This window comes from Emys orbicularis, chromosome 1 (genome assembly GCF_028017835.1).
Source record: "Emys orbicularis isolate rEmyOrb1 chromosome 1, rEmyOrb1.hap1, whole genome shotgun sequence".
Taxonomy (NCBI): Eukaryota; Metazoa; Chordata; order Testudines; family Emydidae; genus Emys; species Emys orbicularis.
The window spans coordinates 141,371,676-141,443,764 of NC_088683.1; the positions used below are offsets into that span (position 1 = coordinate 141,371,676).

Sequence of the window (72,089 nt, forward strand, 5' to 3'; positions counted from 1 at the left end):
TTTTAGAGTCCTGTAGCTCAAGTAGTGGCAGATTCAAGAAGATTCTAGGTTCAAACCATGATGCTGATGCATGATGGGGGGGTGGAGATTGTTACAGTTGCACAGAATAGAATTTATTTAATGGTCTGTTTGGTGGCCTCACTGTTGGGCTCTTCCTTAGTGTCAGAGACATCATGGTCAAATCCCAGATCAACCCTGGCTCTGGGAGTGAAAATTATGAGACCTTTAATTTTGATCTTTTTGGCCTTAAAATCTGTGAAAAACACAGTTCTTACTGAAAACACCAGCCTTCTTGTATGCGCTGTTGTATTTATTTATTTGGCAGTAGTACCCAAGTGTGCGATAATAATGACAATCATCATTCATTATTGTGGTAGAACCTCGAAGCCACAATTAGGGACTGGGGGCTGAGTTGTGAAACATGCTGCACAATCTATAACCAAAACACATATCTCCCCCTGAAGAATTTACAATCTCCAAAAGGGGGGGGGGGTTAAAAAGGTTGGGAGACAGCACACGGGCTAAGTCTGATGATTGGAACACATCTTGTCAGTACTGGGTTTTTTTTATTGTATGATAAATATAGGTTATTTCCAACTGCCTTTTACCTAGCTGTATTAAGTTCCTTTTATATACTTTTTTTTTTAAAACGCTCTATTTACTGTATATCTGCAGTAGACACACACAAATGTGGATTAAAAGCTCACTGTCCATCAAAATACAGCTGCAAGCATCCACATTGATGAAGGCTGAGAGTGAAGAATGGCCAGACTGGGTATTTAAATGGGAGCCCTTCAAGAAAGATGTAGGTGCCTCAGGAAATAGTCTTGGTTCAGTAGGTGGCACTTTCCCCTCCAAGGCCATATGTATGCTGGCAAAAATGGGACGTACTATTCATCACCAGTGGTAGCAACACTAGCAGCTCAAGTACTGGCAGGGCTGATCCAAGAGATCCTGACCACATGTGAGTATTAAAGTTTCCGTGGTACTCTTTGCAACAGTGTCGGTGTTGTGGGGAAATTCTAGGCAGGGTCACTGCTGATTTGAAATCCTCTCCTAATGTGAACTGGGTACAGTATTCTTCTCCTGGGGCCTGATCCAAAGCCCACTGCAGTCAGTGGGAGTTTTTCATTTCCATTAACTTCACTGGACACTGGGTCTGGCCCTTGGCAGCCTAAGCTGGTGGAATGAGTCGCTGAGTGCTCTGACTGCATCTAATGATCACATTCCAAATGTTCTAGAGAGGTGAGGAAATTAAAGGGGAGTGTGGGCGAGTGGGTTGTGGGAGGTGGTGAGTATATGTCCGACTGCAGAACTGTAGTGAAATCAGTGAGGGTTTCACGGCATGCTTCTACGGACTCAGAGGACAGAGCTGAAAGTGACACTATAAGCCCATCCAGCCCATCACCCGGGGCTGGACTATTCCCTACAATGCATTTTTCCTGTGCTTTGTCCAGTCCACTTTTAAATGTCCCAGGCAAAAGGATTACCACCTCCTGGGGAGGCTATTCTACAGCCTAATACTTCTCCCACTCCGAAAGGTCGGTTTGATATACAGCCTATTTTCCCGCTTCCTTAATGTCATCCACCAGCAACTATAATGCCATATGTAAATTGCACAACTGAAGACTTTAAAACTAAATATCCCTAAAACCTATTGCATGCCTTATATGTGGGGGCTGATCCTGCAATACAACCCATTGAAGTCAATGGGGTTCTGTACAGATCCAATTGCAGACTCAAGGCCTAGGTAGATATTGTGATTTTGTTATTACTAAATGAATGTTTGCAAACAGCAGAACATTTAGTTCTCATTACATGCTCTCAATGTGCAGCATTTGACCACCTAAATCTCAACCATTTTAAAGTTGTCTTAGCACACATGAAAAAATGTGTAAAGGAATCTTCCCCGTCAGACTCAAATCCACATTTTGTTTAGTTACCAAAGAGAATTTAACTTTGGACTGAGACCTGACCACGGTGGGATGACAAGAAGGAAATAGTTTCCTGCCTATTGTTTTTCCTTTCAATATTTTAGTTGCTATTAATTTGGAAATGTAAGCTCTGGTACAGTGACTGTCATTTACTATGTGTTTACACAGTCCACCACCTCTAGGTGCTACCACTTGATAAATGTTAAGTAGTAATAATAATCAACATAATGATTGGTGAAGTGAAAATTAATCATTCCTTTCTTTTTTACACTGCCCCTTAATACGAGGAAAAAGAATTGCTTGATGAAATGAATGGTAGCTAAATGCAGGACAAATACTAAAAGTCAATGCTTCTTTAAGCAGCATTTGTCAACCTGAGGAATTCGATGCTTCAGGAGGTATAAGAGTCAAATATTGTGACAGGAGTTTTAAAAGGGCTGGAGAACTTTATGACTAGAGGAGTTAGGTGCCTAGCTCCCAATAAAAGACAATGAGCATTAGGTGCCTAACTCTCCTTTGTGTCTTTGAAAATATCTCCGCATGCCGCCATGCCTAAATAGGGGCAATCAATGTTCATGCTTCAGGGCATCAATTGGTGGCTGCAGTGATCAGGAAGGAAAGATTCCCTGATGTACAGTAGTATGTAATTGACCAGGTGCACTATGACAAAGTGGATAGGACACTGGAGTGGGAGACAGGAGTTCTTTGACCATTTGTGCTATGTCTCCTTGGACATGTCACTTAATCTATCTGTGCCTCAGTTTCCCCCGGGGAATAATGATAATAGCCATTCTTTGTGACGTGCTTTGGGATCTACAGATGAAAAGTACCATACATGTGCCAAGTAATAGGGGAAATTTTTCACTTTTCTGCAAAGTATCAGATACTGTCCACTCCTGGAGGCAGAAATAAAGGATCTGTGGTCCAATCTGCATGGCAAATACCATCTTCCAGAATATATTTAAAAAGTAAAAGTCAAAAAAGGTGTTGCCCTTGCGATAAACAAAATACCCTTCACCTTTGTGCAACATCAATGTTTCTGTAACTTGTTTTTAAGGTTTTTAAATCCAACAAAATTGGCACATAAACAAACTTAAGAAAAAAGAGATAAAAATATACTTTTGGAAATTGCTATCTGCAGCTCAAATCACTTACAGGAAGGATTCATAAATAGCGCTTAGCAAGGTTAGTTATCAACATGACAGTGGAGTGTGCTGTTTTGCATGTAGTAACATCAGGTTTAAAGACATGTCCATAATTAAGGCACTGCTTGAAAGGAAGAACCATTTCCAAGGGCAGGGAGAATGGCCCGAAACGGATAAAAACACATCCAAGATAAAAACTGGTGGTCAGACAGTGGTTTCACCACAACTAGTCTACAGTAGCTATCCACATCCTTTTGTGAGACTGGTCAAGCTTGAGGGAAAACACGTGTCAGTGACCCACTGCAATTTTCACTTCTCAGTCTGTGGGGAGTGCCAAAAGATTCATGTCTCAAAAAAGGAGATTTAGCCTGCTTGTACTGGTAGGTTTTCCGCTTCAGAAATAACCTGAATCTTCCTGGCTTGTAAGCGCAATAAGTGTGAGAAGGAAGCAAGCTCTCTTCTTTGTTGAGCGATACTATTTCTGCTTGGCTTTAAAAGTCGTCTTCGGAACAAGCTCAAAATGATCCCTATAAATGACTTGTTGTGAGTGAGTACAGAGCACTTTGGAGGATTATAATTTATGCCAGGCAGAAGCCATTATGGTTCAATTCAAGCCACTTAAAATAAGATATTTGGGAGACAACCAAACCCGCTTCAATTCTGCTAGCTTTCCAGTTCATAAAAAGAACAGGAGTACTTGTGGCACCTTAGAGACTAACAAATTTATTTGAGCATAAGCTTTCTTAAATTTATACTTACAGGGCCCATTCCTGCAAAGGTGCCAGGTACCCTGAACTCCCATTGAAGCTATTGAGAATCAGAAGTGTTCATGAGCTCAAGCCCATAGTTCCATTTTAGAGTGTCAGGTGAGACTCTCCTCAGTAGGGAAGAGACAACCACTTCATTTAAAAGAAACCGTCTGCAGCTCTTTCTCTCTTCCTGCATGCCTTGCTCCAAACTTGAATAAATAAGTTCAGTTAAGGGCCCCATGCCTCCCTCCCAGGGGAGGAGCATTTCCTGCAGGAATGCAGAGAAAGTGTTTGTATGCACATGGTGCTCATCAAGGAGTTGATTTGAAAACGGCAGAGCAAGTGGGACCTGGCAGATGAGTTACTGGTCCCAGTGCATCAGGGAAGGGTGGGGAAGCACAGAAGCCGTGCGGCCCACTGCATCGGGCAGTGAGCTGGGTTCAATTCCTGGCTCTGCCACTCCAAGTCACGTCCCTCCTTGTGCCTCAACTTCCCCAATGAGGCCCTTGATACTAAACTGCTTTGAGATCTAGGCATAAAAAGCCCAACATAAGAGCTAGGTATTATTAATTAGTATTATGTAGAGCTGAATGGATTAGTCTGATTCCAGACCAGGGCAGCAGGCTGTTCCTGGAAAATCAAAGAAATGGGTGCTCAGCACTTTCTGAAAGTCAGGACCCTTTAAGATACCAAGTTGGGCACCAAAATCATTGAGACACCCAAAATGTTGTCAGCTGAGACATCTGAGTAAAATGCTAGGTTGTTCTGAAGCCCCAAGATGTGGTATTTCTTTCACCAGCCACCAGTTTTGATTATTATGGGTGGGGGCAAATACATCGCTGTTCTTCTACCCAGTTAGAGCTCTGACAGCACCCTTATCCCTGGACATCCAGTTGCAGACATTTGGATGAAGTACAGAATGTACTGCCGTGATTAGTATAAATTACATGGGAATAGCAGCCATAAAACTGTAATAAGAATCAGGGTAGCGAGCTGAAGCCAAATCAGAAAATGAGCAATGCTGTTAGTATCTAGCTGACCCACGGCATCTCACATGTACAAAACCACCAAGTTAGAATGAGAACAGTTCAGTTCTGTAAAGATGGAATATCCATAAAAACAGCCACTACCAGAAAAAGGGTTTTATTCCATGGTCAAGTCAATTTATTATAAAGTTAAGCTAAGACAAAGCCACTGCTGGTCTTGAGTCACATAACATTTTGTTGATAGCTCCCATATGTTGGCCTTATGAACACTAGGAGAGGGAATTGTTAACTTGAGTTGAACACATCATAAAGATAAAAATAGGTCACATCTTGTTATCTCCCAGATAGATTAGGGTTGGTCCCTAGTGCATAGTCTTGACTGCTTTTTTCAGTTTATTTGTAAATTATATAATAGATATCACTTCATTTTGGGATATTGTTCCATACGCTTCACTGTTAAGATATTTTCCCTCTAATTCATCATACCTTTTCCTATGTCCAGTTTAACCATCTTACTGTCAGTTATTTAACACCACTTGGAGCAGCCTACATAAACCTTCCTCCTCCTTGATGTTTACACACGTCCAGGATTTCCAGATGGTTTTGATATTCCTCTTCGGCTGTCGTTTAGCCACTGTTACTCTGTATCCCTTCATACCTAGCACCCAAAAAATGGCACATAGGTCCAAATTCTGACCTCAGTTACATCTGAGTAATTCTGGAGCAACTCCAGGAACTTCAGACTTTGACTTCAGTAGATTTCCTTTGGATTTACACCAGTGCAACAGAGCAAAAGTTGACTCTTTTTAAAATAAAGGCTAGAACTAGTGGGAAGGTCTGAAATAACATCACAATCCTCTTGCTTTTGATTGCATAAGATTGTTACATAAAACCAAACTCAATTTTTCCCCCTGTATTTATTAGCATAAATTGCCCACATTTGTTTTTAATCACAGAAGAATATTTGGGACCAGGTGCTTCATATTTACCTAAATATAAGGATCATCATTACTTCTAGTCCTAACAATAGAAACTGTTTTCTGCTCTGTGATTTCATTAATTTTCCCATTGGGTATTGGTGGTTGTCCCTAAGATAAAAAAATTCTCAGTCTCTTCCCAGCCCAAGACGTAACATACAAGTCCGAAGCTGTGCCCTATATTCACTGTTTGTTGACCCTTCTGAAAGGAGAAATATTACTCTATGAGCCAAGAAGAGATTTCAGGCTCTGATTTGCTCTGCATATACATTTTCCAAAAGAAACTCTACTTCATGCTGGGGAACGTGACCATGAGGAGCACATATATCTTCTTGCCAAAGTTCAGCTGCATTTGACATCCAAGTCTTCATATAATCCTTCACTGCCATCTTAGGGTCTCTTCCTTTTTTTCACCTTTCTGCTATATCCCATTGAGAGTATAGCTGTAACTCAGAGTATGCAATATTAAATTCCATTTGCTGCTTTCTCTTCCATATCGCCTTGCTCTGTCTAGTCCGTCCTGTGGTTCTAGGTTATCCCTGTATGTCGCTACTCTCCTCGCTATTGCAGTGGTATCAGTGAATTTGAATAGCATAGATTTTGTTCTGATTTCAAAGGCATTAATGGAAGTATCAAAAAGAATTGGCCCCAGCACCAATAAGATCTTTTCCAAGTCATCCTGTTCCTACTCCCCCCCTGGATTCTTCCATCCAGCAAAAAATTTCCCTCTGTCATCACTCTGGCCATATTTGTGGCTTTGCATTTGAACATTCTGATGCTACACGGTGCTGAGTGCCCTCGGCTCTCATTTAACTTCATTAACGTGATCGCCTGTTGCTTTGGGATCCAACTGTAGCAGGAGGTGAAGTTACTCAGCGGTGCTGCTCAGGAGGCAGCCAGCACTTTCAGAATTGAGGCCTAACTTCTCATGCAAAATGTTTATTAAAAGCCTCACTGTGCCCAGAGCACATTATGATCACCACTTCACCGTCCAGCTTCCTCACAGAATTCTCTGGGTGAAATGGGAGCTGCTCCTTGTAATCCCACCCCAGCCATTGTCTCACTTACCATTTGTGTCTAAGAAGCTCATCAGTTCATCCCTTTCCAAAGGGCACTAAAACATTCTTGCCACAGAGGTAGGTGGATGTACTAGTATAGAGTGCCTGATTTCACCTCTGGTCAGTCATACCACCGGCTCAGTGAAAAATCTCACTGCTGACCGTGCTGGAGGAAATCTTATTTGGTCCTGGAGATTTGTTTAGGCCCATCTTTTCCACCAAGTCAACTTTTGACAAAAGCAGTGGAAACAGCCACTTGTGCGCATGTACACTCTGCTCTCACTGATTTAGCAATTCATGAGCCAACCCTTTCTCCCCACTCCTATCCTTGGAGAAGGCTGGGTTTGAGTAATTTGGAGTGTTAGGTACAACACTTATTCACCAAAGGACTCTGCCACCTCCCTGTGGCCCCATCCCCACTTGGACACAGGGGCAGACACACATCTCCCCTCCCAGAGAGACAGGGCTCATGGCCTGGGGTCCCCTTCTTCCTGAAAGCAGCAGCAGGATTCTCCTTTCTCCCTCAAAGAGACAGAAATGGAAGCAAAACTCCCTCTAGCCCAGTAATTACCTTGTATCTGCTAGGGTGGTGGACCAGTCCTGCTGCACTCTTCTCCTGCCACACAGAGCTCTCTGCTAGGGTGGTGTTGGCAAGGCTCCTCTGAGAATTTGCCTTGGAGTTAATGCTCTGGTGAGCTGCCTAAGGGAATTCACACCTCTCACAGTGATTATTTTGCGGTTTGCAGGCTCAGCCAGACATTGCTACATCGGTTATACTCCGTTCATGTTTTCTTTTCAACCATAAGGACTAGAAACTTACGTATTTTGTTAAATAAAAGCTCAGGTTCCAGGAGCTAGGGCCTAACACATGGACCTATAATGACTATACTTTAATCTGGCCCTGAGTCTCTATGGGAAACTGGAGGAAGAGGAAACTCAGCCTGTTCACCCCATCTGGCAGTAGGAGTGAAGGAGACAGCTCATGGCTTGATTTCCCTTCTTTCTAGAACTTTGTGATGTGCATGCTCCAGCCACTCAGAGCTCCCTAACATGTCAACTGCACTGAGCATGCTGCAGCCCCACAGTGCTTGTCACATGGCAAGAGCTCTGTATGAGGTGGGTGACAGGAAGGGACCATGAGTTTTAATCTGAGTTCTTCCACTGACTGGTGTTAACAAATCTGTGCACTTCATAGTCTTCATTACTGAGTAAGGACTCATACCCCTATCTTAGGAGGCCAACAAGTATCATCCCCCACTCCCCCCATATTACAGATGAGAAACACAGTAAAGTCACTTCTCTCACAGGTGGGAAGTGAAGTCTTTATTGTGTCTCCTTCTAAAGGATAACAGCTTACTAGTGCTACCAGCCACTCCTTTATCTCAAGTGTAGAGGTCTGTGCTGTGAATTTAAAGGTCCAGGATTCCAACAGCTGATTACCTATGTGGGTGGTCAATATCATTGCCAATAATGGAATTTCTGCTTTGTTCAGGTTGCTGCTAAAGAACATGGGAAATTACATTAAAAAATTTAAAAGAACATTAAGGTTGTAAAGTCAAGCTCTCAGAAAAGGCCAGGATTAAGGTTGCACATGCACATGCATTGTGGTATGTGTTTTAATTACATGATCACACATTATGGAAGGCACATGATCCCTGCCTCATTCAGTGCATAAGATGGACAGTGAATGAGGTGCAGAGTTTTGCAAGAGGAGAAGGGACATTCTCTTATGTTTAAAGCACTGGCCTGAAACCCCAGAGAAGTGGGTTGTATTCCTGGTTCTGTCATAGACAGGAAACAGTAATAATCCTGAGTATTTTACATAATCAAAATGTTGTACAAACATTAGCTAATATCCCCATGGTGCACAAGGAAAAAGTTGAGGGACAGAGCTTAAGTAACTTGCCCACTGTTACACAAGAGTTAATGGCACAACCATAGTAGAACTCAGGACATCTTAATTCTCAACCCCAGTTCCTTCATTTAGGCTATACTGCCTCTCCACAGCTTTCCTTTAGATTGGCTCTGCTAACCTGTCATGTAAAGGGCAAGGTAATAAGTCACGTGAAAAATATTGTGGCTCCAGTCCATGCTTCACCAACCATAGTCTGTTACCAAAAGAAAACTATTGCAGAAGAAAAAATCCTTAGGCTTGATTCTTCTCCTGGTAGTGTAAATCAAGAGTGACTCTAGTGAAATCATTGGAACTACCCCAGTGTAAAACAGGTCTGAGAGCAGAGGGAGGTCCCATATTTGAATACTTTGGCTCAAATTCCAACCTAGTGTGAGCAGATGGTATTCTATTTGGCCTTTTGTTCTTACTGCAGGTTCTCCTATTAGGGACCAGAAAGAAGCTGTGTGTCTCCATTGTTCGCATGAGTCTTCTCTTCCTGTGTGTCAGTCATCATCCAAGCAAACTGCCACAGATCATATAACTCGAGACAATAGAGTATTGGCCTTCTTCTGCTGGAGGTTTGCCAGTTACATCTAGAATAAACAGAGACTCTTTTTAATTAACTTTATTTAATGACCTGAATTCTGTTCCTATAAAACCACCTGTAATTTAAATTAACTATGGTGAGTAGGTCAATACACTAGTAATCAATGGCAGTGTCCCGTTCCTTGCTTGTTTCTCTTATTAGTAATTATTCAGTAGGAGCCCAGCCCACCTGCTGCCAACACACAATTTTAAAAAGTATTTTTAAGGCAGTAAAGACAGTGAACAGCACTGTCATCCTTCCAAAGAATGTTGCATTGCACATACAAAATAGCAATCGTCATGCCTATTAAGTCATTTTCCTCTTAGTCTCAGATAGCTTCCCTTGACCCATATAGGAGCTCTCAAATGGCAATTCGTCTTTAGGCTGCTGTTTTGTCTATTGCTGATTCTCTTGTCATTAAATACATGCATCTGTCATGTGTGGACCAACCAGGGTGACCCAAATGGCATCTTCTAGATCTACACTATATATGCAGTATGAAAAAGTGGCAGCAAAAAATGTTGATCAACATGGCTCTCTTCTCAGCTGTATGGTAGGAAAAGCAGCAAGAAAAATAGCAATATATTGTGTCAAAAGCATCTGACAAACGTATAGGTTCGGTGGACAAAAAGAATTCAGTGTATTTCATTTACAATATTAAGACTTTAGGGAGGCTTCCAATACAGGTTCCATTAGAAATAGTAATTGTCCCATAAATTACTGCCTCTTAAGTTTTAGTAAGCCACAAGTTATACTTTTGTATTGAAGACCAGTTAGTATGCCAGTTAATTATACCCGAAAGTTTCTCGAGAAGCTCAGTTCTTCAGGCTTTACTCAGGCAGCATTCCTGTTGAAGGCAATGGGATTTGTAAAATCAAGACGTGGGAGGGGAGCCCAGGATTAAAAGGAAGGTCACGCTCTCCTCTCAGTTACACCAATATAGGTTCTCTGAGCAACTACTAACGTCAGTAGTGTTACTCTGGGTGTACACCACAGTAACAGAGCAGTATTTGGGCATAAATTTTATAGCATTATAGGCAGCCCACAGGGATAATCCAGACTCTCCAAATGCCCAAGGATTTTCGCTGTGCTCATTTCTAGTTAATGGATATACTGGCTGCAAAAACTGGCAAAGTACACAGTGTACAGCCCCTTTACAACTCCTAAGGGGAATACTTATGATACTGCATCTTTATTAAATGGGATAGTGCTTAGAGCACTTGCTTTTCTGGGACACAGGTTTGATTCCGGCTCAGGCCAGCAATGTAAAATGAGCTCTAGCAGGATTATTCCAGCTTCTTAGGGCTGCATTTACATCCCCCCTCTTTTCTTGCACACTGAATTAAGGTGCAATACTTACAATTGTCTTAGGAGCTGCTGGCATGGAACAAATGGCACTCAGCACCTCAGCAGGAGATGTCCACTGGCTCCATTGTGCAGGGTGTGTGTAGCTCTCAGAGGACGACAGTGTTATGCAAATCCATTTGTTGGTTCACGTTTTTCTGTTACATAGGACTTTTATTTAGCTCCTCAGTAAAATGCCTTATAAAATGATTAGGAAATGCTTCCAGCCACAAGACTATTAGTGAGGCCTGGTGCACAAAAGGAGTCAGGTGCCAGGTCTCAGTTTTAGGCTCCACTGTGATTGACAAACCTTCAGGTGAATTCACACAAAACAGCTGGGAGAGGAAGAGGTCCGTCTCCCTCATAGCTTTTAGCCTAGTGATTAGGGCTGTGGGAAACTGCTGGTTCAAGTTGCCCCTCCATGTGAGGGAGAAAAGGGATGTGAAGACTGATCGGGCACCTCTTAGGGCAGTGCACAGAGCCAGAGGAGTATGGGATATTCTGCTGTGGGGACTCCCTCAGTCTCATCTGTTGCAAGCTGGATAGTTAGTCACTGGAGCAGGGGGACTGGATCCTCACATCCTGGGGGAGTGCTGTAACCATCAGGCTATAGTGTCACTCTCATGCTTGTGCTCTCTCGCTCTCTCTGGCCCAATAATTCTTTCATTATCTTTCCAGAGTTCAACAACTTCCACAAGAGAGCTTGCAGGACCATCAGAAAAGCCCATGGCCCAATGGTTAGAGCACTCACCTGAGGTGTCAGAACCTTCTTCAAATCCCTTCTCCTCAGGGGAAGGGGGGACTTGAACTGGGGGTCTCCCACATCCAAGGTGAGTACCCTAACGCCTGGCCTAAAAGTTTTATGATAGAGTTATTCCTCCTCTGCACCCCCTACCTCTGGGTGTCATGTAAAAATGGCATAGTAGGCACCCAACTCCCAGACTGTCTATGCTACAAGCTGGGGCTGTGATTCCCTGGCTCATGCAAATACAAGTACATTGGCCCTCATTGTGCTAGCGTAAGTATAAATAGCAATGTAGCTGCAGTAGCAGCAGGGAAGACACGCAGAGAACAAACCTGCCTGAAACCCATTGGTATGTACTCAGCCCGGCTCAGCTATGCCTCCACCACCTCTCCCTTTGCTAGCATGGCTACACCGCTATTTATACTAATGCTAGCTCTATGAAAGTTAGTGCATGTGCACACAAGCAGAGGACTCGCATCCCAAGCTCATAGTGTAGCTGTAGCCCAAGAGAGGGTTCTTTGCTGAGAATCACAAGCAGACAGAGGCGCCTCACTGCAGCCTGGACTTGCACTTCTCTCTTGTCCACGTCACTCATTGTCTAAATTAGGTGGCTCCCTGCCCACATACTGACTTCTGTGAATCATATAAGATGTGTCTCTCCCATTCATTATATTGGGAGCTTAGGCTTCCTCCTCAGGCCTTGTGAATCACATTGATTTTGTATCAGAGGGGTAGCCGTGTTAGTCTGGATCTGTAAAAAGCAACAAAGAGTCCTGTGGCACCTTATAGACTAACAGATGTATTGGAGCATAAGCTTTCGTGGGTGAATACCCACTTCGTCAGACACATGTAATGGAAATTGCAGGCCAGAATCAGTCTGGAGATAACGAGGTTAGTTCAATCAGGGAGGATGAGGCCCTCTTCTAGCAGTTGAGGTGTGAACACCAAGGGAGGAGAAACTGCTTTCACAGTTGGCTAGCCATTCACAGTCTTTGTTTAATCCTGAGCTGATGGTGTCAAATTTGTAAATGAACTGAAGCTCAGCAGTTTCTCTTTGAAGTCTGGTCCTGAAGTTTTTTTGCTGTAGGATGGCTATTTTAAATCTGCTATTGTGTGGCCAGGAAGGTTGAAGTGTTCTCCTACAGGTTTTTGTATATTGCCATTCCTGATATCTGACTTGTGTCCATTTATCCTTTTACGTAGGGACTGTCCAGTTTGGCCGATGTACATAGCAGAGGGGCATTGCTGGCACGTGATGGCGTATATAACATCGGTGGACGTGCAGGTGAATGAACCGGTGATGATGTAGCTGATCTGGTTAGGTCCTGTGATGGTGTTGCTGGTGTAGATATGTGGACAGAGTTGGCATCGAGGTTTGTTGCATGGACTGGTTCCTGAGTTAGAGTTGCTATGGTGTGGTGTGTGGTTGCTGGTGAGAATATGCTTAATGTTGGCGGGTTGTCTGTGGGCGAGGACTGGCCTGCCTCCCAAGGTCTGTGAAAGCGAGGGATCATTGTCCAGGATGGGCTGTAGATCACTGATGATGCGTTTGAGAGGTTTAAGCTGAGGACTGTAGGTGATGGCCAGTGGAGTTCTGTTGGTTTCTTTCTTGGGCTTGTCTTGCAGCAGGAAGCTTCTGGGTACACATCTGGCTCTGTTGATTTGTTTCCTTATTTCCTTGTGCGGATATCGTAGTTTTGAGAATGCTTGGTGAAGATCTTGTAGGTGTTGGTCTCTGTCTGAGGGGTTGGAGCAAATGTGGTTGTACCTCAGTGCTCGGCTGTAGATGATGGATCGTGTGGTGTGTCCGGGATGGAAGCTGGAGGCATGAAGGTAGGCATAGTGGTCGGTGGGTTTTCGGTATAGGGTGGTGTTAACGTGACCGTCACTTATTTGTAGTGTGGTGTCTAGGAAGTGGACCTCCCGTGTAGATTGGTCCAGGCTGAGGTTGATGGTGGGGTGGAAGCTGTTGAAATCGTGGTGGAATTCTTCCAGAGTCTCCTTCCCATGGGTCCAGATGATGAAGATGCCATCAATGTAGCGTAGGTAGAGAAGGGGCGTGAGTGGACGAGAGCTGAGGAAGCGTTGTTCCAGGTCAGCCATAAAAAAGTTGGCATATTGTGGGGCCATGCGGGTGCCCATAGCGGTGCCACTGGTCTGGAGGTATATATTGTCACCAAATTTGAAATAATTGTGCGTGAGGATAAAGTCAGAGCTCAGCAACAGTTGTGCTGTGGCATCATCAGGGATACTTTTCCTGACAGCCTGTATTCCGTCTGTGTGTGGGATGTTTGTGTAGAGAGCCTCCACATCCATGGTGGCTAGGATGGTGTTTTCTGGAAGATCACCAATGCATTGTAGTTTTCTCAGGAAATCAGTGGTGTCACGGAGAGAGCTGGGAGTGCTGGTGGCGTAGGGTCTGAGTAGAGAGTCCACATAGCCAGATAGTCCTTCAGTGAGAGTGCCTTATGCTCCAATACATCTGTTAGTCTATAAGGTGCCACAGGACTCTCTATTGATTTTGTAGGCACCTAAAAATTAGGTACTGTGCTGTCAACATCACAATGCTTAACTCCTTTTGTGCATCCAGGCCTGACTTCCCCGAAAAAGAGACCTTTATGTTCTTCACATTTATCAGGCAAAGCCAAACCTCTGAAGTTAGCAAGATCTGTAGAGTCAATATAACAAGCTGCAATATACAGCAATGGGTTTCAATTTTTGTGATATTAATTTTTTGCCTTCAAAGATGGCCCTTAGCAAAAGATTTTTGGTTTTTTTGTACTTTTGTGATCCATGTCAGATCCCGGATATCTTCTACTCTGAATATAAAGATTCAAATTTAATATTAAATTAATCCTGCCTACTTTTCTGTACAATGCACAAAAATAGCTCTGATACTATTACTGAATTGCCTATGTGGAAGTCCCACCAATGCCAAATCTTCTTACTAAACAAAAGATGCTACACTAAAAATACCAGGACATGAAAAAGAAAAAAAAAAAAAACCATTGTGAAAATGGAAATTACTATACTCTGTTTTTTAACAAAACTTGAAACCCATAATCACTGTCACAAGAGTATATTATCTACTGAATGATTTGCACAATACAAGAAGTTAGTGGTTATTTTTCATTTTATTTTACCTTTCATTTTGTAACTGTTATGGGAGGGGGTGTCAATTTTATTCTCATGGTCAGGGTGACCTTATTACAGTTGTTTTTACAATGTTTCCAGATTATTTAAGTTATTCTAAGAAGGCTTGCCTGACATAATTCATGCTCTTCTAAATTGCACTGGGCAAATTCAGAAAACAAGAATGTTTCCAAAAATGTATAGATATCTATTCCTGCTACTGTAAATGCTTAGGTTTGAAAATTACTATGTTTCTATAGATAACATTTAAATACACACATTTTAGGTCACACTCAAACATTTACAGTACAGGATATGTGTAAAAAGGTGAAATATTTCACATTAATATCTTGCTGAAAGACTGACTGTATTTGATTTTTTTGGCAAATACATCAAGACAGAACACTGATTTTATGAACTTTTAAATGGATATACATTATTTTGTTTGCAACTTGTAATAAAATTTAACTTCCAAATAAACAGTCAATTTTGGGAAAAATACAGAGGAGAAATTCTGGTATTTAAACCAATACTCTCATCTCTTCCAGTGACATGCATCTTATTACTTCAGAGGGGTTAGTGCTTAGATGTCAGAGTCAGCGTAGAGGACACTCGAAAGATCTGGGGGAGCATATTACTCAGCTGATAAAACATTTCCTCAGATATAGTCTGTAAAAATGAAGACAACAAAAAGCATTGATTTGTTTGCTATAATTTGGATGAGTCAAACCATTCTCTCTATATTCTCCTCTCTCCTCCAGTACTTTACTCGGTATTGGAGTCTTATAGCAGCACATCTACCATCCAGATGAAGTTTCCAGCCACTCATGCTATGACTAGGGCCCTACTTGAATCATGGGATGATCTTCAAATAAATGCACATGAGTTGAGGACAAGAGATGGAAAATCGCAGAAAAGTAATAATGGACCTTTGTTAATAGCAGTAATTTGGAAAAGCTAGAGTAGACCTATTTGCTTAAGAAAAAATTGCTGGAATAATAAACACAAGTATTATGTTATGCCTGCTAATTTTTTTGTAACCAGACATTTTGCTTCAACTATATTACTTTTTTTTTTATTTTATTTTTTTAAGTGACCAGTACAGCATAAAATTCAGGAAATTAAGTCTTAACACAATGGCTATAGAAATCAAGACCAGCCACATTAGCCTTTTACATTTTACAGGTACTAAACGTTAGTGCAGAACTAATTGCATGCTCAAAATGCATGCAAAATTGTGATCTGTGCAAAATACGCTAATTAAAAACAAAATTGTGGTGGAAGCCTAATATTGCAGTATTCGTAATTTCCACAATATTGCGAACAAAATATGGTCATAGCTATAACCTAATTCTAGTCATTAATACGACAAAACCTACTTGCGAATATTACCCTGTATTTACATTAGTAAAATTATCTATTTAAAGAGGATTTCTTCCTCCAGTCACTAACTTTCTCTTAAGTAGATCTAGCATAGTCCTTTTCATGATTTCAGATTGGTGTCTCACTCTCTGAATTCCAAAATTAGATCTGATTTTGCGAGTAGTCTACTCTTGATTCTCACTGCCTAGAGGCTCATAACTTTGTGTTGACAAGAAATTTTTTAAACTTATGAATATGCTTCCAAATAATACTTCCTTCCAGTTAACTTTGAAATGTATACAACTTTAAGGACCAGAGCAAATGAACAAAACTTAGCACTGATCACAACTTTTGGATGACTTCCTGCTTCTGAAGATCATCCAGAATTCAAACAATTTGGTAGTTATTAACAAACAACTTTGTAGTTCTAGTGCACGTCTTTTGGGGCCTGATTCAGTGGAAGCATGATTGGGCTCTTGCCACACTAACTTTCAAAGATGCTGGAGAAGACCAACTGAAAGCTTAAAATAAAGTCATTTAAGCTTACACTCCATACTTTCCAAAGAAACTAGCAGTAAAGTCATATCTTTATATTAATGATAAATATGTATCCTCTAAAACACTGTGAATTCTGACTCCAGTTATCTGATGTGTCTGTTATTAAACAGAGATAATAATGATACATCCTATAATGCCTTCTATCTGTGGCTGGCAAAAAGTGGTTCAAACATTAAGTGTCACAACACCTCTAAAGCATGTATTATTCCCAATTTATAGATGAGAGAACTAAAGCAGAGAGAGGTTAAGATTATATAGAAAGGCTAAGGCATAGCAGGGAACAGAACCCAGATTTATCAGCACCCAGAGCCCTGTTCTATTTTTGTCTCCTTCTAGGCCATACCAGGAGTTAATTTCTCAATTTAACCTACCTGCGGTACCAGAAATTGTACGGTCCGAGAAATTCCTCCATCCCATGAAGCCATTTCCATCATGAAGCCTAAAAGACAACATTCACATATTTACATACTATATGCATTAGGTTTTCCTTTTAATGACACTTATCAGAGTGTGGTATACATTTACATATATAATTATGATTTCAGCAACCTGGTGGAGCTGCATAAACCGGATCAGCACCTCTGGCCCCTTAGTTTTCACTAGCCTGGCCAACCTGCTGGTTCAAATCTCTGGTCAGCGTGGAGATCCTGATGATCCACTATGAAGAACACCATTCTAGTCTTGAAGGGTGTGAAGTTCCAGCGCTTGAGCAAACTGCACAATCTGGTGCTGGTCAACATGGAGCTGCAGTAGGCATCAGAAGATACTTTCTGGATCTGTATTATTTTGACAGCTTGCTTTCAACAACTAGCTATGCTTTCTATAGAACTCTGGTGTGAGCACACCTGGAATATTGAATTCAGTTCTGGGCACTCTAATACCAGAAATAGATTGACAGACTGGATGCAGTTTGGAGAAGGGCAATAAAAATTATCATGAGGAACTGATTTGTGAAGAAAGAGCAAAACATGTAGATTGGCTAGCTGCTGACATGGTGTTTATAGGACAGGGGTTCCCAAAATATGGACCATGGACCAGTATAAGTCCACAATACCATACTGCTGACAAAAATATGTTAAACACTTTCCTAATAGTATTTTTCTATGGTGCTGACATAGGGATGTAGTATAATTGTGAATGAGCATTTGGCCCCCACCTACTGGCCCCCACTAAGAAGAAACTGGCTAACTTCTAGTGTAGGGGGCATAACATTCAACTAATATTTGAAGGGTTTGAACAGCAAAGATGGAGAGGAATTATTTAAACGTAGGGCACCGGAGTACAACCAGTAGTAATAAACAATAATAGATAAATAAAAAAAGGGAAAAAACTGAGGCTAAATATCAGGAAAATTCCTGCTCATTCACCTCTGAAATAATCTCCAAAAAAATTAGTAGACGCTCCATTGTGTGGGTCATTTAAAATGTCAACTGAATGAGATACTGGAAAATATACTGTGAAGGAACAATTCTGCACTGGCAGATAGATGTCTTGATGATGTAATGTGTCTTTTTTCATCTTTGTCTTCTAGACTTAGTCCTTGTCTACACTTACCGGGGGTTCGACGTATGACGATCGATGTAGCAGGTCAGATCGCTCTCCCGTCAATTTCTGTACTCCACCTGAACGAGAAGCGCAAGGGGAGTCGACGGGAGAGCATCTCCAGTCGACATCGCGTAGTGTGGAACCCGCGGTAAGTAGATCTAAGTACGTCGACTTCAGCTACGTTATTCACATAGCCCAAGTTGCATAACTTAGATCGATCTTCCCCTTGTAGTGTAGACAAGGACTTAGACCTGGTCTACACTAGGAATTTACAGGCATATAGCGAACATCTCTCAGGGGTATGAAAAATCCACACCTTTGAGAGACAGATCTATACCAACCTAACCCTCTGTGTAGATAGCTCTAGGTGGACAGAAGAATTCTCCTGTCCATCTTGCTACCACCTCTCAGGGAAGGTGGATTACTGACGCCAATGGGAGAATCCCTCCCGTCGGCATAGATAGTGTCTACACTGAAGCGCTTACAGTGGTGCAGCTGTCGCGCTCAAGTATAGACAAGTCCTCATATGACAAGTGTGTGTTAATATTACTTTTTTCCCCTCTGTTCTAATACAGTATCATGTGTTCATCACTTTTTAAACAGGAAAGAATATAGAAAACATACACATTAATGGGAAAGTTGTGCCAACAGATACAAAATTACTTCTGACGCTCTATTTTGAATTCCTCACATTTTTCATCTCTTTTGCGACATGTAATTTTAAGTGATTTCTGCTGACAGTGAATGTGACACAGAATAATAGGTGAAGCATGCACTAACCTTTGACACATTTAAACACAAGCTCTGCCCTCTTTAAGCACCATGGTATAGTCATTTCCTTAAAAAAGAAAATCTAATTAAAAATTGGTTTAAGTTAATAAAAATATAACAAAAGTATCAACAAGTGGCTCAAGACAATAGCGTTGCAAGACAATGTTTTTTCTATCAGGTCTTTAATATTTTCGTGTTTATCTTATTCCAATGACTTTATTACTCCCAAATTGTCTTTACAGTCTCTAGCGTTATGACCTTCCAAACCTGCTCATTTGCTGAACACAATTTTCTCTACCAGAAAGCAGAAAGTTCTCTTCTTAAGCGGAGGTCTCTCGAATGTCTCAGGCCATAGACCACATTTGCTAATGTTTATTGATCTGCTTCATTCTTTTCAAATAATATCATAGACAAAGAACACTTAGTTTTCCAATGCATTCTGGAAATGTTTATTGTTATGGATTACCACAAAAACTCAGCTACTGAGTTATTTACAGTGCTGAGACAGGCTACTCTGTGAACAGTGCAATATACATTTTTAAGCTGAGATTTTCAAAGGGGGATATTGATGAACAGCTCCCATTTGTCTCAAGAACATTCACATGCACTATTACCATAAGCGGCTTTGAAAATCTCAGCTTTCAGGTATTAGGTACAATTAAATTGCTTATATGGTCAGATCCATACTTTGGATTGCTAGAGTAAGGATGTGTTTAACAGCCTAACTGCAGACACTGAATTTGTTGGTATTCCTTTTGAGGACCTCTAGCTATGACCCTCATACTATGGCCACTGGCATACTAAAAATGCCTTGGGCAGATAGGTCTTGTGTTGGGGTTGGATTTATATCACAAAATAAATTCAAAAATTCAAGTGATACAGATACAAGAAGAGATGGAGAGGGAATTTGAAGCTTCTGTTAAATACCAAGATTAGGTATGGTACCCTGCGCCTATAACGTTTTCCAAGAGGCCTGGCTAATAGGGACTTGTCAAATAAATTTGAGATCTAGATAAAAGTTTAAACACTGGGGAACATTACAGATGCTCCCCAACTTACGCAAGCATTCCGTTCCGGAATGCCTGGCGTAACTTGAATTTTGCCTAAGTCGGGAACATATACCCGACAATTACGCAAAAAAAAAAAAAAAAAAACCCCAAAAACCCAACTGTTTCTAGCTTACGGAACTTTTTCCATAAGTGCGGGTTTGCGTGAGTTGGGTTTGCGTAACCCGGGGAGCGTCTCTACATGAATTTCGGACATTCCTTGGAATCTAAGCCAAAAAATGGAAAATACTATTTTTATCTCACTTGTAATCCATCAGTGGCAGATATATAAATGTCAATTTTATTAACCTTATTTAAAAAGAATCATTCCTATGATTCATACTCTGGAACTTCAAAAGATAAGCACCTCCCAGTATGAACAGAACTGTGCATATAAACATGGACTTGCCACTCTACATACCCTTCCAAATTTCCAGTTTAAGCACTTTTGTATTCCATAAAACCAGCAAATGGTTCTAAATCTGCACAGTGTAAATGACAGATTGTCAAACACCACATAAAGAGCATCTCTACAGCGGGGGGGGGAAATCAGCCTTATTTTAAAAGTATCAAACTTCTGATCATTTGGTAACACAAATACAGTTCACCCTATATGCTGCCTCAGAGGGTTGCTGTAAGCCACAGTTCCCACCTACACTAGATACAGTGGATCGTTAAAAAAAATCTAGAGAGTGGCGGTAGAACCAACATCGTAAAATGGTAACATTTAAAAACAATTTTCTCATGATGCAAATCCTTAGCATCTGTTTGCTTTGCCCTTAGATTACGCAACGAATGAATCAGATAGCACAATGCTGGACAACAGAATATATATTTTTTCAAGCTTTCCGGAAGAAATACTGGGTCTTCATTGTAATTTATCTGCCTACACAGGCTGTCTGTCACATGTAAGGTAGGCGTTTGTTGGTGGTTTTGATCCCTGTTTTGGCCTAGTTTAAAAACCAGTGTCTAAAAAGAAAGGTCCTGTTGCCCTGAAGGCAAATTAGCAGTAGTTTTGCAGTCAGTAAGGTCAAAAAACATTTGATACCTTAAAAGGACCTACCGAAGAAGCAGGATATGACACCAGTTCTTGGACAGTGTCAGAGGAGTACAGATGTTAAGTGTTGGGGACACTCACGGAAATAACAGATTGAACACAGAACGCCAATGAATTAAACCCACAAAAACTCAAATATGAATTAGAACCTGAATCATTACTGTGTCATCTTTAAAAGTGATATACTCATGATTTCACTATGCTATCAGGTTATTTTTTACATGTAGAGTATTCCACTAAGGTTCATAAGGCTACTCAGACCAGATGGGCAGGGTCCTATGTGCCAGTGTATGGGGTAAAAAAGATACTATCATTCTGGGTTGAGTTTTGATTAGTATCACTCTAGTGAGGTACAAGAAGTGTTCAGGGAGCTATGGTCTGCAGTCAGTAACCATGATCTCATCCCTGTCTTGCCCTCTAAAATCTATCAAAAAAAGAGCTTGATTTGTTAGGAGGGCCATTGTCTAGGACAGAGGTGGGCAAACTACGGCCCGTGCGATCCTCCTGCCCGGCCCCTGAGCTCCTGGCCCGGGAGGCTACCCCCGGCCCCTCCCCCGCTGGTCCCCCTTCCCCGCAGCCGCAGCTCACTCGGACCCCGGTGCTCTGCGCTGTGCGGTGGCGACGGCATGGCTGAGGGGGGGAATCCTGTCTGAAAGGAGTTCAGCCAGTAACAGCGATAAAGCACGTGATGAGAGAAATCTTTGCTTTGAATTCACTTTGCTTGATAAGTTAGGTATTAGTTTGTGTTTTAGCTTTTATTTCTTTGTAACCAATTCTAACTTTTATACCTTATTACTTGTAATCACTTGATCTATCTTTCTGTAGTTAACAAACCTGTTTTATTGTTTTGTTTAAACCAGTATGTGTTTCGATTGAAGTGTTTGGGAAGCTCCATTTGAGATAAGGTTTGTGCATGTTATTTTCTATTAACAAAATGACTGACTTTCTATGAGCTTGTGTTATCCAGAAGGGTACTGGGCTGTACACCACACACATTTCTAGGGGCAAGTCGGGGCCTGGGAGTTTGCTGGTGTCACTCTGACACTCACATTCAGGAGTGGCTGGCTAAGAGCACTCATAACTCATCTGGGAGTAATTTACATGCTAGAGAGGCTGTGTGTGAACAAGGCCAGGAGTGGTTGCAATGTAAAAGGGACCCCAGGTTGGAGAACTGAGGGGACACAGTTGGCCATCAGTTCCAATTGTACCCTGGGGAATGTCACACAGGTGCTTAAGTTTTTACAGCATCAGGCTCTACAAGGGCTAAAAATAGAGAGTCAAGTCCTGAAGTCTCTAAGCAGTTCTCAGTCAGGCAAAAGTCCAATTAATTTCTATATATTTGCCTTAGTAAGGACCGGGCTACAATAGTTATACTCTGACTAAATGCGAATTTGGTAGCTGTCTCATATAATAGATATATCTAATGGAAATGAGGAGTGGAATTGTTTATAGTGGTACAAGGGCACATACCCAAAATAATCTGCAAAAATTATACCAACAGCCAGTTTATGCTACAGGTTGTAAAATCTCCATTTCTACTTTTTGGACTTTTCAGAAAATGTTCTGCATCCCTGTAATAGTCACAAAAGGTGCCTGACTGACACCCCTGAGAAATGTTCTGCTTTTCTATAGAACAGTAATACAGGCAACAGAGGCCACAAAATATTCCTCCTCTCTCTATCCATGGTAGCCACAACACCTGAGGAACAAAGCAACAGCTCTGAGCTGAGGGGGGAAGAGAGGGGATCCTGTCTGAGAGGAGTTCAGCCCATCTGCTCAGACTGCCAGTTGTGGTGTTTTCAGTGATGAAATGTAAACACCCGTCCATTAGGAAATAGCATGAAGTTACCTCAGGTTATGCAGCACACAGGACAGAACCGGGTTTGCATGCATTGAAGTCTACAGAGTGTACTTTTTAAAAAAACCAGCAGTATTATTATTACAGTTATTTGCACTGCCATATCACCAAGGGGCCCCAGTTATGGACCAGGATCATTAGGCACAAGTGAAACAGGAAAAGCAACTTTTTTTTGTGACATTCACTTTATATGAAGTCCCAATCACAGTAAAAGAGAAGTCACCCTTCATTCAGGTGAATAAACTCCATGCAGTTGCTAAATTATAAAAATCCATCTATAAAAGGGCTTTTTTTTTTTTTTTTTTGCAGAACAACAAAGAAAGCTCCTGATGAATGCCTGTCACAATGAAACATCTCAACATCTCTGCAGCTGTGCTCCTGGTTAACCACTTTACAAAAAAAATTTTTTTGCGTAGGTGGTAAACACAACTTTAGAAAACAAGGTTTCCAAAGGCACCAAGTTCAGATTAGCTTTCAGAAATCTGATATGGTTCATTTCCCCCTGTCAAATGTATTACAAAAGTTGTATGTTTTAAATTAGGTCAGCCAGCTGCAGTAATTTGTTTGTTACCAACAGTTCCAATTCAATTCACAAAGTATATCAAGGATGAATATATAGTTTTGCCTAAATCTACACATACTATGCTGGTCATAATGTTTATTCTGCAAATGCTTAAACCAGAAAACCAATACAAAAAGGGAGATAAAAGAAATTAGCATTTAAGAATCTAAAGAGCTAGGTGTTCATTCTATTCTTCAGTTTCACACATTAGAACATGTCTTTTAACTAGGATCCCATCAGAAAACGAGGAGCAAGTCTACACTACAGTGCTAAATTGGCACAGCTGCACCGATGCAGATGCACTGCTGAAGCACATCTGGTGAAGACATGCTATGCCAACAGGAGAGCGATCTGCCATCAGCATAATTACTACACCTCGGCGAGAAGCAGAAGCTATGTTGGAGGGAGAGTGTCTCCCACTGACATAGCGCCGGTGTGAACCGTGAAAACTTGCGTCGCTTGGGGTATGTGTGTGTGATTTTTCACACCCCTGAGTGACGTAAGTTACAGATGCTCCCTGACTTATGCAAGTGTCGAATTTTGTGTAAGACGGGAATGTTTACCCGACAATTACGCAAGAAAAAAAAAAGCTTACGGAACTTTTTCCGTAAGTGCGGATTTGTGTAAGTTGGGTTTGTGTAACCCAGGGAGCGTCTGTATATCGACTTGGGCTATAGTGTAGACCTGCCCTTAGAGTACAAGGACGGGGATTTTTTTTTTTAAATGATGCAACTGAAAATAAAACTGAACTAAAGGTTGAAGAAAATCCACAAAATATATCACAGGAATCAACTGATGTTCTCCCTCCCTAATTAAAACCTAAGACTCAAGTTCTGATAACCAATCTCCATGAATAGACTTATGCCTGCATAGATCAACTCAGGTTTGCAGCCTGAAAAAAGGTTTATATCAGAGATAAGATTTCATTTTTAAGAGAGTTAATTATCTAGTTCTAAACTTTTAGGTTGAAGTATATAATTATGCACAACATTAACTGAGAGTTTCCTAACTTTTGCACAATTACATCTTTTACAATAATAGGTCTTGATCCTACAAAAGAATCTGTGCAGACCCTATGTCTGTGTGGAGTGCCATTTAAGTCAGGATCCCTACTGGTGATTCCTTTGCAGGACTAGGGTCAGATTGATTAGTTTCTGAAGAAGGAATATGCAATGCTAAAAGTGGCGTTTTAAGTTAGGTTGTTTTTTCCTCCCCCCCCCCTTTTTCTTTTAATATAAAGACTGAGACCATCCTGTACTATCTACAAATAATAAATAGAACACAGAGCTAAACAGTGCTAGTACGCTCTAAATTTCTCATCTCCACTCTTTTTCAACCAGCATCAATGAAAACTGGGAGTATGGCACAGCTACTGTAGAGCTTTCTCAATTAGACCAACAAATGTAGGAATATGCTACTTTTCTGAGTGCAAATATAGAGGTTAGATTACTCGGTGGTTTTGTTGGGGTTTTTTTTTGTTTGCTTTTACTTACCTCTGACATATCGTGTACCAATAGAAGAGGGATGCTAATTGTAGTAATATCATGTGTACAGCAAACTTTGAGAATATTTCTGAGGCCCATGATCGCAGGATCCCGAGCAGTAATGTTACCAGACCTTACATTATCATCCACACACAGATGAAAAGCAACATGAATTTCAGAAAGATTTGAATGGCGTGTGATGTAAAATTCTCCTGCAAAATAATGAAAGAGACAATGTAATCTCTATCATGCTAGTAACCTATACTAAATACAAACATATATAATAAACATCAAAGCATGCTGGGAATGACATGTTTTAATACCAATGGTCTGAATCCAATGTGGTGTGTAATGCTCCTTTATCAAATTAAATCAATTGCTGTACTTCCTTACTGCTATTTTAAAGACACAAGGCAAAATGTGCCCATCTAACCTAGATCAGTAGCTATAAATAAGAAAAGACACTAACAGATGTAAAAACCTGCGGAACAGTGACACCCATCCCCTGTTCACATTGACCCAAGACTTATTTCCATGCTTTTCCACTGTATTTAGTTGGCATCAGAGATCTGGTGTAATAAGGCACGACAGTGCCAATATAGACAGATATGATCTATATGTGGTAGAAGACGTCAGTAGAGAAAAAAAAATAAAGAGGAGGTGTAACAGTGAAAACATATACGCAAGCAGTGAAGTGCAGACAGATGTGGGAGGCGGAAATACCCAAAATGGATGGGTTAAAATAAAGGCTACAAAAAGCCTGTGGGAAAGGATAGTGGGTTATCTAACAGGAATGTACAGGAAGATGAAGCGGGTTATCAGAGAGCATCAAAATTAAAAAGAAGGTTTAGTAATGGGGGTTTGTTTAAAAAGTGCCTAAAAACTATTTGTCAAAAGGTATTTTTAGACTTGGTGGAACACAGTTTTAATCCCCAAAGTGGAGGAAGCAATGAAGGGCAATGGAGTCTTGGATCTGATATTAGCCCAAAGTAACAGAGATAAAGGTGTGAGGAAATTTTGGGGACAGCCACCACAAATTAAGATGCTAATCCAACAAACAGATCCACTTGGGTATAGCCCTATTGAAGTCAAGAGGGAAATCTCGGGGGGGGTCACCTGCGTGAATCTCGTTGCAGGATTGGGACCTAATTATAAAGATGGGATATAGAAACAGCATCAGTAGGATGCGGATTTTCATGAACAAAATATTTTTGAAATTAAGGATATTGTAGGCATTGTAAAAGCGGCTAACAAGCCAGTTGGAAAGTGGAGAGAGAAAAGAGGGGAGAACTTAACACTACTCTTCTAAAAATGTTTGTATTTTGTGTGACTGGTGGTAGAAGTGGCCGAAGGAAAGATATGTGAATGAACTGGAATACAAGAGAATTATAAATTATAAAGGTAAAAGGGTCAATAGAAAGGAAAGGAGGTGTGTGCAGCAAAAACAAAAAAACAAAAAACAAAACAAAAAAAACCGCAGACAAAGTAAAGGAGGCAAAAGGAAAGAATACTTGTGATGGGAGGTGGCAAGGGAAACCAAGTTCTGAGTTGGGCCCTTTGGTTCTGGTAGGCTAATTTCAACACTGCTTACGCAAAACAAGGGAGAAATGTTATTCTCCCTATAGGGCTGGTCTACATGCAGTTTGTACATTCATTTAACTGCCCTGGTTTAGAAACAGCTTTAGTGAAATCAGTGCAACCACCACACCCCCAGCGTGGACATCTTCACATCAGTTTGAATGTCTTTTAGCTTAAGTTGGCTTGTAATTAAACTAAACTAATTTAATTGAGTGATTTTAAAAAGTGTCCACATTAGGAATTACCCTGATTTAACTAAAGCTGTTTCTAAATAGTGCACAAATTGTGTGTAGATGTTCAAATCATTTCTACATAAACTTTTCTTACTAATGGGACAACACATACAGAGAAGCAATGAGAGATTTCCTCCTGAAGTCCCTGGTTAAATAAAGCATTTAAGAATATGCTTAATTTTAAGTGTATGAGTAGTCCCACTGACTTTAGTGGGACTACTCATTTGCTTAAAGTTAAGCACATGCTTAAGTGCTTTGCTGGATCACAGCAATAGTGACTAGAATCAACTATTTTAAAAGACAATTGTTTTCTGAAAATATTTCAATACTCCTTCAAATATTGTAAGGTGGGTTGTTTTTTATTAGCAAAACAAATCTTAGGCACAGACTGGTTAAGTGACTTTCCCAAAGTCACATGGCAAGTCAGTGGCAAAGCTGGGAATAGAAACCAGATGTCCTGACATCCAGACCCGTGCCTTAACCACAAGAACACCCCTCCTCTCTTATTCAGGGCAAGCTGTGTTTAGTTTCAAATTTGTGCTCTGAATTTAGAACTAGAAAAATATGTATCTATAAAGCACAGTCTGCTTTAAAAAAAAAAAAAAATACAAATCCTCATAATAGTACTCACCAGGCAAAATATTTGATTGGTTTCGTTCAATGTTCTTGGACTTATCTTCATTTCCACCATTTCTGTTTACTGAATCTGTATGTAATGTAACCATTAAATACTGTATATTGTATATAAGCTATTACATTAGCCTTGGTAAACTGACATTAAATATTTTCACTCATCACATTTTAAGAATTTAGGAGCTGATCCAAAGCCCTCTGAAATTAATGCAAGTCTTTTAATGGACTTTAGTAGGCTTTGGATCAGGTCCGAATTGCAAAATCATCTCTTTGACTTCACTTTCACACAGCAGTCCTTTATTTAGGCGTGCTCCGAAAACCAAATGCACTCAAAATATAATAGAAACAGAATGCTATGAACAGACTTGGAAGGAAGAAAGATTGTTATTTCACTGTACTTGCAAGGCACTCAGATACTATCATGTTGGGGACGCATAAATATATAGTCACTCTAGGCCAGTGGTTCTCAACTCACGGCCCACCTGCGGCCTAATCAGCACACAGCTGAGGCCCATGTAACATCCTCAGGGCCATACAGGTAGTATGCATACTGTGTGGATGTGGCCCACATAACACATAGAGCTGCATATGTGGCCCAATATGGTAAACAGGTTGAGAACCACTGCTTTTCTTTCTTAAAGCTGCCCTCTCCCCCCTTTGTCTCCTAATTCTCATTTATTTTTATGGTCTTAATTCTCTAAAGCAGGGATCAGCAACCTGTGGCACGTGGCCCGCCAGGGTAAGCTAGTTTGTTTACCTGCCACGTCCACAGGTTCAGCCGATCGCGGCTCCCACTGGCTGCGGTTCACCGCTCCAGGCCAATGGGGGCAGCGGGAAGCAGCGGCCAGCACATCCCTCGGCCCGCGCCACTTCCCGCAGCCCCCATTGGCCTGGAGCGGCGAACCGCAGCCAGTGGGAGCTGCGATTGGCAGAACCTGCGGACACAGCAGGTAAACAAACCAGCCCGGCCCGCCAGAGGACTTACCCTGGTGGGCCGTGTGCCAAAGGTTGCCAATCCCTGCTCTAAAGTCACATTAGAGTCTTACAGACAAGAGGAGAGCAGTAACTTGATTTTTTTTTATTTGCAAACAGGAACATAAATTTTTATGGAAGCCCATTAACATATAACCAACAATTTACCATTCATTTTATACAAAAAGAATGTAAAAGGAGTGTAAAAATAAGAAAACAACAATGATTTACTACATGAAATGAATTACCAGTACTACTTTGTATCAAGGAAAATTATGGAGATGTTTACATAAAACCGGAAGTAAAAAAATTACTGAAAACTATTTTCATAAGACTGTCTACTACAACATGCTGGTTCCTAAAGGAAAATAGTTTCTCTATATACTTTTGTGAGCCTACTCACGTTACTGACCCACTTAAAAACCACATAAGTACTTCTTTGCATGAAAACAAAAGTATGAGTACTGCCTCAACAGCATGTGGTTGAAGACTTCCTGTCATTTTGTGCAATCTCTTAGCCGCTTGTAAATACAAGGTAGAGGGGTGAATGATGCACTTCCCCCCTGGTCCTCATGTTAGTTAGGATATTCTCTTCTTTACTACCCAATGGTTGTGAAGGAAAAAATCGTAACTCCCTCCACATTATTGAAATTTCTAAATCTTTAGACAGAAAATAAAAAAAATAAATCAGACTAAAATTTGTCCATTGCTATAGGCAGGCTTAAATCAGAGAGCGGGAGAAGGTACGGCATGCCAGAACCTTTCCCAAGCTGCCACTTTGTGCACCAGAATCTCAAGTTTTTTTTTTAAATTAAGTCTTTTCTGTTAACCAATGCCGCATTGTGTGCCCAAGTTTACAGACAGACTGGAACAATAGCTCTAAGAGGGGTGAATTTCCCCATTCATCACACAGGGCATTAATTCAGTTGCTGGTGTATTTCAAGTATAACTAACATCTCATTTTGGCCTCATGAATGTGGAGATACAGCCACTTGATTGGAGGGGAGAAAAATAAGATGGAGCCAAGGCATCCAGGAGAACCTATCTGTATATTTGAACACCACTGAGAGGTAAACAAGCCTAGAGGACATACACAATCATATTTTGATTATCTGCTCAATCTATCACGAGTGGCCTCTCAAGCAGGCAGCTTCTTTTGTGGGAGGACACTGAAAGAGTACCTCTATCTTTTTTCTTTTAAAAATTTGACTCCGGCTATACAGAGTTTGTGAAAATGTCATAACTATTAGCTTTTCTTACAGTATTTTCTTTTAGGGCTTGAGCCTACCTTTTGACAGGACACACAAAGATGTTACAATCGTTACAGGATACACATGCATGAGTGTAGAAGCTAAGGATATATGGCAATGTGCACTATATTAAAGTGCACATTTGAATCCTTGATCTCTGCTCATCAGTAGCTTGGAAAGGGATAATACTAATGTTGCTCCAGGCATTAACAGAGGGACTGGTAAAAGTTATAAAATTGTGCCAGATAGCTTTCTCCACACCAGGACCAAAGCATCTAAAACTAATTCAGTGCAAGATAGAGTAAACAATATCAAAGAAGACAATTACTCTTTGCCTACTACATAACAGATATTGGATCCTGTCTTTCGGAGATCTCTAAAGATTTAAGTGAAAAGAAGAGAAAGTATCTAACAGATGAATGTTTTTCTGCCTACATATGAACCTTTAAAAAGACAAATTAAAAAGAGAGCTGGCTGAATTACTGCTATGAAGCAAAGTAAAAGTAACTTATATTGGAAACCACAGAAATCCCTAATGTTTCTGTCTTCTCTGAGCTCTCTAGCTTACTTTGATTGCAAATTTTGTACGTTCGTTTCAGACAATCATAGTTTGGCAGACCATTTATGCTTCAAGAGACAGAAACGATCTAATAAACTACTGTGTATTTATATATCACTCATCTCTCCCCCCCCCACCCAATCCCAAAGTGCTTTATGGAGGTACATCCCCATTCTACATAGAGGGAAACTGAGGTACAGAGAGGTTAAGTAACTTGCCCATACAGACACACACAAAGCATTTAGTCACAGGGATGTTCTATTTCAAGAAAAATAATTCTGATTGACACTGACCATGCTGTCTTTTTGACTTACTGCTGCGTTGTGCTCTAGCATAAAGTACAACCTGCTGCACAATTTCAAGCTGCTCTTGAATCCCAGGAAAATGGAAATCTGTGCATTCTTGGCAAACTGTTGCAAAATCTAAAAGAAAGTAAGTTTAAAACACAAGTTGCGGCTTTTGTCTGCGAATATTATATAATTTTGTGCTAGTACTCCAGCAAGCTAGTGAGAATAGCAAATGTATCTACTGTGCTCCACTTTAAATTCAAACAATTTACAAGAGAGCTAGAACATTTTTTAAATAAATGGATTATTTAAAAAGGAAAATCTTCGAAGACTGATATTACATACCAAGTAACCTAAAAGACCATGCCTGAACCAAACAAATACTGTGTGCATAAATTAGTTTTCTCTCTTATTTTGTAAGACATATAAATTTGAATGCTGTAACCTCTTTTGTTGGTACCTACCATAAATATTTTAGTGAAATGTGTCAGAGTGTTAGTTACCAACAACTGGTATGACTACTAGTGTAAAAAGTTATGTGCTGCAGACAAAATGAATTAATAGATAAATTTCTCACACAACGTATCTAGGAAGCCAGAATCAGAACCCTAGTTCTCCAACACCAAACACACAGACCTTACAACTACAGAAGAGTGCCCCAGCTGGTGGCAGACTCCTTATCCTCTCTGTGAACAACAGTATGCATCTCCTTAGATCAAAGTGCAATTTTGGTTCAAAATTAATAGTATTTCAGAGGTGCATAAAGGCTCCAACTAAGATCAAGACCCCATTTTGCTAGGTTACACACACACACACACACAGTTCCACTTGTTTCAATGGGACTACTCCCATGAGCAAACATAAGGATTTAGAAATCTTTGCAGGCTAGAATATACACATGCTTCACATGGATAGTTCTAAAATATCTGCAACACGGGGGCTAAATAAGCGAGACTATCAAAGTAAGTTATAAGACTTTCTTTCTTCTACTGTACTGAGCACACTGTCAACCCTGAACAAATAACACGGCCCTGATCCCACAACGCTTACTGCATGGGCAGATTGCTGTGCACCTATGGAGCCCCATTATCTTCATTGTGGCTCTACAGTCCACTTGTAGATTTATGTTGCAGGATCGGGGCCTAAGAATTTTCCTCCAGTCCCTCTCTAAATAAAAGTCACCAGGTTCAGGTTTTTATTTGTTATTAAAAACAAACTGAATGGGAAAATACCTTCAAAATGTGTAGAGTGCACACGGTGCTTTTGCTATTATTCGCTAAATAAGGAAGCTAATGATTGAAAAGTTAGGTAGTAAGCATTTTTATATACCTTGTTGACCTCCATGGTATGTGACCAGGTTAATCTTAAGAGGGCTTTTGGGAATGTTTCTTAAGAAGTAGTTTTTAGGCAGAAGACATTTTCCCCCCTTAGCTCTAAGGTCTAATTAGTTGCTGCTATATATGATAGAAGTTGCTGCCTTTTTAAATCTTTGTTTATTATGACTTCTAAATAATTGTCAAGGACATCTAGGGATTAGGACAAGCAGCTTTTTGTCTGTTTTGATAAACTGAAATAAGTAAAAAATAATTATTGTGAGTATAAAACATACTTTTAGGATCTGAAGCAGCCTAGAAATAGTAGTAATGGCAATTATATCATGCTGCAGTTTCTTCTGCTACTCTGTTTTTATTCTCTTGGAATACTTTACTTCTCACTGGAAGTATTTTTTAAGGAAAGGATACAACAAGATGTCAGGGACAGGAGACCCAACCAGTAACAGTGGCTCTGGCCAAAACAAACATTTGAAATGTAAACATTTTTGTACTGAATTTCAGGAGGAAGCTGGGAGAGGTCTGTAATGCGGTTCAGAGAATCCCGATGTGGCCAAGATTGGAACTGGGGCAAATAAAATTTCAGTTGCCTTGCCCACAGTGGCTAACCATTTATACAAGTCTAGCTATTTAAAAGGAGTGCTCTCACAACTGCTACCAGTTCCGTTTTCTGGAGCAGAAAGCACATACAACTTTCACTGACTTCCACTCAAATCTGCAGTGCTCAACACTTCTGAAACTCAGGCCTATTTATTTTAGATGCCTAAATATGGATTTTAAAGCCTAGCTTTAGGCACCCAACTGTGAAAACCTTTATCTTTGTAAAGATATAGGCAGTGCAGCACACTCTGGAAATACTATTAATTATTATTATTATTAAGCAAGTTCCAGAATGGGCAAGTGAGAGAGGGATCCAGACACTTAAGACTATTTTAGTAGTATGTTGGAGGACAGAGATAAGATGAAGCAAATTCAGCTACAAGATTTGAGATCTGTCAGATAAAGAAAGAAATGGAGGACTTGTGGTAAAATCAAGTTTTATAGGAATTGCTTCTTTTTGAGAAGGGATAGGGAGCAAAAGTAAAGACTGCAAGGGTAACTTTGGTGTTCGCTTCAACAATGCACTGAATTAGATGACTTACCTCTTTTGATGCCACTGTATGAACTGATTCGGTTGTCTACCAATAAAACCAGGCCACAAAGAGAAGTTGAATAGAGTGACAATGCAGTTTGAAGTCTGTGAAGCTTTACTCCACTTCGGTGATTGCGTTTGTGTTTACAGAAGTCCAGTATATCAGCTCTCAATAATCTCAAATTATGCATAGTTTTCAACTGGGCTCCTGTGTAGAAAGCAAACCCAAAGAGCGCTAAATACAAACAACTTCAGATATATTACTAAATAACAAACTAGAATATTCATTGCTATCAACCCTTTAATGCTCAAATATGCATTGTGTATGTGTGTGACCAAAACTTAGAATGGAGATACACAACAAATAATCAAATGAGGGTAATGAGTGCATTTAGCATCTATAAAGGTGTCAAGATTTTATACAACGGATAGTAGCAATTTACAAGACTAAAGGGTCTGATAAGACCATGTGTGTATGATAGAGGCAGGTAAATCTAGGCCTCTAAACAAGTCCCATCCTCCACCATGAGACAGAGGAAGAAATATGTAGGTTGTCAGCACATGTCAAATATTAAAAAAATACAACTGCATAAACAAATTTACACTGTTCATTTTAAATATTTAATGTTTGGAAATTCTTTTTTGGAGTTCAATCCAACTCTTAACTTTTGTCACTGACTTCAACAGACGCTGAATCAGGCTCTAGGTAAAAAAACAACATTTTATCTGTATCCTGAAATTTTCCCTGGAAAGAGTTTTTCAGTTAGCTACTTGGCAAGGCTATTGTTTAAATACAACAGATCAAGATGCCTTATTCTAGGTATTATATTAATACTTTGTCACTTATTCTCAGTTCTAAGTATGATTCTGTATAATTATACTTCAGCTTAATGGCTTCTTGAGAATTCAGTGCTCAGTTATCTATGGGATCATGTTATTATACTTACCCAAATGAATAGTAAAACTTTCTTCTAACTGTCTCTGCTCTTCATAAATTCTTCCATTTCCTTCTACAGATTCTCTCAGCTGACTGGGTTGAACCTTAATTTCCTCACTGAAATCCATTAAAATACATTTAAAAGCTCTAGTAGGTTTATCATTAATGTTCTTCTTTTCAAAGGCAGAAATTTGTTTTGTTTTGTGTTAGGGACATACAAGTTTTGCCCAACTGATCTGTGGAAGCCAAAAGGCTGCATATAATTTGCACGAAACAGAGCAGATTGCTGCAGCCTTATAATTAAAATACAGCGGTATGGCCCAGAGAGATTCCAAATCCCAGCTCTATCCTAAACTGAGCAGAAGTCACAGATTCCACTATAAAGAGGGGAGTTTTAAGATAAAAAAAATATTGGATTTCCCCTCTTAACCTAGCTGTTGAGAGCATCCAGTAAATCATTCTGCAGTTGCTGGATTTTATAAAAATCCATTTGTGGATGTTTTAAAATGGAATATCAAAGGAATGTGAGCTTCAAATTAGACCTACTTTTAAATCGTTACAATCTGGTAGGAAAGCTTTTAAACACTCCTTTAAAAAAAGAAAAAAATCCACCACTGTTTGCTCATAATGAATGATATGAAAGTCTCGATTTCTTTTGTGGTACATTAAGAACACAAGCTCCCCTTGCTGGATTCCCCGGCAGAAGACAAACACTGTTTCCAGAAAACAGTGTTGTCAACATGCTTAGTGCAGCTCATGCACAAATAAATAAAGCATGTTTGTTTCTGCAACATTAAAAGACGACTAAGACATAAATGTCACAAAAAGGAAAAATAAAAAAGTAATGAGTATCAAGTTGAATAATACTGTATTATTTTTAAAAACTGAGATTTAATTTTTATTCTCTCCACTGTGTAAACAGCATCTTCCAAATCAATTAAAGTTAATCATTAAACACTTTTCAGTCTCCTCTCACAACTGGGTGCAGCTGAAACAGTAAGAGATGGCATGCTGTATTAGCACTTTCCAGGTGCCCCATCTGTTTCTGCCTAATTAAAGCTTTAATTAAAAAAATTAAGACTCCAACTTTTGTAACTGTTAGTAAAGATCTCAATCCTATGAACTCTTGTGAGTAGTTCTATTAAACTCAACAGGACTACTCCATCCACAAGCATTTGCAGAACTGGGGCCTAAGTTGGCGTAGCTCCATTTTTGGGTACCACCTGACTTGAGCCTTTGTGTATGATTTTCAGATGTGCTAAGGACCTACAGCCCTTGGTACTCTGAAAATCAGAAACAAGGGTCAGAAACTCAGCTAGTATATACTGACAACTCTGGAGCTACACCAGCTTACACCTATAAAAAACCATCCATAAATGACCTCAGAATGCATTCTGGAACATTATATTAGAAATATACATTTTAAATAGTAAGGTAAAGTAGGAAGACACAACTTAAAGACATAATTTAAGCCCATGCAGAGTGTTATATATTTTCTCTCTTCTATAAAAGAACATGTGATGGTTCTATTTTCAGTGGCTCTCAGCCTTTCAATATATATTTTCAATTTAAATGACTATTAGAGAACAATTACTAAAAAGCGAGTCCTGTAAATTACTGTAGTTGAACAGAAAGAATATTTAAAAGAGAACTTTACAGCAGAGATAAATACCTGATTGAGCTGTTGTTGGGATTTTTTAGATCTTGATGAAGTTTTATCACCCATTCCTGATACTCCTGTTTTTGGATGGCGGTGGACTGTTTTAGTTCACTGGTCCATTTATTCTCCAAAACCTAAAAGTAGACATCATTCCAACCAATTCATTTTTAAGACAATTCTTTGCATGATTTATTCCAATTCACTGAACTTAATTTACCTGTTGGGATTCAAAATGCTGAGCAGCCAACGCATTTACATCTTGATCTGTTAGCGTCTTTCCTAGTTCTTGCATCACCTTATCCATTTCTGCTCCTTGTCTAAATCAGAAGCCAATCATTTAGACCAATGCATAGTTACATTAAGTAAACTTTCTGGATGTCTCTGCCAATGTTGAAAGTTTAGCTACTTATAGCTGTGAATTACATCATCAACATTTTCATTCTCAAGGTAGGTTTAAATATAAAATTAAGCTTGAAGGCAAAAAATCAGAAATCCAGAGCCAAACCCACCCAACTTATTCACATAAGTAGTGCAAGGGACTTCACTGGGAATATCTGTGTAAAGCAAGCAGATTTTTATGCAACTTTTTATCCAGTGCTAACAAACCATGTGTAGGATGGTTTGTTAGCATTACATAAATGCTATTGGTTGACTCCTTTTAAGAGTGAACTTTTTACACACTGTTTGAGGATCAATAACACCAACCATTTTTTAAAAAGTAAATTTCCACATGTGCAGTAGCAACTTTTCAAATCTCAGCATATCAGAAGGATGTCATTGTTTTGTTTGTTGAAAATAGTTTAAATACAGTTTATTTTAATCTTTTTCCCTTTAAAAAAATAAAGCAGGTGAAGCGTGTTAAATTAAGCAACCTGGATACTAAAATCCTTTTTACAGAAACAGAGCAGGACAGGCTTCTCCCAATTCTGAGTTGGAGGGAGTATCTGTTGTGTTGAAAGGATAGTTTAATTTCTGAACCCGTTCAGTCCTGTGAGATTATCAACTGGTAGTGTTTCTGTGATGTGGATACCTAACCACCAGAAACTGGACTGAGACTACCAAATCATTTTATATTGAACTAACTTCCAGTGTGAGCTACGTTCAAAGTAAGAAAGATTCAGTATCACATAAACACCAATCTAAGCCAGCTCAGCTAAACTCTCCTTTCCTTTCCTTAATCCTCTTTTGTCACTTGCCTCATCGTTTCTTTTGCAGGCACACTTTTCTCGAAGGAAAGATCAGCTCAACATAGCACAGAACTGGCAGCAATACCTTGCACAAAACAGCTATTTAAAACCTAGGGACAGGGTTTTCGAATCAGGTCATGTGTAAATAGAATATATAATGCCTACATTCAATTGGTGTAACTTCAATAGTCCCTTACATATGAAGATTCATGGTCATGCAAAGTACATGAAAATAAATTCCACTGAAGTTAATACACAGTTATGCCATAGCAAAGCTCTGCAAGATAGAATGTGGAGTTATTTCCATGTGCTCTGTTTCTGCTTATACATACATGTGATTCACGGAGAAAATAATTCACTAGTAGTCAGAACCTCATACTATACCCATATTGTAGCAATTTAATGTCCCCATAACGGTCATGAATAAAGTAACTTCATACTGGGAGAAAAAACTAAATAGGTATGCATGCACTGTATAATGTGGGCATAATATCAGAAAGTTGAGGTTTTGAGACATTTACCTTCACTTGCTACTCAACAAACTATGTAATTGGGACACTTTGGTGTTAATACAATGACGCTTGACAACTGTCCCTTTTTAACTAATATTTTATACTGTTATATATTTTTCTGTGTATTAATGTTTCAGCTTAAGCTTTTATTTCTGCTCTAAAGAGGAAAGCATTGCATATACTTTCCCTAGTGGATAAAGAGGTTTTTTGCAGCTTTTCAACAGTCTATCAGTTATCTAGAATCCAATGTTCCAATAATATGTATTATAAGCTATAATCATTGGCTGGAGTGGAGGTCTTTTCTCCCTCTTTTGATGTGAGGAAGTTGTTGGTTTGCATTACTTAAGGCATGTTAAAAGGTACTGGACCTTTTGTATAGGGGCCTTTTTGTGTTTTCTAGACTCTAAATAAATAAATGTTGCATTGTCTATATACTACATTCCTTTTAAAAATACAACAAGAACATAGTGATGGCCATATTGGATCAGACCAACGGTCCACCTAGCCCAGTATCCCATCTTCTGACAGTAGTCAGTGCCAGATACTTCAGAGGGAATGAACAGAACAGAGAACTCTTCTCAGTCTGCTTTGGACTTAACTATCCTGAGTAATTTTGTATTGTCTGCAAACTTTGCCACCTCCCTGTTTATCCCTTTTTCCAGTTCATTTATAAATATGTTGAACAGCACTGGTCTCAATACAGATCCCTGGGGGACACCACTACTATTTACCTGTCTCCACTGTGAAAACTGACCATTTGTTCCTACCCTTTCTTTCCCGTCTTTTAACCAGTTACTGATCCATGAGAGGACCTTCCCTCTTATCCCATGACTGCTTACTTTGCTTAAAAGGGTGAGGGACCTTGTCAAAGGCTTTCTGAAAGTCCAAATATACTATATCCACTGGATCACCCTTGCCCACCTTTTGCTGAGCCCCTCAAAGAATTCCAATATATTGGTGAGGCAAGATTACCCTTTAAAAAAGCCATGCTGACTCTTCCCCAACATATCACGTTCATTTCTGTGTCTGATAATTCTGTTCTTTACTATATTTTACTTTCAACTAATTTCCCTGGTACTGCAGTCTTATGGGCTGTAATTACCAGGATCACCTCTGGAGCCTTTTTAAAAAATTGGTGTCACATCAGCTATCCTCCAGTCATTTGGTATAGAAGCTTATTTGACAATAGGTTACATACCAGTTAGTAGTTCTGCAATTTCATATTTGAGTTACTTCAGATCACTTGGATGAATACCATCTGGTCCCGGTGACTGACTACTGTTTAATTTATCAATTTGTTCCAAAACCTCCGCTAGTGTCAACCTCAATCTTGGACAGTTCCTCAGATTTGTCACCTAAAAAGAATGGCTCAGGTGTGGGAATCTCCCTCACATCCTCTGCAGTGAAGACCAACGCAAAGAATTCATTTAGCTTTTCTGCAATAGCCTTGTCTTCCTTGAGTGATCCTTTAGCATCCGGTGGCCCCACTGATTGTTTGGCAGGCTTCCTAATTCTGATGTACTTAAAAATATATATATATTCCACAATGTATGTGGAACTTGAACATATTAATGTGATTCAGATTATCTTAGCTTTTACATTTTCTAGCTTTTGATTAGACTCAAATTTGAAACAATTATTACATGCAGTTACATTTTTGTATTTTAACTGACCTGTACTCTTTTTAAAGAAGGAAAAAGCTAAAATAAGCCTTATATTGCTAACTGTTCATTTACAGAGCTTGTAACAGAGTCATATAGAAAACATCAGGTTTAATGAGACATTTTAAAAATACCTTTCTCGTAATTTTTTCAGTTCCACGTCTCTTTCACTTATTAATTCTGAGATACTAACAAAATAATTGTGTTCCAGGTTTAACAGAGTTTCAGAAGCTGGAGAGTGTATCAGATCATGGTACACATCTGCAAAATCTTCATCCCAGCTGGGTTCTTCAGGTCTTGCATGTTCTAATGTTGTCTAGAAAGTAATAAAGTCAAATATTTTAAAGAATGCTATGGAAATTTTTAAACAAGCACACAGAACCAAAGTCACTTAAAATGACAGAGTTAATTTTTGTGCCAAAGTACACTGTTCAAAATTTAAAATTTTCCTTTTCTAGTTTGGCTTCTCTCCCCCATCTACTTTTATCTTTGAAATTCTCTCTTTCTCCTCCATTTCCCCATTCCATCTTCTGTTTCCCCTTAATTTCTATCACAACCATTCTCTCCCCCAGCACATTAGGGTGGAAATAATAGAACAGGGGCTGCTCAACCTCCAAATGTGGATGAGCTGATAACCCTACACAAGATTCTCTACCTGAAACTGAGTTTGAATAAAAATGATTTATCATCTACCTGCGAGAATACTTTTTAAAAAAAAAATCAGTTAAATCATTTCCAATTGGATCTCTCCAACAAAAATTCCTACTGATCTGTGTAAAAAAAGGGGCCAACACATCAGTATCAATAGGAAAAGTCTTAGGCAAAGTATAAGGATAAACTCTGCCCCCATTTACATTTGTTCAACCCCATAGACTTCAATGGGAGTTGAACCCTGAGGGCTCATTTCTGCAAACTCTTACTGAAGTAGTCCTTTCATGGATAGTTCCACAGACATGATTAAGAACTTGCAGAATGAGCCCTCAGATTTTATCTGAATAGCCAAATTATCACCACGTGGGGTGACCAGTAAAACTGAATTTCAGTGTAATTTCTAATGCTGCCTACATACATTTCGAAAGACTACACATGTAGCAAACCTCTGGAAATTCATATTTCAGACTTTGTCTCACCTCTGTATAAGCTTTAGCCCAAGCATTTGCCAGCTGGTGCATGTCCACTTCTCCTGATTTCACAGCTTCCAGGGCCGCCTCTGCTTCTTTATCATAATCTTTTATGGATTCTCCTTCTATGAACTGACTAAGAGATTGCTTTAAGTCTATTGTAATAAGAAAAGAATGTGTCATCAACCAGAGTTTACTTTGAATAGTTAAAATAAAAGGAAATTTCTAACAACTGCATGAACACGTACTTAAAACTGCTAAGTTTACTTGACCACATTCCTTCCTCATATATTAATATGCAGTCAAACCATAAAAACAGCTAAATATTATTAAAAATTCCTTTAAAAACATTTTAGAAATAGTATCATTTTGCTTAGTCTGTCACAGCACATTAATACATATAATACTGATCATTTACAAACCCAATTCTCACCATTTTCTATGAAGCACGGTAAATTGTGCAGGAGCATTAGACGTCCATGCAAGTGACTGGCATTCTCTTGCACAGGAAATTTGAGAGGCACTGTAAGCACTAAGCGCTGATTTCCAGCATTGAATTTATATAAAAACTCTCTCTCTCTAGTGCAGGTTTTTCCTTTATTGGCCTTCATCTTCTTTGGTTGATTTTCTGCATAATAAGCAAAACAGCATGTTGTATCTTTTATATATTTACATATTTCAACTGTTAACAAAGAGAAACACAAAACATGATTTGGCAATAATTAAAATATTCAGGGAAGGGGACATAATACCCAACATTTTAAAAAAAATGGGTGCCTATATTTAGGGCAGGTCTACACTATAGCTTAAGCTGATATAACTTACATTGCTCAGGAGTGTGAAAAAGTCTCCCGGCGAGCAACGCAGCTTCTGCTTCTCGCCAAGGTGGAGTAATTATGCCAACTGGAGAGTGCTCTCCCATCTGTATAGTGTGTCTTCACCAGATGCTCTACAGCCGATGTAGTACCATAGTGTAGACTTGCCCTAAGACTGCTAAAAATCACATTTAGGTACTTAAATAAGTTGCTTGATTTTCAAAAGTGCTGAGCACCTGGAAGCTTCCACTGATTTTAGTGACTAAATATGGATTTAGCACCCATTTCTAAAAAAACGTGGCTTAGGCCCCCAAACTCAAACATGCTATTGGGGTAGTGCAAATTACCATAAGTAGCCTTGCTGAAGTCAAACACTGCGTCCAATAGTATGCATTTTTGTATGTTCAGACCCAAAGAGACCATACATGTTAATTAGGATTTCACTTCCTCTTAATGCAGATATATTAAAACAGGGAGGGAATATTTTGGGTTAAGTGTACATTTTAGAATAAAAATTGTTTTGAGGAATTTATACAAACGTAATAGAACAATTTTAACAAGACCTAAGTTACAAAACCTAAAATGAATATGTTTTCATGAATTTAAAAACACCACAAATTAGAATACAAAGTGGGTATTCACCCATGCAAGCTTATGCTCCAATACCTGTTAGTCTATAAGGTGCCACAGGACTCTTTGTCGCTTTTTACAGATCCAGACTGGTCCAAGAGAACAGAAAGTGAAACTGGCTAGTTTATTGTCATATCCAAACTTGGTGAAGTGCAAAAAGTAAACAATAATTCTTTCACTTTGTATAACCACATACATTAATGAAACAAGAATGGAGGGGAGGAGGGACCATGTCCCCTGTGCTTATGTGAGCAGAGGGGGCCTGATGCAGATAGAACTTCTCTGGCTGCATTAAAAGAGATTTGTCACCTGCAGGACACCATCCTACTATCAGTGGGAAGCTGCACCCTGGGATTTTTTAGGGTGGGAGAAAGAAGAGGTGGAGAAAAGCTCTCAGTTGCACCACTGCACAAATGAAGGAAGGAGTTAATGATGTCTGAGATTTTACCCTCCTCTGACACACTGTCCCCTGTGGCCTAGGTTAAATTGGCGATCAGACTAAATGATCCTTTCCCGACCTGCAGCGCTAGGAAGGTTGAATGAGAGCCAGGGTTTCTGTCCACACGGGCCAGCACAACACACGCGTTAGAGCCCCGAGCCCGGCGCTGCCCACGCTCGGAGTGGCTCGCGCGGCTCGAGGCACCGGGGTTCGTTCGGGGATGACGCAGCCCCGGCTCCGGACAGAACATCCGCCCGCAGCGCCCAACCCTGGCCGCGCGCTCAGGCGCAGAAACACCCAACGGTCCCGCCTCCTTACCCCGCCCGAGGCATAAGCCAGTCCCGCCAGTCACCGCTAGCTAGGGGCGGGGGAGTCTGAGCGCGGGGGTCACGAGCCTGGCCCCGCACCGCGAGCCGGGCCTGGGCTGGGCTCCCTGCCCTGGCTGGCGCTAGTGACGGGGGGAGGGGGCTGTTCCCCACGGGCGGGGCAGCCCCGCCCTCACCTGAGCCTCAGCGGGCGGGGGGAGCAGCTGGTCCGGGCTATTGGCCAGTGGGGCGGCGATGCTGCTCCCAGCGGTTCCTTCGGATCCGGCGCCGCAGATTCGCCTTCTCCTCCCCGCTCGGGCCCCGCCTCCTTTTTTGTGCCGGTGACGAATGTGTCGGGCCGGCGCGAGCGCGCGCGGGGAGAGGAGCAGCCCGCTCGGCGGCTGGGGAGCCAGCGCCGCCCCGCCGCGATGGAGAGGCCGGTCAGGAGGTGGGTCCCCCCCCTTCCTCCGAGCGCACACGGGCCAGGGCGCTGTCCCGGCGCGGACCGTTACACGGCTGGGAGGGGGCGGGGCAGCGCGGGAGCAGCCCCGCGGCCTCCAGCTGCTGGGGGGGGGCGCTTGTGACAAGCCCCCGCCCCCTGCAGAGCCCCGGCCTGGCGGGCCGTGCGGAGCCGGCGGGCTGCGGTCAGGCCAGTCCGAGCCAGGGCGCAGCATGCGCTGTCTGATTCTCACTCACCCCCTGTTAGCGGGTGGCTCGGTCTCCCGGGGGCAATCCAGCGCCGTGGACAGGGGTAACGGTCCTCTGGTCCCCCTCTGTAGCGTAGCCCTTGCCCCTCTCTTGGCGGCGTGGTCACTGTCAGCGCCAAGGGGGCACCACTAGCACCGCTGGGGGGGTTGATAGTCTGACGCCATGTCACTGATGTCAGCAAGCACCTGTCACTGTTATCACATCACTTGTGTGTCTGTGTGTGTGCACATTGCCTAGGTGGTGCGGGTCCTCACCAGGAGCGATTGGGTGGATTGTACTGTCTGCCTGGGGCATTGTGGGATGGCTCCTGAAAGCTAGTAACAGTTGATGTAAGCACCGCAGTGTCTTCACTGACGTTACGTCGACTGCGACTGCGCCACTTCGGGAAATGGTGTTACTAAGGCCATGTTTACACTACAGAGTTAAGTTGACTTAAGTTATGTTGATGATCATAAGCTGCTTTAATTACATCAGTTGTGCACATCTGTACAACGCTCTTTGTGTCGGCAGAGCACGTTCACAGTCGGATCTTTTGCATGGACAGAGAGTGTTGCATTGCTGGTAGCTATCTCACTGTGCAATTCGCCACTTTCTGCCCCTGGCAGGTCTGGGAATGGATCACAGTGCATCATGGGTAAGGTTATGATTAGGTGACAAAGGTCACGGAATCCGAAACTTCCAGAGACTTCTGTGACATTTTCCACTTCAGCCCCAGGGCAGCGGGGCTGGAGCTGGAGCTGTCAGTCCCCGTCCCTGCCCCCTCTCCCCCGAAGCTCCCAGCTGCCCTAGGTGGCGGGGGACAGACACCCCCTGCAGCTGCCCAGACACCCCCAGCGGTGGGGGGCCCCCAGATCCCAGCAGCTGTGGGTGTTGGACCATCCTCTCCCTCCCCATTTGTTCAGGGATATTTTTAGTAAAAGTCAGGGACAGGTCACAGGCTTCTGTGAATTTTTGTTTATTGCCCGTGACCTATCCCTGACTTTTACCAAAAATATCTGTGACAAAATTTTAGCATTAATCATGGGGTTGTGCTCATCATCCCATGATGTAGTTCTTTCCTTTCAATCATTCTATGGGCTTCCAACTTCATTTCACACCATTTTTTAATAGCCCCTGTAAACTGCACTTGCCATCTCTGCCTGAAACCATTCTGAACTGCTGATCAGTCTGGTGATGAGCATTATAAGCCCAAAGCAGCTGGTCCTGCAGTATTTAATGAGCTGGGAAACAGAAGGTGAATCTGTGTTGCCTGCCCTGCTGTGTGCAGTGGAAAGAAACAATTCAAGATTGTTGTTGGCAGTTATGGAGTAGCTGCACACTATTGACTGTTGGTACTGGCCTTGGGTAACAAGCACTGAGTCATGAGATTGCATCGTGATGCATGTCTGGGATGACAAGCAGTGGCTGCAGAACTTTTGGATGTGCAAAGCCACCGTCTTGGAACTGTGTGCAGAGCTTGCCCCTGCCCTGTAGTGCAAGGACACCAGAATGAGAGCTGCATTCATAGTGGAAAAGTGAGTGGAGATTGCTGTGTGGAAGCAGGCAACTCCAGACTGCTACCAGTCAGTTGCGAATCAGTTTGGAGTTGCAAAGTCCATCCTGAGGGTTGTGGTGATGTAAGTGTACAGGGCCATCAACCGCCTCCTGCGATGAAGGACTGTGACTCTGGGTAATGTGCAGGAAATACTTGATGGCTTTGCAGCAATGGGATTCCTTAACTGCAGTGGGGTGATAGATGGCACGCACATCCCAAGTTTGGCCCCAGACCATCTTGCAACAGAGTATATCAACTGAAAGGGCTACTTCTCCAGGGTCTTGCATACTACTCCATGGTCTTGTAGGTACTGGTGGAACACCAGGGCCGTTTCACTGACATTAATGTGGGTTGGTCAGGGAAAGTTCATGATGCACACATCTTTAGGATCACTGGACTGTATAGAAAGCTGCACGCTGGGAATTTCTTTCCCAACCAGAAGATTCCAATGGAGGATGTGCAAATGCCCATAGTGATCCTGGGAGACCCCACCTACCTCTTGCCCCCGTGGCTCATTAAATCTTACACTGGGAACTTAGACAGCAGCCAAGGAACAGGCTCAGCAGGGGCCGAATGACCATTGAATATGCCTTTGGCATGGTAGACCTCAATGAGGACAATATTCTGATGGTCATAGCCGCCTGCTGTGTTCTGCATAACATTTGTAAAGCAAAGGGAAGATGTTTCTCCAGGGATGGAGCGCTAAGATCAGCTGGCTGCTGATTTTGATTAGACAGATACCAGGTCAATTAGAGGGGCTCAGCAGGGGGCTATTCGAATCAGGGAGGCTTTGAAGGAGCATTTTGACAATGAGCCCCAGTAATGTGTCTTTATGTGATGCATTCGGCCAGGCAGTGTTTACTTGCTTCCTTGAATGACTCCTGTAATGCTTGCTTCCTGAGCTTTAAATTGTAGTGAGCAAATGTTCCTCTGCTTATAGCCACTGTATTTGAATTTTCACAGAAACTACTGTGTGCATGACACAAAGACTCATTTTGTTTCAAAGACTATACTTTAATTCAGGGGTCGGCAACCTTTCAGAAGTGGTGTGCCAAGTCTTCATTTATTAACTCTGATTTAATTTTTGCGTGCCAGTAATACATTTTAATGTTTTTAGAAGGTCTCTTTCTATAAGTCTATAATAAATAAATAAACTATTGTTATATGTAAGGTAAATAAGCTTTTTAAAATGTTTAAGAAGCTTCATTTAAAATTAAATTAAAATGCAGAGCCCCCCGGACCGGTGGCCAGGACCCGGGCAGTGTGAGTGCCACTGAAAATCAGCTCGCATGCTGCCTTTGGCACACGTGCCATAGGTTGCCTACCCCTGCTTTAATTAAAGGATAAAACATTTTTTTGCACACAGGGGACATGACAATGAGGAACAGTCTCTCCATTAAGGCTCTCAGGGCTGTGTGTAACTCCAGTTTTCATCATGAAACTAGTCTCTAGGGGTTGAGTGCAAGGGGTACTGCTACGGAATGGGAACATCTGAGGAATGTGTTGGGGGAGTTTGGGGGAGGGCATGGAACAGCATTCTGTATTTGCTGTAGGGGGAGTCATGCATGGATGTGCTCAGACTGCAGCACTATGAGGGACTTGGGCATCTCTCTCTTACTCTCCAGTATCTTTATCATCTGCTCATGTCCATCTATCATCTGCTCCTGCCCCTGTCTCCTTTCCAGGCTGTCCAGCCTGAGTTTTCCCTCCATGCTCTTGTTTTGCTATCTGCTGTATGTGTTGACTGCTTTGAAAAGGGGAATTAGTGCAATGCTGAGAAACTAAAGTTAACAAACAATTATTCTTGTGTTGAATGACTAATAATGTGTGGTGTTTTGTCACAGGAATAAGAAAATTGTTGATTATTCACAGTTTGGGGACTTTGAAAATGATGGTAAGTGGTCTACTATTATCCACACCAAAAAGAGTTAAGTTCTGCAATAGCTTAATATAAAATGTTGGTAGAATATGGGCCCTATCCTTCTATTGAATTCAGTGAAAAAACTTTTATTGGCTTCAGTGGAATCAAATTCAGGCCCTGTTAGAGTACAATCCATGTTATAAGGATATTACACAATAGAAGTGATATTTACACTGCTGTCCTGTTCATAATATTGGGTTAGTTCAACCCTTCCTACAGGTGAAAAAAGTTATAGGAGGAGGCTTGGGGCAGGAGAGCTCTGCTAGGTTCTTCTTGCAGAGATTTCTCTGACATTTTTCCATAGGGATGGTGGCCTATTCCATGTCCTTCCATGGAACAGACTACAGAGTTTTCTGTAAATCACAGTGATCTGCAGGAATCTAGGACCATCTGTGCAGAGGTCTCATGCCTCTCTCACCTCCATCCCATTCAAACTTGATATTATCACTTACTTTTATTGCAATTTTTTTGCATCGTAGTTATACAAAAAAAATTGTGCTAAAGACAAAATTTTAAAATTCTTGGACTGCTTTTAGTCTGATATCCCTGATTTTCAGTCTTTGTTCCCAGTTTGGGCCTTGGAGGACTAAAGAAGTATACTTTGTAAAGAGGCAGTGTAATGAAAGGGGAGAGGAGATCTCTTTTAAGAATGGGAATCATTAAAAGGAAAAGGTTCCAAAAGACCAAGGACTGTAAGAATGATGTATATTGAATGGTATTCACTTACCAGAAGAACTTGAATCTCAAGTGAATGAGAACTCTGAGAACACATTTGAGATTGAAACTCTATCCCCATATTGATAATAATTAATTAACGTGAATATTTACATCTTGAAAATTGTTAGAAATAGTATGATCAGATCTCACTATGATTATGATCTACATTTAGCTAGTACCTTTTGTTCAAGAGTATCCCAGAGCTCATTACAGCTACATCTCTTTGTCGTCCGATTATGAGACTGAAAATTGGTTTAATAGTTTCAGATGAGGACCATAAGGACATAAATGTTTTAGAATATTTTATATTTGTGATTAAATAAGTTTTCTGATGAGAGACTTTTTTTCGTGGTGGTTGGAGAAACTTGCACTGTATGGGCTAAACTATTTCTAACTTGCACATGTTTTCATAAACAGATGAAGACTTTGCCTGTGTACCTGCACCTTTAAACAAAAAATCTAGAGTAGTACCTACAGAGACAAATAGAGAGAAAAAGGAGAAGCAGAAAAGGCCACACAAAGAGGTGACTACAGTGCTGAAGAAAACACCCAGTAAAAGGTGAGAGGTAATGAAGTGTAGTTAGTTGTGTGTGCAATAGAAAAGCTTCATCTCAACAACACTTCAATTTCTTAATTTTCCTCATGTTTTACATTTTCCTAGAGTGTAGTTTAAATAACTACAAATAAAGGTCTAACGTATTAGTCTGAGATTTATTATCAAATTATTTTGCTCACTAATGAGTGAAGGATAATCTAATATTGTCTAATGACAAGAGTGCCTGCACCTCAGTCCTTCAATCATATCTGACTAGGTGGACCCTTTTGCCGACATGAAGCACTGTGGATTTCAACAGGGCACTACACTGGTGCAGAGATCTGCCCACATAAATCCAATGCAGGTTTGTGGCCTAAATTAGGTAAATTTGTGGCTAATCTAATCTAGGTAGTTCTAGGGAACCCATCAGTATAGTACATGAAAACACTGTATGGTCCATAGGCTTAGTATACAAAAGTGAACAGGAGACACTTGACATGGTTTTAATCAGGCCACAACTTCATTATTAGCCTGGGCCTACCTGGCAGCTAAAAGTGTACAGTGCAGGTAGCTCCATGTTCATTCAATATCTACCGGGGGGGCTTCTGCCAGCCCCCCACTTTTTCCATCCAGGTCCCCTAGACAACCCATTGTTGGGACTTTACCATCCTCCCTTCCCACCCACTCCGAACGAGGGTTAAGGTGGGCTGTAAGAAAAGGGGGTTTGCTCCCTGCCATACCAGTCATAGGAGCCCCAAACACCCCTCATCACCCATTCTGCTCCTTTAATCAACAGCTCCTTTTTAAGTCCTTTACCAAGCCATTTGTCTGTCACTGTATCCCTTCCCTATGGAGTACCTGCACTTGACATCCGCCCTACATTTACATAATGAGTTGCGACATAATAGTCTAACACCTTTCCCTATTCACCATAACAAAACCCTCCCTGACCCTGCTATGGGGGAAGGTGAAAAAAACCCCACTCCACCTAGGCCAATCTGGTCGTGAAGGGAAGGCAAAACAAAATCCCCACTCCACATAAGACAATTGGGTGGTGAGGGAAAAATTCCTTCCTAGCCATCCTAGAAAGGAGCGGCTAGCTGATGCCCACAGCAGGTTCTGACCAAACCTGGTATTTTGCCACCTCAAGGGAGGGAGGGCAGGTGGTGCTCCACCTGGTCCAGGGAAAAGGGGCTTTCTTCACCGGGCTTGCCCCTTTTGAATTCCCCAGCCCTTCCGGTCCCTGGGGATGAATCAGCATGGCTATGCTGGATCACTCCCCCTTTTGCAGCAGCTTCTGAGCCTCGCCCCACTCCACCCCCCCAGTGCTAGTCCCTCTCCATGGCAAGCTCCTCCCCCCGCTTAAAGGTGCGGTGCAGTGAAAGGTTCAAACAAACAAACTTTGGGCTTCAACAAAAGTTCAGCTCGTATTTGACAGAAATTCAGAAGTAGATCTTAATAAAAGTAAAATAAAACTGATTTATACTTATTTTCTACCAAAAAGTTGTTTAAAGTATTTTATGTGGAATTCCATGCCAGTAGGATATTTTCTACAAATGAAATATATTTTTCCAGTCTGTTACTGATAATTAATTAATGTATGTACAACACTTTGAAGACATAAAGCATTCTATATTGGTAAGTGCAAAGAACTTCTGTTATATCATCTGAATTTCACAAACCACTGCTCATTTGTTATACAGTAAATTACAGATTATGTATTGTAACATTTTTTATTATTTCCTGCATAAGTGCTGATTTATAATTACATTAATGAGTAGCTGCTCAGAAGTAGCTTTGCATTGCTTCGGTTCGCTAAAATAATATCCACCAGATTTACTGGAAAAAAATTTCCTGTAACATTTTTTACTTGTTTCAGGATAGCCTTAGATGACAAACTTTATCAGAGAGATTTAGAAGTTGCGTTATCCTTGTCAGTGAAAGAACCATCTGCAGACATCCTTGAAGTGCAAGATTCAGAAGAACAAGGTTATCTTTACAGTTAACTTTTCCCATTTTAACCTATTCCTTGATTGTATTTGGCATCCTTTGTAGTTGCTTTATAACTGTGCTGGTATTGTATCCTTTCTTTTAATAGATTAATTGAGAAGACTTGAACATTTCTTTTTATTTGTTGATGGGATGAGGTTTATCATACAAAATTGTGCTAGTGCTAAGTAGTGCTGTGCAATTCTGAAAAAACCTACTATAATCACTTGTTTATAATATAGATTAAGTTTCAGTCTTTGACTATCCTAAATATAAAGCTCTTGGGTTGATTAAACTTTCCAAGAACAATATTAACTCTCTCTCATAGGATCTGATGCAACTCACCATTGATGTCAGTGGAAAAATTTCCATTAACTTCAATGAGAGTTGAACTGGGCCCATGCAGATGACTTCAACCATTTCAGTCTCACAGTCCTCAAAATCTACAGATTTAGACTTTGGAAGAATGTGGGGCAGAAGCTGTTTTAATGGTGCATGTACGCTACTGAGTATACTGTCCATGCGTAACAAAATATGATAATCTTTGCAAGCAGATGTATTAGAGACTTAATTTTACAATAAATTTGAGGATTTTCCACAATAATGGCTTCTTTTTGTCTCAGCTTTTAGTGGAATGTAGATCTGTAATTACAGAGAAGTATTACTAAACATTAAATGAATTTTCTCTGCTTCCAAAATATGTGGAGGGAGAAAAACGTAGTTAAAATGGGGAAAAAAAAAAAAAGTGTGAGAAAATGTTTTAATTGCATTTATGCTCCATATTAACATCTTCCTCTTAACACTGTACTATACTGTCTATACATTGTTTCCTTATAGTGAACATGGATATAATGCAATTCAATTTATTATAAAGAAGAAAGAAAATCAAAAATTATTTCAGCCCATCACATTGTGGCAACTGTAATTCTGGTCAAAGTTAATATCTTACATTGCAGCTTTTCTGTGATGAAAAATAATGACATAATTATCTACTAAAAAGAGTTTTATTTGGAATCTGCTAGAGTTTAACTTGTTTTTGCTAAATTATTTTCATTTCTTGATATCCTGACTCTTTATAGTGCTAATTTTCCAACATATTTTATGTGTTTTTTAAATATAGGCATTAAAAAATTTACAGCTATTGAATTAGAAAATGTAGACAGCAGTTCCCTCCTCTCCAACTGCAGTGCAGATAGTGGTCTCTTAGGTAAGTTATTTTTGTGTCTGTCTTTATATGTAAACATATGTATTATGTGTAAGCAGTGTTTCTGAAACATTTCTTTTCAGGAAAGTGAAGGCAAAAACTATTGGAGAAAAAAGAATAAAAATGATTTTTATTTTAAGTTGTGTAGATACGCTTTGGTCTGAAAGGTATATTCAATCTGCTTAGATCTAAATTTGGCTCCTGTCTTAAAATCGGTAGGAATTGAGTTCAGATTTCCAAATAATCTTTTTAAACCATCAATTTATCATCAAGAAGTGAAAACTGAACAAACCACATGTATGCATGTGCACACACAAATATTTTAAGGTACTGCTTATCTCCTTGGAAGATCTAAGTACTCTCAACTCCTTGACTCTTCACTCTTAACACCTTGATTCCAGAATAGCATTGGCAACTTTTACCTGCAAAAAGGACGTATCAGAGTAGTTTTTAAAAAGATAAAATGAGAATTACAGACATTGGAAGAAGCTCAGATACTGTATACTTGGATGATGATCTCCAAAAATACTCAGAATCAGTACTGGAAACTAAGGCTCCAGTCCAGCAAAACACTTAGTACTTACTTACTATTAAGCATGCAACCAGTCCTTTTTTTAACTTGTGTTAATAAAACCAATGTTTATCCTGCAGGCCCCAATCAGGTCCCAGATGACAATGACATCCCCACAGATGGTCATAGGCAAAGAAGAGCAGCATCTAAAGCTGTGTCACAGCAGAAGTTACTGACAGATAACAGTGATGAGGGAGACCATGCTGATAACTATGAGTCAGAGTTTGTGTCTGGTAAGTTTTCTACTATTAAATTTTTCCTATTGGATATGTTTTGAATATGTCTAATTATTCTGAGAGAAGAATATTTTCAGTGAAATGTGTACTGTTTTCAGCCTTATATACAATACCTTTGTTCCTCTTTAATAACAAATCATTGTATTTCAGTTATGTTTCCTGATTGCATTTCAAGAGACCGAAGCTAGAGGCTAGGTTTTTGACATGGTCAGTTGAGCTTATTCATCCGTATTCGACCTTCAATGTGTTTTAGCCTAGGACTCCAAACATGGTTTCCTTTTGTTCAGAATATGCTTAGAAAACCAGGTGGCAACAATAAATTGCACTCCTAGAAAAGAGATGTCAAACCTCATATATTTTTTTCTTCTGTTTTAGATGAGGAATCAGAGGGTGGTTCAGATTTCAATGAGGAAGATGATGAAGACTTTGCTGCAAAAAAGAAGAAAACTAAAGAAAATAAAAGGAAAGAAATTAAGTTAAAGGTCCAAACAGAAAAAGAAAAGAAACCCCCCAAATCCAGAATTAATGCTATAGGTAAGCTTGATATAATCAGCAAAAAATACAGAGCTTGTCTAGACAAACAGTTAGTGAATATGCAGCTGCGGTGTGAATCTACAACATTCAATTGTGCCGCATGCTAACTGTCCCTCTGAACCCTGCTACCATGTACTAAAAGTTCCCTAGTGCACACTGACCTATTCGCATTTCAAAGCAGAGTCATTTTCAAAAAGTGAGTGAAAAGAAGTTTCAGGTACTCTCCCTGTCCTTGAATCAACCTGCTGATTTTTGTGGTTTTACAATCATTTTTTCCTATTTAAAAAAAAAGAAAATCTGTCTTCTACTGTATGAAATACTTGCAGAAATAGGGGAAATTGACTGACAAACTGACTATCTGGGGTAATAATGAAACAGTACACAAACTGCTGTCAAATGGACAACATAAAAATGAGAAATAATTAGGGCTGTCAAGCAATTAAAAAAAATCACTATTAATCACGCTGTTAATAATTTTTGGATGTTTTCCACATTTTCAAATATATTGATTTCAGTTGCAACATAGAATACAAAGTGTACAGTGCTCACTTTATTTTTATTATAAATATTTGCACTGTAAAAATGAAATAAATAGTATTTTTCAATTCACTTAAAACAAGTACTATAGTGCAATCTCTTTCTCAAAAAAGTTGAACTTACAAATGTAGAATTATGCACACAAAAAACCTGCACTCAAAAACAAAACAATATCAAACTTTAGAGCCTACAAGTCCACTCAGTCCTACTTCTTATTCAGCCAATCGCTCAGACAAACAAGTGTGTTTACATGTGCAGGAGACAATGCTGCCCGCTTGTTTACAGTGTTACCTGAAAGTGAGAACAGGTGTTCGCATGGCACTATTGTAGTTGGCATCACAAGATATTTACATGCCAGATGTACTAAAGATTCATATGTCCCTTCATGCCTCAACCACCATTCCCGAGAACTTGTGTCCATGCTGATAATGGATCCTGCTCAGTAACGATCTAAAGCAGTGGAGACCGACGCATATTCATTTTCATCATCTGAGTCAGATGCCACCAGCAGAAGGTTGATTTTCCTTTTTGGTGATTTGGGTTCTGTAGTTTCTGCATCGGAGTGTTGCTCTTTTAAGACTTCTGAAAGCATGCTCCACACCTTGTCCCTCTCAGATTTTGGCAGGCACTTCAGATTCTTAAACCTTGGGTCGAGTGCTGTAGCTATCTTTAGAAATCTCACGTTAGTACCTTCTTTGCATTTTGTCAAATTGGCAGTGAAAGTGTTGTTAAAATGAACAGCATGAGCTGGGTCATCATCTAAGACTGCCATAACATGAAATATATGGCAGTATGCGGGTAAAACACAGAGCAGGAGACATACAATTCTCCCCCAAGGAGTTCAATCACAAATTTAATTAACACATTATTTTAACGAGCATCACCAGCATGGAAGCATGTCCTCCGGAGTGGTGGCCAAAGCATGAAGGGGCATACAAATGTTTAGCATATGTGGCATGTAAATAGCTTGCAATGCCGGCTACAAAAGTGCCATGCGAATGCCTGTTCTCACTTCCAGGTGACATTGTAAATAAGAAGCAGGCAGTATTATCTCCCATAAATGTAAAGAAACTTGTTCATCTTAGCAATTGGCTGAACAAGGAGTAGGACTGAGTGGACTTGTAGGCTCTAAAGTTTGACACTGGTTTGTTTTTGAGTGCAGTTATGTAAAAATAAATCTACATTTGTAAAGTTTCACTTTCACAATAAAGAGATTGCACTACAGTACTTGTATGAGGTGAACTGAAAAATACTATTTCTTTTGTTTATCATTTTTACCATGCAAATATTTGTAATAAAAATAATATAAAGTGAGCACTGTATACTTTGTATTCTGTGTTGTAATTGAAATCAACATATTTGAAAATGTAGAAAAACATCCAAAATATTTAATACATTTCATTTGGTATTTTGTTGTTTAACAGTGCGATTAAAACTGCGATTAATCATGATTTTTTTGAGTTAATCACATGAGTTAACCGTGATTAATCGACAGCCCTAGAAATAATTATTTAATCTTTAAGTTAGAGTAATTATCAGTTTTAGGTGTAAAAACAGTAAAATAAAAATGAACAGACAGAGGCATGATTTATTTTTTTTCAATTGACTGTGTCCCTTTAAAAAAAAAACAAAAAAAACCACCAAACAAACATAACCATGATTAATTTAGGTTTTATACATTATTTTACTTTTAGGTCCTTATCGTATGATCACATCTAGTTGGGTGGATCCCTGTACCCACATGGATTGCTTACAGGAAATCAAGGCCTTAATGACCTTCAGTGTTATTAATAGCATAGTTAAAGATATTTATTTACCACACTTGAATTAGGGGATCACTATGTCTCTTTAATACAATTTGTATCAGCACAACAACCTTTTAAAAAACTATTTCTTACATATGTGTTAAATAACTATGTATCAGATCTGCTATTGTGATTTAGTTTCAAACAGTGTTTAAGCTAAATCATATATTACAGAACCAGTTTAGCTGTGGTGTGGAAATGTTTTTTTCTTGTAGAGTTTATGGCAGATTTGTGCTAGCTTGTCCCTTCATGCAGTTCTACAATACATCCCATGCCAGTAACGAGATAAGTGCCTACTTCCAAACCAGGAAATAAATATGAGGCTATAACCTGTTCAAATAAATGAACCTGCATTGATTGGAAGGCATGATTCTCAAGACATATCCACCTGTATTTCTTTGAATTGAATGATCCTCACTTGTACAGTAATTTTGTGCAGTGTGATTTCTTTAATAAAGAGCAATTTTTCTAAAGCTTTTTTTGTTTTCCAGCCAAAGTGACTCCAGTAGTTTCTTCTCCACGGGTAATCCAAGCAAAATCTCAGTCAACATTGAAGGAGACATCAAGTTCTCCAGAACCTATTGGAGAACCTTTATACGCATCAAGTCCCTCAACAGACAAGAAGAAGCCCAAATGGATGCCACCAGGTATATGCAATATGGTAGCTGCAGACAAATATACCTATTTACATGTGTTTAAAAAGGTGTTCTCTAAAGTATTTGTATTTCTGAATGAGCACCTCCTCATCAAAACATGAGCTACTCCACTCACCTCTGTGTCCTAGAGTCACTTTTCCCGCACAAAATTAACTTGCCCACTTCCCAGCTGCCTCAATAACTTTTCTCTTGAAAGGACAAGGGTGCTAAAGCTTTTCCCAATAGCGTGGCTCAAATCTCAATATAGAGATTGTCTTATAGACATTTCCTCTTTTAAGAGTTGTCCAACATCCCTGTTGCATTGCACTATTTGCTTCCTTACAAAAATAATAGTGGGCAAGTATTGGTGTATTTGTAACTGCCTTTAGTATGAGAAGTGTTTGGTCTTTTTTGGAAAACTTAGATCACACTGCTGCTGCCTCTTGTTTTTTCACCTTTCCCATCTGTTTTATTCTTCTGCATGTGGATCCTTTATGCTTGGTCCTCTTTCCTTGCACGTGACTACATACTCTCAGGTCCTCCTTTTCTACTACACATGCTGCTAAATGCCTAGTTCCATGCTCCCCTGGATATTCATCCTCCAGTTATACGTCCTGCCCCTGCTGGTGGCTCTGAGTGGTAACTCACAGTTTCAGGCAGAGCAGACCCTGTGGGGAGAGACTCATAGTTTCTCTCCTTCTATGTAGCAGCAGCCTCTAGTGTAAACTGCTAGGCTATGGGCTCTTTGTTCTCTGTTGTTTTTACATATACCCTGCTTCTTCATGGCAATAAAGACAGGATATCTATAAAAGCAGTTGATTAAAAGGGTGAAGGAATATAGTACCATGAGACCTGTTAATGCTCTGCAGAGCACCAGCAAGTGTACAGCAGACCATATTTTGAGAAATGCTGTATTATGGTAGCAGAGTGAAATGTGTTGGTGTCACTCTGAGGTTACGTGTAGGGGGAGCCTTAAAAGTGTCTCCTGCAGATTTTTGTATCCTTCTGCTGTAGCTATCAAGTATGTTCCCACTGGCAGCGTACCTGATTTTATGTGCTTTCCTGCAATATTGTTCAGGCCTTTCTGCAGTTTCCATAAGAGGATACCTAATTAGCTCTTCTGTAATATCTTCTTTGTAAGTTAGTGACAATAATTTTTCTGTTAATTTGTGACATTTGTTTTGTTTTAAAACGCTTTCAGCTGCCTCAGGATGCAGTAGTAACCCACTGGGAGGAATTTCAGTTAAATCACCTACTCAAGGTCTCAGACTTGGCCTGTCCAGATTAGCACGAGTGAAACCGCTGCACCCAACTGCTGCCAGCAGTTGAATGGTCTATGAAAGTGTCTCTCACTTGAAGGACTACTGTTTGGAAAGAATTGGGTTCTGTTGTTTTTAAACAGGGTTGAAAACAAATGAGCAGAAAACTGTTCATTAAACTGTTCATTCAGAGGGAGGAAATGCTGTCGATGTTGCTTGTCTGATACTAATAAAGGGCCTTCATCCTTCAAGGTGCAGTGTACCACCAGTGAAGTGCTGAGCAGCTTCTGCTGCTGAATAATACTTAATCAACTAGACCTCAGGTTGCTCAGCACCTTGATGGATCGGACCCAAAGAGAGAGATTGTGTATTTGAGATTGTACCCTTCTGATGTCTATCCTCTTTTGGGAAAAAAAAATAGGCATTACATTTTTAAATTGCATAAAAAACAGAATCTAAAAAGCAGTGTATCAATTATGGATCTAAATATATAGACTGGATTCTTAATGTAACCTTAAAGTTACAGTTTTGAATTCCAAATGTTTAGTATTCATTCTGTTCATAGTCCAATTAAAGCAACCCTTTAATAAAGTGAAATCATTGTTCCTCTCAGTCCAAAGAAGTTGATTCTCAAATCTTTGTTAAAACTTACTGATAGTTGTATTTGTGTGGATTTTATTGCTAAGAATGTATAATGTGCTGCTTAGAAAACTGTATTTTTAAAAAAAGTAAAATAAAATATATTTTATAAACAGCTAGTTTGTAATAGTAGCTGCCTTTATGCATTTTGAAAATTTCTTACAAACTTTGGCCCTAGTCCTGCAAATATGTAAGCATTACCTTATGCATGTGATTAGTCCCTTAAAGTCAGTGGAACTAGTTATGAGACAAATCCAAAACCCATTGAAGTTAAGCACATGCTTAAATTTTTGCAGAATCAAGGGGTTTATGATTATTTATTGCACAATAAATAGATTTTCATATAGTTTTGGAATGGTAGTTACTGAAACACCAGGACCTGACCTTAATTTAGAAATGGTGAGTCCATGGACCAAAAGCAGTTCTTGTCTAAGCAGGTGCATTCCCACAAAAGTCAGTTGTGCCAACTTACACAAGGGATGAATTTGACCTCATAACAATTCAAAGGATTGGGTAATGAATCAGTGAATCATTTGCAAATAGATGATAGTTTTTAACTTCTTAATTCCCTTCAGTATGCGATATGGGGCAAAGGCATTAAAGGGTTATATAAATAGCCCAATTGTTCAGAATAATATTTGAATATAATTTTGTGAAGTATGATGCTGTTTGAAGTAAAATATAACTTAACTGTAATTAATCCTTTATATAATTATACTTTTGCAGTACAAATGTGATTATAAAAATAAAACAAGCTACTAAAAGATTTATTGTGGATTTAAGAAACTGAGGAGGTTAATGATTTCCTGGGAATAACCAAGAGGAATTCTTGGTTCTAAGTAATGGATTCAATTTTTTAGGCAAGTCACCTGACCTCTGGGTGCCTCAATCGTCCCACTGGCAATGTTAGGTAAAAGCTGGAACATCAATGAAAGACACATAATTCCTTTCAGTAGTTATGCAATTTATTTGAGCTCTAAATGCATTCACAACAGTTCACTACATGCCATGATTTGGTTTCTGTCAGAAATATTTGTATAGTTCTGTCATAAATAATTGTATAGTTTGGTTTCTAGCATTAATACCAATACTTTTTTTGTTAATAAAAAGCAAAGGGGGTGAGGGTATAAATGAAGAAAGAACACAGTATTTAGCTCAGTTTGCTATAGTTTGACAACCCTATCAAAATTATTTAAAACAGAACAAAAGAACCTCTTATCACTAACCCTAATCCTAACAGAGAGACAAGATGAGGTAATCTCTTTTATTGGCCCAACTTCTTTTGGTCAGAGTGACAATCTTTCAAGCTTACATACACCCAAAGAAGAGCTCTGTATAAGCTCGAAAGCTTGTCTCTCTCACGAAGAGAAGTTGGTCCAATAAAAGATATTACCTCACTCACTTTGTCTCTCTAATGTCCTGGGACTGACACAGCTTGAAGATTGAAGTCCATGACCTCCATGATAACATTCTCTGAAATGCTTCCAGTTCCATGCATAAGGCCAGTTAGACAGGCAGAGCTGCAGGGTCTCAGTGCATGAATGAGACAATGGTATAGGAAGGAGGGCTTTGGGTTATTAGGAGCTGAGGAACCTTTTGGGAAAGGAGGAGCCTATACAGGAAGGATGGGCTCCACCTAAACCAGATTGCTGGCAGATAAAATTAAAAAGTTTGTAGAGAAATTTTTAAACTAAGGGCTGGGGGAAAGCCAACAGTTGCGGAGGAGCATATGGTTCAGACAGAGATATTCCTTATGGGAGGATATATTAACGAGGATTCTCTATATCCTAGTAAAAATGAGAGAATAGAAGTTGATCAAATACAGGTGGGAACTGAAGAGAAACAGTCAAATGAAAAAGAATCCCATTCAATTACATCACAATGGCAGACAGCTTAAAAGTGATTAATTTTATAAGTACTTGTATACAAATGCTAGAATTCTAAATAATAAGATGGGTGAACTTGAGTGCCTGGTATTAAATGAGGATATTGATAGAAGAGACGTCATAGAAACCTGGTGGAATGATGATAATCAATGGTACATGCTACGGTTCAAAATATATAAGAATGACAGAGTAAGTCGTGCTCGGGGGGGGGGGGGAGTGTCTCTGTATATGAAAATTAAATATAGTAAAAGTCTTAAATGAATCAAACTGTATAATAGAATCTCTAGGGATAGAAATTCCATCCTTGAATAATAAGAATATATCAGTAGGAATATACTACCAGCCACCTGAGCAGGATGATGATGGTGATTGTGAAATGCTCCAAGAGATTAGAGAGACTATACAGAACTGCATGCCATGCCCTCCCCTTCCCAAACTCCCCACACACATTCCTTGCATGTTCCCAGCCCATCGCAGTACCCCTTTCACTCCACCCCTTCAAACAGGTTGCCTAATGACAGCTGGACCTACACATAGCTATGAGAGCCTCCATTAAGAGAGTGCTCCTCAGTGTCATTTCCCTTGCAAGACATCAAATTCTGTGTATTGGTTATTGCTGTTTAATAAAAATGTACTCATAGAAAATGAATCTTTTTCTCCTACACACAGTGGTTGGTGCTGGAATTCATACACAGAGGCAACTGGCGTATTTGCAGACTACTAATCACGCTCAAGAAGCAGTCATTACAAGGGTCATTCCAGGCAGCAAGTAAACAAAGCCTTGCTGAATGCATTATAGAAAGACACATTACTGGGGCTCATTGTCAAAATGCTACTTCAAAGCCTCCCTTATTCAAATAGCCCCCCGTTGAGTCCCTCTAATATCCTAGTATCTGGCTACTCAAAGTCAGCCGCCAGTCGAGCCGCCTCAACGCTCCACCCCTGGGGGAACTTTTCCCCCTTAGCTTCACAAATGTTATGCCGAGCACAGCAGGCTGCTATAACCATGGGAATATTTTCCTCCTTGAGGTCTAACCTGCCAAAAAGGCAGCGCCAATGAGCCTTTAATCTGCCAAAGGCACATTCAGTGGTCATTCTGCATCTGCTGAGCCTTTTGTTGAAGAGCTCCTTGCTGCTATCAAGGTTTCTGGTGTATGGCTTCTTGAGCCACAGGAGCAAGAGGTAGGTTGGATCTCCCAGGCTCACTATAGGCATTTCACCACCCCCATCTGAATCTTCTGGTCTGGAAAGTCCCTGCTTGTAGCTTGCTATACGTGCCAGTGTTCCTGAAGATGCATGCGTCGTATACCGTCCCTGACCACCCCGCATTGATAGCAGTGAAACGACCCCGGTGATCCACCAGTGGCTGCAGTACCATAGAGAAGTAGCCCTTTTTATTGATGTAATCTGTCATAAGATGGTCCGGGGCCAGAATTGGGATATGCGTGTCATCTGTCACCCTGCCACAGTTAGAGAATTCCATTGCCGCAAACCCATTCACTATTTCACGCACATTTCCCAGAGTCACAGTCCTTCTTGGCAGGATGTGATTAATTGCCATGCACACTTGCGTGAATACAACCCCCACAGTGGACTTCCCAACTCCAAACTGATTCATGACTGACCAGGAGCAGTCTGGAGTTGCCAGCTTCCACACAGCGATCCCCATGCATTTCTCCCCCAAGAGGGCATCTCTCATTTTGGTGTACTCGTGCTGCAGGGCAGGGGGGAGCTCCGCACACAGTTCCATGAAGGTGGCTTTGTGCATCCAAAAGTTCTGCTGCCACCACTCAGTGCTTGTTTCCTGAGCCCAATAGTGACGGTCCACCATGTTTAGCTGCTCCCTGAATGCCAAAAGTAATCTGGATTTGTTTCTTTCCATGGCACACAGCAGGGTCGGCACCACGAATTCCTGTTCAGATTTGCAGGTCATGAAATACTGCATGATCAGTCGTGTTGTGTTCATAACACTTATCACAAGACTAGAGAGCAGTGCAGGATCCATGCTTTCAGGCAGAGATGGCAGGCACACAGTTTACAGGGGCTGTTGAAAAATGCACGAAATGTAGTCGGAATGTAGTCGGAATGATGGAACAGAAAAAACTGCATCATGGGATGGTGAGCCTGTACCCATGATGCACTGCAATCCATTCCCACAACTCCTTGCAGCTTCTACACAGGGATAGCTACCCACAGTGCACTGCTCTCTCTCGATACTAGAACACCAACTGTGGACATGCTCCAACAACACAAGGAGTGTTGTGTGAACATGCACAAGCAATGGGATTATAGCGGTTTATGATCGGCAGCGTAACTTGTGTCGACTTAATTCTGTAGCCTACACATAGCCTTAGTCTCTATTCTTAAGAGCTGTATAGACAATATTTCTGGCTGGATGTGTCAGGGCTGCCTCACACTTCACCTGAAGAAGACAGAAGTCTTGCTGGTATGTCTGGTAGGTAGGGTCATTGCTATGAAGGGTTTTGCTTCCTTTGTGCCCCAACTTATAAAGGGACACAGAAGTAGCCAAAAAAGACTGGATAATGCATAAAATGGAGACCCTGACCATTTGAAATCCCATAGTCTTTTGTCAAGCATAGGCTGATTCTATTATCCTGGCCATTTTCCATCTCAGGAAATCACTCTATGTAAATTCCACCTCCAATTTCAGTTATATATAATATTCTTCTTCCCTTTCTGCTCTAAATTCTTTTGTAGTGTTGCTGTGCACTGTTAAACTTTTTCTGTGTTTCACTCCACTGGCTGACTGTTCATTAAGTGAGACATTAAGTGGTCTTTGTATACATTTTGTTTTTAGTTTGTAAGGTACCTTGAGATCCTTCAGAAGGAAAGGTGCTTTGTGAATAGAAGGTGGAGCAGCATTAGACAACATAGTAGTAAACGAGGCCAGTGCCTTATCTACACTAGTGCTCTCCCCTTTGCTACCATTGGTGGAACTGCACTGGTGATAAGGCAACAGTGAGAGAGTTTAAGAAAAGGGTTATGGCAGACAAGGTCTCTGGCTTTAGCTCCTGGTCCACTATCTTGCTTCCAACTCCTCTAAAAAACTGATTGAGCTTGGTAACACTCACCCTGGCTGAAGCAAAAGGATGATTGTCACTCCAGAGTAACAAGGAATATTATTCAGAGCTATATCTGGCTACCATCTCCTACAGATGAAATAAAAAACAATATAATTGCAAGCTCACGTGCAAATTTACAAACTATTTGCATGACTTTTGAGGGTAGTTTGGTCACTATGACCACAAGAATGCCAGTTTGTCATATAGAATATTAATACATCATAGATACAATCTGCAGAATTCCACTGCCACAAACACCATGCATCTGCTCTGGCCCTAACACTAGCCTTGATCCCAGGCATGCTTATAAAAACTAGATTCAAAATGGCAAAATCTTGGGGACAGTGCAGGACGGTGGTGCTGTGAATGTGCATGCAGCAGGTTTCCTTACCTGCAGGCATTCTTCTGTGTCATCGGCTTGTGCATTTCTCACTTCAAACTCTCTTTGAGTGTAGTGATAATGCCACAGAAAAAGAGAAAATCGCCAGATGAGAACAATCGGCAGAGGCCTACTGAACACAATTTGAGGTTAAGTACTGGTGATTGGTGGGATGGAGCTGCATGTTCGGGTACACCCAGTGCAACTCCCTATTCTCCTTCACGGCAGGCAAGTCCCAGGGACCCCATTTTTGAAAATGGTGATTCTCTGGGGATCTCATGGAAGACGTTTCTTTCTGCATTAAGATCCGTGGAGGAAAGGTTGGAGATTAAGATTGATGCCTTGGCTCCACAGTTGTTAAAAACTGAAACTTCTATTGAATCATGGTGGGAAACTTTGCAGACACTTACTAATTGTTTATTAATAATGACATAATTATATAGCAAGGTCTATGACATTTGGAAATGGAGGTTGAAAGACTTAATAATGTGAGCAGTGTATTAATTAAAGAAAATATGTTATTTTAAAAAATTGATAGATTGGAGGGCAGTAGAATCATAGGACTGGAAGGGACCTCGAGAGGTCATCTAGTCGATCCCCTGCACTCATGGCAGGACTAAGTATTATCTAGCAGTGTTGGGTCTTCATAGAACGTGCAGAAAGTATCAGGAGGCATGGGAGAGGCTGGTAGCATCCAAATACTTCTGGAAACTGTCTTTGACACTAGAGTTAAGACCGTCCCATTGGATCTAACTCTTATCCACATTCCTTAACTCTTGATTATGCTGCAGAACTTGGTTGCATAGTCTGCGTTCATACCCCACAGATAACTCCCATTGACTTTAGTGGGAGTTTTGCTCACTGATCAGATGCAAAATATGCAAAAGAGATCTGCGGTGAGCATCTGAGAACAGGAATATGTGCTAAATTCTATTTCCTCAATATGTGAAAAGTGCGTTTTGTATTCAAATGCTTAGGGTTCATTCAAGAGAGAAAACACTGTTGCAAGTTTATTGTTTCTAAGGTGCTGAAATACTACAGCGATGGGTGTGGTAGAAGAACCTAGACAGATAGTTAAAGCAATTATGACTTACAATAACAATTGGGGTTTCCTTAAAATGAAGTGAGAATTAAGATTTATCAGTATTTTATGAGCACTGCTATGATTTTTGTACTCATCCTATTTTCCTTCAGAGCTGAATAAATTATTAGCATAAATAAACAATAGGTAACACAATAAAATAAATAATAAATAAATACAAATAAACCAATACATAATTTTGTGTATACACAATTATATTATTACAGATAAAGCTGAGTGATCATATAAACTACTGCAGTGATAGGTGCATTATAAGCAATTAAAATAAGCTATATATATACTTAAATAGTAGTAAAAGCCATTGTTTAATATGACATTGGGATTTACATTATAAAACTTTGTTTCCACTTGCTCATAACTTTATGAAAAATGATCCATTTAGCTTAAATTTTTTATGCATGACCTCAGCCCTGGGTAAATTGTCTTGTTTGTTTATACTTTTGTTTGTTTGTGAAATGTCAGCAAAATCTATCCAGGAATCCTGAGCAGACAGAAATAATTTGTAACATTTTTTTCCTCAGCTTTGATGAGATAGGATCTTGGAGTATTTCAATTATCCTGTTTCATGTATCCACTATTTCTAACCAACTGTTTTAGCTCCAGAGTTTAAGTCTGGTAAGGGCCTAGTAGAATTTCTTTTGCCATGAAACATTTTATATGAAACAGAAAGATTCGTGTAACACCTTATCCTTTTCAGAATTTGGCCAATAAGGCTCTAGTTTCGGGGAAATGATGGTATATATATGTGAATTTGATTTTCTAATAACAACTGGTGGACTATTTATCACTGTTTAAACAGTTAGCTCAGGAAGGCTGGAATGGCTCATTCTGCTTCAGGATACTTTTGACAGTCTGGACTTCTCTCTCTGTGTTGCCATTCCGTTGAGGGTAATATGGACTAGAGGTGAATGTCTTGAATTTTGCAGGTGAAAAATGATTGGAAATTAACTGATTATACATTACATAGAGACCAAACAAACACTTTTATTTATAACTATCTTGCCAAATGTAGTTCACATGAGTAATATCTCTATGAAACATGAAAAATAGTTAATGACCACTAATTCAGAGGCTCTTGGTTTGTCAGTGCAGTGACACTCAATTCATTAAGTAAAGCAAAAAGGTCTGAGCTTCAGCCCTCATCAGTAGTATGTTTGGCCACCTTCTTTAAGATACTGCATTATTGTTACAAGCTCTCTCTTTGCATTGGTGAGGTAAGTAGTGAAGGCTTAATTTACTTTTATTTCAGTGTTGCTGAATTTAATAAGGTCAACACAAATCCTTATCGTTTCATTTGTTTTCAAAAACAGGAATAATAAGCTCATGCCACTCAATTGCTTCATGAATCTGCACAATAATTTGAGTACTCTCCCTCATTCAAACTCCACTTGCACTTTTGGTGCCAGTGAAACAGATAATCTCCCCTGGGCTTTGCAGTAGGTATCAGGCCATGCTTTATAGGATATCCCTTAATGAGACCTGTATCTCCTAGCGCATCAGTATTTATATGGCTTACATGTTTAATTAATTCTCTTGTCTTTGTGGACTTTGGCCCAGCATACTAACAACCTTGTCACTATAGACCCCAGATGTACAGAAACTAGATGGCGTGCCACTTAATTCTGTGATTCTCTATGCAGCAAAGTAGGGTGACCAGACAGCAAGTGTGAAAAATCAGGACAGGGGGTGAAGGGTAATAGTAGCCTATATATGACAATGCCCCAAATATCGGGACTGTCCCTATAAAAATCGAGACATCTGGTCACCCTACAGCAAATTGTTGATTGCATTTGACCACAATCTATCCAGAAATTCCAAAGTAGCTTTGGTGGGCTGCAGCTGGTGTGTGGCAGCATTGTGTCATAAATCAATGCAATGAAAAATAAAATCCTATTTGAATCAAGTCCACCTCTGATGTGCTACATCTTTGCCTTCCTCACACACAATATTAAGCAAGTTTCTATAAGTTTCTAATAACCTCATTATCCAGCTATGTTGGAAGAAGGACAGGAGACACTGGATGTGGTTTAATTAGGCTGCCACTTTATTCTTAACTGTCTGGGAGTGTACAGTGCAGGTAATTCCATAACCATTTCAATATATACCCAGGAGGCTTCTGTCAGCCCTCCTGTAGTGGGGCGACGCCTCACCCTGCAGCTTCTCCTGATGGTCGCCCAGGAATTAGCTCTTTTTACCAGCTCCGGAGTGCCCTTTGCTGGTGTCTCGCCGCCGCTGGCCCCCATGTCCCTCCTGGAACCCAGTGCCCTTTTACCGGGGATGCTGCCCCTCCAGGCAATACTCCACAGATCTGGGTCTCCCCTCCCTGGGGAATCCCCACCCTCTATCCCCACCTTGCCTCAGCCTATGGGCTACTGCCAGTCACCATCTAGCCCCCTTTCACTGGGGCCAACTGCAGTCTGTATAAGCCAGTCATCATAGGCAAGGGAGGTTTTGACCAGCTGCGTTTCCCTGCAACCCAGTACCTCCAGGGGCCTTGTACAAGGCCCTGCAGCCTGGGGAGTTGCTGGCCCAGAGCTCCCCAGGTCCTCTGGCCTTTCCCCAGCCCTGCTTCACTCCAGTACCCTTTAGCAATCAGGCAGCTAGGTCCATCTCCCTCCTCAGCTAGAGGGAGACTCTGTCTCTAGCGCTTGGCCACAACCCTCTTATAAGGGCCAGCTGGGCCCTAATTGACCTAGCCACAGCTGTGGCTGCTAGTGCAATCAGCCTAGCTGGTTGGCTCACCCAGCCACAGCCCTGTTTACCCAGGAGTGGGGCAGCTGCCCCACTATACCTCCCCCTTACCCATCCTGGTCCCCACCCAACCTGCTGGGTGGGAGGGACTATGAAGGAGAGGGGATTGGCTCCCAGATGTACCAGTCATAAAAGCCCTGAGCCTCTCCTGTTTCCGCTCCTTTAAAGAATACCTCCTTTAAATCTTTTACCAATCCATTTTATCTGATCACTGTGTCCCTTCCCTACAGAGTACCTGTACTGGACATCCGCTCTACACTGACATAATGAGTTGCAATATCATAGTCTAACTCCTGTTTCATGTTCGCTCCAACTGAGCCCCTCTCCCCCGAAACTTATTGAATTAGCAGTTAATACCAGTAAGGTACATTGTATTAAAATACAATTGTGTATTGGGTGTTTTCAGGGCCAGATTAACGCAAAGGCTAATAAGGCTATAGCCTTAGGCCCTCCTATTTTTAGGCCCTACTGTAGGCCCTCCATTCCATATTGAAGTAACAGCTGAGCGACGGTAGCGGGGCCAGCAGAATTTTTTTGTCTCATTAGATATTGCTTTGTACAAATCAATCAAGATTGTGAATTCAATTTATGGTGGTTGTGATTTTGTCTTTGTGGGCTAAGTAAGTGTTTGTGGGCCCAAGCAATATTGAACTTTGTACACAGAAGGCCTACACTGGACTATAGAAACCATGTTGAAGATAGGAGGATGGCAGAAATTGAAGGAGGTCAAAGAAAGACGGCAAAGACAAGATGTAGTGCTGAAAGGTTCTCCTTTCATCCTAACGTTTTTTCCTCCTACTAAGTCTGGTGGTGAGGAAGTCCAGGCGAATACCAGCCCAAGTAAACCTGCTGCTCCTGCACCTGATGAAAACGAGCAGCCTCCTGTGACTTCTCTAGCTGCAGTCTCACCCCACTCCTCTGAAGACGTTCCCAGTGATAGTCATACAAAAATATCCTGCTCCAACTATCCAGGCAAGTGGGACATCACATCTCAAGATCTCATTGCATATTGGACTGAGAAGGGCCCACAGAAATGCCCGAATCTAGATACTGACTTTTCATTGACAAAGCGAGAGTATACCAATCAGAATCGTTATCTGACCAAATCCATGTTTGAATATGTGAAGCCTAACAAACAGATTGGCAAGCGAGAATGGCTCATCTATTAGCCTTCTAAGAAGAAAGTGTACTGTTTTTATTGCCACCTGTTTTCTGATACCAAAAAGTGGGGAATGTTCTGCGAAGGCTTCAATAATTGGAAGAATATCGCATAGGTTACCAATCATACAATGAGTAAACAGCATGCATTGTCAGTTAGCAGGTACCATGCCCGAAAGAAAGTTAGTGGCAGAATTGATACCCAAATGGAAAACCAGTTTTTGGAAGCTTGTGCTTATTGGAAGAACGTTCTCAGACGCATAGCTGAAACCATAGTTTTTCTTGCTGAGCATGGTCTGCCATTCCGTGGCTCATATGAGACTGTTGGATCGAAACACATTGTCAATTACCTTGGCGTTTTAGAGCTAATCGCTAAGTTCAACCCTTTCTTAGTTCAGCACATCAATGAACACGCAAATCATGGAAAAGGCCATACATCATATCTATCAAAGATTATTTGTGTTTAATTCATTCCACTGCTGGCAAAGAAGACACTATCAGCCATTGTAGATGAGATCAAAGATGTGGGATATTTTTCAGTGTCCGTCGACTCAACACCCGAGGTGTCACATGTAGATCAGCTGACTGTCATCTTTGAGATTTGTCAGGATGGTGATGATTTGCTTCCATACCTGTGGACAGTGACACACTTAAAAATGTGAGGTTTTGCTTTCTGCAGCTTCCTCCCTTGTCCACCACCTGTTTTTTTCCACTGCCACTACAAAGCAAAAAGACATCAAATAATCTTAATATTGTTCCAATCAGGAAAAAGATACAAATCCCCAACTTTAAGTGAATTTGGACAAGGAGGATCAAAAATCAATAGTAGTCTCTCTTTCTCTCTCTCTTTTTTTTTTACAAGACCCCCTCCCCTGGTCTATTACTCCCATCTATTTTTATCTCTGTGTGTCTACTTTATGTGTGACATGCCCATCTCTCTGATATCCAAGCTCCTCTATTTTATCTGTAGGCACCCTTTACCAGAGGGGCGCGCCACTCCGAGCAAGCAGGGGGTTACATATCCAATTTCACTTTCACAGTTTTTGTGCTTGTGGCCCAGGAATCCACATTTACAGTGCTACCAAAACTCCTCAGAAGAGAAAGCCCGAGAAAGCTCCAAAAAATCGGAGGTTGGACAGTTTTATGTTTTCCTTCTTGAACAAATGAGGTAATTTACAAGGGCATCTCTTGCTTTTTCAGTTTTGGTATCTATCTTAAATCTGGAAAATCTGTTCATTCTGGTCATGTTACAGCACTAACTGAATTGAACGACAGTGGAGGGTAGCAATCAGACATTTCTTTCAAAAATATGTTCTAACACTAGGCAAGCTATTTGTCCTCCTTTTCTAAGGTTTGTTCCCTGACTGGTACTGAGACAAAACTGGATGTTATTTTGTCTGGTATTGGACAAGAGATGCCATTTTGAAGAGCACGCCACCCCCCGCCCCCTAACACTGTGATCTCCAGAGTAAAAAATTTAGGCTGTGGAATAGTTTTCCAAAGGAAGTGTTGGAAGCTCCATTTTTTGGCACATAGATTAGCCAAAGCTCTAGATAATTTCCTGTAGGAAACAAACATACACTAGTTCTAGGATGATGGACAGAATGATCTTACAGGCCTTTTCTATCTTGAATTTTTATGATTCTTTGAACAACAACAACAACAACAACCACAAATATTATTTTCTAAAAAGCAAACAAGTTCTTAATCTTTCATTTTAAAATCACCATTTTACAAGTATAGCAGAATACTGCAGGTTGTTCATTTCTCAGTCACTATACACTTAATGCACTTGACTTAGCCAAGGTATTCATATATTTGAGGAAAATGCATACCCTGATGCTTTGGATGGGATCTCTGAAGAAACTTAGCTGGTCAGAAAAAGCAGCAGCTATTCCAGGCCTCTCTTTTTTCAGCTTTAGTTTTCTGAGTCTTAAAAGTCACTTAGCATGGAAGAACAAGTCGCCAACAATTCATACAGAACAAGGACCCACTCCTGCAAGTCCATACTGTCATAGGACTACTGAAGTGAATAATGGCTGCAGGATTCTGTCCTAACTGTTTTTTATATCTTGTAAACAAGACTCTGAAATTTCTACCAGTTTCAAAACGTAGTTCCTCAATTCTGCTTGATGGTCTATAATCAAAATCAGGCTCATGGTTAGTATAATCTGGGAAACATTCTAATTGTTATTAGGTCCCAAATTATTTTTATTATTATTATTATTATTATTATTTATTTTATTTGTCAAGTCTTTCTCTTTTCCTGAGAACTTTTATTATCAAATAAAATAAAACAATAGCAAAAAGCCTCATTTTAAGAAAGAGTAAATATCTATATGTATCAGTTATTTCTTTGCGAATCTTTTAGAAGTTGTGGGAGAGCCGCCAAAGGTCTTGGAATGTTGTGGAGGCTGTCAATAGGATGGGTATGATATATATAGCAAAAAGATAGTGCAAGATGTAGAAACATATTGAAAGGAAATAGAAAACATCAGCCTGGATGGATGGTTTGTTAGAACATTTAGATCCAAAAATAGAGGTTTAGGACCAAAGTCTGATATCCTAACTCATCCTTAATAGCACTTTGCTCCATAAATAATTTCATTGACTTTGTTGGCGCTATTCGTGGAGTCAGATAGTATTCAACATAAGTAAGGGTATCAGAATCTGGTCCGTGGCAAAGGAGGGTTTCCCTGACTTCCTCCTTACAAATAAATTGCTGAAGAGCATTGATAGCAACATATTACTAAAAATCTCCAGCCCATGCATCTTCACTCAATTTTCTTTAATGCAATTTTGTTCCTTAAAGGAAAAATTCTTTCTAATCATTCCAAGAGTGGATACTTACTAGCCAGCACACTAGTCATCTTATTTTTCATCAAAATTATACATCTTATATTTCATCAAAATTATACTCTTATATTATATTCCAGTGAACTTATATGTGAATAGATACTGCTTGCAATATTTCAGTGAATTGAGTAGCTTCATTACAGAACATTTTTTTCAGGATGGTCAGAATAGTTTTCCCATAAGCACAGGCATAATATAAAATGTGTTTAGTTGTGTGGTCCCACTGATTAATTTTCTTTGTCATCACTTGATAGGAAGAAAATTGCTTCCAAGCCTGAAAAACTAAGAATAGGCAGATCTAGCGTCCTCCCTGTCATCATTAAATCAGGGAAAAAACAACAATTAACACAGGCAAAGGTAAGAGCACTTGATTTTCAGTCCTTTGCAGATCTCAGAGAGGTAGGTGTAACTTCCTGTTAAATCAGAATATGATGGTTCTTTCCTGTGCCAGAAGTAGGAATCAATTGGCAGCTAAAACCAAGGGCCAGACTGAATGCAGAGTTGGAGGACACAAGCAGCTTTATTAGTCTTCTATGCACCTCCCACACAAGGGCCAGTCATAATCACAGACCCTGCGCTTGATGGAATTCAGGGATTTCTCAGTCCACATGTCCTGGGGTACACATTCCCCTAAACAGAGACAGGAGGGGCCATGGTCCCTCCCATTCCAATCCACAGAACAGGCCATGTGCATCAGTGGAGCAGGCGGTACTATCTTAGCCTGCTTAGTCTCCCTCTGTGTTGGCCACTCAGACCTGAATGCACAAAAGGAGTTAGGTGCCTAAGTCTCATTTTAGGCACCTAAGTCCCAATTTTTGGACTGCTGCAATGCTCCAAAATCCAGCTGAACCCTGTAGGTGTCTAAGCTCACTCATCACCTAAATTTTGCAGAATAAAAGTTGCCTACGTGCAAGGGTGACGGAGTCTTCCTAAAAGGGGGGGAGGGAGGAAATTAGGCACCACTCTCTCCGTGGCCCCATACCTGTCCCTCCTCTTCCCTATGAGGCCGGGCCGGGGAGCCTGGGCCCCTACACCTGCTGGGGAGCGGGGGGGAGGGGGCGAGAGCAGCCCCCAGCCTGTGTCCCTACCCCCGCCCTCCCAGCATCTCTTACCCTGACCCAGCTCTGGCTTCAGGACCTTCCGTACAGGCTAATGCTGGCTGTATAATCAGCAAGCCCCATTCCAGCATTAATAGCTATGCAGGTATCTGGCCTGGCCTGGGGGCAGGGCCACAGCCAGGCCATGGTAAGAGCCACCCAGGCAGCTGTGGGGAGCCACAGACCCTCCATCTGGGTAGGGGGTTAGACACAGGCCAGGGTCTGTTCTCGGACCCTCTCACCGCAGGCAGGTGGAGGCTCCCCACAGCTGCCCAGGCTCCCCAGGCCACTCTTACCCGGGCCCGGCTCCAGCTTCCGGCCCCCAAGGCCCTGCCATAGGTGCCAACTCCGTGGGTGCTCCGGGGCTGGAGCACCCACGGGGAAAAATTGGTGGGTGCTCAGCACCCACCGGCAGCTCCCTGCCCCCTGGCCCAGCTCACCTCCGCCTCCGCCTCCTCCCCTGAGCGCGCCGCATGCCTGCATTTCCCCCCTAGCTCCGAGTGCTTGCGCTGTGAAACAGCTGTTTCGCGCGGCTGGGAGGGAGGAGGAGGGAGAATGCGGCACGCTCGGGGAAGAGGCGGGGCCGGGGCGGGGATTTGGGGAAGGGGTTCAATAGGGGCAGGGAGGGGGCGAAGTTGGGGCGGGGACTTTGGGGAAGAGGTTGGAATGGGGGCGGGGCAGGTACGGGGAAAGGGTGGAGTCGGGGCTGGGGGGGCGCGAGCCTATGGGCCCTGCCCCCAGGTCAGGCCAGAAGCCGGTGCTCAAAAGTGGGAGGACCATGGCCACTTGACCCCCCCTGTTCCCTTGACCCCTGCCTAGGTGCCAATGTTACTGCCTCTGCACATGTGCACTGCTGCCTCCCTCTATGCATCCACATGCCTAGCTCTGCCTCCAACAGTGATTCACAAACCAGGCGAA

The 72,089-nt window shown here is 40.7% G+C and overlaps 2 protein-coding genes across 2 annotated transcripts; one reads left to right on the forward strand and one right to left on the reverse strand.

The window, feature by feature from the left end:
* Window positions 1-14,557: 14,557 nt before the first annotated feature.
* Window positions 14,558-40,730, reverse strand: FERRY3 (FERRY endosomal RAB5 effector complex subunit 3). Its single transcript, XM_065416607.1, has 14 exons — window positions 40,672-40,730; window positions 40,280-40,474; window positions 39,856-40,001; window positions 38,860-39,041; window positions 35,583-35,682; window positions 35,378-35,499; window positions 33,716-33,822; window positions 32,779-32,976; window positions 30,312-30,440; window positions 27,236-27,310; window positions 24,803-25,005; window positions 18,796-18,853; window positions 16,842-16,909; window positions 14,558-15,219 (listed from the first exon to the last, which is right to left on the reverse strand). Exons 2-14 carry the CDS (start codon window positions 40,455-40,457, stop codon window positions 15,127-15,129), a joined length of 1,659 nt encoding a protein of 552 aa, XP_065272679.1. The 5' UTR covers window positions 40,458-40,474; window positions 40,672-40,730; the 3' UTR covers window positions 14,558-15,126.
* Window positions 40,731-42,238: 1,508 nt separating this feature from the next.
* RAD51AP1 (RAD51 associated protein 1) lies at window positions 42,239-57,613 on the forward strand. Its single transcript, XM_065408102.1, has 9 exons — window positions 42,239-42,483; window positions 46,122-46,171; window positions 47,333-47,474; window positions 49,330-49,439; window positions 50,560-50,646; window positions 51,295-51,447; window positions 51,826-51,984; window positions 54,818-54,973; window positions 56,163-57,613. The coding sequence occupies exons 1-9, from the start codon at window positions 42,464-42,466 to the stop codon at window positions 56,288-56,290; spliced, it is 1,005 nt and encodes a 334-aa protein (XP_065264174.1). The 5' UTR covers window positions 42,239-42,463; the 3' UTR covers window positions 56,291-57,613.
* The last annotated feature ends 14,476 nt before the right edge of the window (window positions 57,614-72,089 follow it).

Coding starts and splice junctions, on each gene's coding strand:
- FERRY3 (XM_065416607.1), bottom strand. CDS start 40,457: ATGAAGGCCAATAAAGGAAAAACCTGCACTAGAGAGAGAGAGTTTTTA. Junction 39,042..39,855: donor GGGCTAAAGCTTATACAGAG/GTGAGACAAAGT, acceptor ATTACTTTCTAG/ACAACATTAGAACATGCAAG. Junction 15,220..16,841: donor TACAATTTCTGGTACCGCAG/GTAGGTTAAATT, acceptor TCATTTTTACAG/ACTATATCTGAGGAAATGTT.
- RAD51AP1 (XM_065408102.1), top strand. CDS start 42,464: ATGGAGAGGCCGGTCAGGAG. Junction 49,440..50,559: donor GCAAGATTCAGAAGAACAAG/GTTATCTTTACA, acceptor TTTTAAATATAG/GCATTAAAAAATTTACAGCT. Junction 51,985..54,817: donor ATCCAGAATTAATGCTATAG/GTAAGCTTGATA, acceptor TTTGTTTTCCAG/CCAAAGTGACTCCAGTAGTT.